Raw genomic sequence first — 72,089 nt, forward strand, 5'->3', positions numbered from 1 at the left:
AAAGCGGGTGGGGGCAGGAAGCTGCAGGGGGCTACTTTGTCTTTAAAACATGTTTCTCCGTTTTCACATCCAGGGAAATATAATTTTCTGCCCTTTCAATATTTCCTAAGATATTTCATTCTTCTAGGAGACGGGTGGGTTTTAAGTTCCTACAATACGGCACACATTTCCATCCTTGGTTTGATATTTACTTTACACTGAGTTCTTGGCTTGGATGGTTGATATTCTACAGCAGGAGTGTCAAACTCGGTTTCATTGAGGGACACATCAGGGCTGTGTTTGACCTTGGGGGAAGGAGGGTGGCCATGGCCAGCTGGACATTACTCATATTGGGAGTGCTTTTGGTGGCCCGAGCACTCAGCCAGTGAAAACAGACTCTCAAGCTCCGTTTTCAGCTGTGATGGGATCCTGCAGCCCTCTGCCACTGAAAATGATGCTCGGGAGGACCCCACGCAGCCCTCCCGAGCTTTGTTTTCACTGGCAGAGTCACAGTGGGCCAGTCCTTTGCTGTTTCCAGGGCAGCCCCATGGGCCAGATTGAAGTACCCCGCAGGCCGGATCTAGCCCCCGGGCCTTGAGTTTCATACCCAGTTTTTGATGACAGCCCCTGCCCCTGAATGCGGAAGGATCTCGGCAGTGGTGAGTTCTGGATCCCATTGCAACTGGTACGGTTGCAACGGGGCCCAGCATCCTCCATATGAACACATGCAGTGCGCGCATGCATCCTACCATCCAGAGACGCTTCCATGAGACTCCGCAAAGCTCCAGCTGCTCGGCAGAACGTTGCACAGGACCTGTACATGCCATGCATGTGTGTGGAAGCGCCGAAGAGTTTAAAGACAGGTAAGGATGGCGGGCAGGCGTGTGGGCCCTCTGGAGCACCATACCGGAATGGTACTCAGTGCTCCGGGCAGGCACCAGTATGCCTGTATTGGGATGTACTTCCTGCAACCCACCACTGGATCTCGAGCACAGGTGTCAAGCTGGCAACTCACCTGTCAGAGGCGTCAGGCACAGGACACACCCGCCCCAGCTCCATGAAGTGAAAAAAACCACGATGATACATCACATAACAGCAACGTGATGCGTTGAGTTTGACACCATGATCTAGGGAGGATAAACTGTAGTAGGTTTTCTACAGTTTTGGAAAGCCCAGTATTTGCTTTCTGTAACTCACTAGTCAGCTACCTACCTTTCTGTGTAGTAGGGAAGGGGAAGTGCTGAGAACTCATTTATATTATTGGAGGTGTCTCTGGATCAGTGGTGAGTTTCAAATTTTTTTAGAACCTCTCCGTAGTTGTGGCTTGCTTTGTGGGAGTGGCTTGCTGGCCATGTGACTGGGTGGGAGTGGCTTTCCAGCCATGTGACTGGGTGGGCATGGCCAACTTGTAAAATGTGGTGAAACTCACTTAACAACGCTCTTGCTTAGCAACCAAAATGTCGGCTCAGAAACTCTGGCATTTGAGCCACGCAAGTCTTAAAGTGGTCAAGTTACAAGACCTTTGCACCCCTAACCCTTTAGAAAAAAAAATCAGGGGTGTTCAAACTTGACAGCTTTAAGACTTGTGAACTTCAACTCCCAGAATTCCTCCTCCAGTCATGTTGGCTCAGGAACTCTGGCATCGAAGCACACAAATCTTAAAGCTATCAAGTTACAAGATCCTTGCACCCCTAACCCTTTAGAAAAAAAACCCAGGGGAGTTCAAACTTGACAGCTTTAAGACTTGTGGGCTTCAACTCCCAGAATTCCTCCTCTTGCTCTTCATCTTGATGATGTGTGGACGGGTGGGGGGAGGGAGCCGGAACCGGTTCTAAACGGCACTACAGATTTGTGGAACCTCTTCTATAGAAGAGCTTAGAACTGGCAGGAACACACCCCTGCTCTGAATTGATGGCAAACTCCACCTCCCCCCACTTATTCTCTGCTCTCTACTAGTCCATTCCCCCCCATAATCATATAGATGTATTTCTTGTTGTGTCCTTTTTTATTGTTTATTTTATTGTTCTGTTACAGTGTTAGCAAAACTTTTTGGCACCAAGAACGAAAACAGGTGCATACCCGGAGAGATGGCTCTACAGGCCACTTCCGGCATCCATGCCATAGGTTCACCATCACACTTCTATTATCTTACTTATGTTCACAGTCTTTTCATTTCTTCCTTTTTATTGTTCTAAGCCCCCTAGAGAAGAGATCCCCAATCCTGGTCTATGGATGCTCACCGGGCCGTGGCATCCCAGAAAATGGGCTGCGGAAACAAATGAAGTCTCGTCTGTGGGATGCCGCCAGTGTGTGAAGCCATAATCCTTCCAGTCTGTGGAAAGATCTCTCCCCAAAGAACCAGTCCATGGTGCCCCAAAGGTTGGGGACTTCTGTCCTAGATCAGCCTACGGTGAGGCAATAGCAATAGCAATAGCAGTTAGACTTATATACTGCTTCATAGGGCTTTCAGCCCTTTCTAAGCAGTTTACAGAGTCAGCATATCGCCCCCACAGTCTGGGTCCTCATTTCACCCACCTCGGAAGGATGGAAGGCTGAGTCAACCTTGAGCCGGTGAGATTAGAACCGCTGAACTGCAGATAACAGTCAGCTGAAGTGGCGTGCAGTACTGCACCCTAACCACTGCACCACCTCGGCTCTTCATTTATTTGCAGTCAGCAAATAAATTTAACAAATTAAATGAATGCATTGAATATGAGAGTTATCGCTACTTTTATTGATTCATTAATGTTTTTTTAATTCCTGTTCATTTTTATTTTCTAATTCAGATGTCCAATAGCGACTCAACACAAACCAGTAGTAACCCACGACTTGTGCACGTGTAAAAATCGAGCTAGGGCTTACTTTCTGAGTAGGTTGTAATTTCAGGGAAACGTGGTAGGAATTCAGTTTTAATGGAGAAATAGTATTTCACATTAATAATAAAAAAAACACCATTCAAAATGGTATTCACAATATCTTTACAATTAGAAAGGCAAACTTTATCTGGAGCAGAGAATAAAGCCCAGATCTGTGATTGACACAACCTGTGAGGAGGACAGACTGAAGGTATTCACTATTACCACAATTCTATGGGGTTGTGTTCACTCTTCTTTGTGTCCATAATCAGATGACTTCTGATAATATAAAATTAAATAAACATTGTTTGTCAACTTGTCATTGCTACTCTGAATTTTTACGCCACAATTTCGCCAGGGCTGTCTTCATCTCCTTGTTCCTCAGTGTATATATCAGTGGATTCAAAAAAGGGGTTACTGTGGTGTAGAACACACTCACCGCCCCATCCATGGAGCCCTGAGAAGCTGGTCTCAGATAATGATATATCACAGGCAAATAATAGATGCCCACCACAATAAGATGGGCAGTGCAAGTTGAGAAAGCTTTGTTCCGTCCTTCCTTACTACTTATCTTCAAAATAGCCACAATGATGTAGACGTAGGAAGCTAAAATAAGCAGAAAGCAAGTCATTGCCACAAGGCCAATGTCAATGAAGCTCATCAACTCATTGAGTTTTGTATCAACACAAGCCAGCTTCAGCAAGGCAGGGATGTCACAGAAGACATAGTCAATGTAGTGTCGCTGTCCGTAAGGCAGGTGGAAGGTAAGAAAAGTCTGAAAGGTGGAATTGAGGCCGCCTCCAATTACGGTACCCAAACAAAGGAGGAGGCACACTTTCCAGTTCATGATGTTTCCATAATGGAGTGGTTTGCAGATGGCCAGGAAGCGGTCGTAAGCCATCAAGGTGTAGAGAAGACTTTCTGCACATCCCAGGAAATGAAAAAAGTACAGTTGAGTGACACACCCCATGAAAGAAATGGCTTTTCCTCCAGGAATGAACCCTGCAATGACTTTGGGGACCACCACAGAGGAGAAGGCCATGTCTAAGAGGGAGAGATGACAGAGGAACCAATACATGGGCTTATGCAACTGAAGGTCAGAAATCACCACCCCGATGATGAGAGAATTTCCAGAAAGAGTCAGGATGAACATGACTGAGAAGAAGAGAAGTAAGGGCAGCTTGAACTCTTGTGGGTATGGAAGCCCAGAGAGGATAAACTCGTTTGGAGCTGTTTGATTTGGGCACTCCATGTTGTATCTTTTCTTTTAATCACCTAAACTGTGGAGCAGATGAGATGTTCTATGATGTAATCAGATATTTGAAGTCTGAGACTCTTATTAATGATGTTAATGATGTTTCTGAAAGAAATAGCATCTGGCTAAGAAAAAGAGGACTCTTTTTAATATCTGCCTTCTACATATAGGATATGAATCCAACCCAACACAAAAAGGATATACGTTTCCAGTTGCTTTTGGAAAGAAATCACTTTTGAAATCACTCTGTTGATCAATGCATTAAATCAATGATTTAATACCATGAGGCGTGCAAATAGATTTTCAATGTCTCTCTTTTCTCTAAAACCTGTAAGTACTTTTATAGTACTTATATGCTTTTATAAGGTAATGGTCCTCTCACACATATGTGCTAGTCATTCCCAACTCTAGGGGGCGGTGCTCATCTCAGTTTCAAAGCCGAAGAGCCAGCACTGTCCGAAGATGTCTCCATGGTCATGTGGTCAGCATGATTAAATGCTTAAGGAGCACCGAGCGCTGTTACCTTCCCAACAAAAGTGGTCCCTAGTTTTCTACTTGTATTTTTTACGTGCTTTACAACTGCTAGGTTGGCAGAAGCTGGGACAAGTAACGGGAGCTCACTCCATTACACAGAACTAGGGATTTGAACCAACGAACTGCCGACCTTTCTGATCAACAAGCTCAGTGTCTTAGCCACTGAGCCACCGCGTCCCCTACTTTTATAGGATAGTATAGCCCTTTTTGTCATTGTACATCATGTATATAACAAAATTGGTTTTAGCCTCACTGGTGTAATCCATGACAAAATTACAAACAACATAAATAGCATAAAGAATAATCCCTATGCAAATAATTAGGGGAAAAAAGAAAGAAAAAGTAGTCATAAGTTTCCACGTATGCGGAGTGATTGTGGTTGTGTTTAAGAGTGACAGCCCAAGGATAGAAACTCTTTTTAAATCTATTTTTTTCAGCTGGCTATGCTTCGACTGCCTGACTTATAAAACTGAACATGAATTCATTCCATTCATTCATGCTTCATTCAAAAAGCATTTTTTTGAATGAAACATTTCATTATTGAAACTTGTAGAGATGTGGAATCACCATTGCAGTGGTGGGTTGCAGGCGGTACGCCCAGGTACGGGCATACCGGAGCCTGCTTGGAGCACTGGGTACCGCTCTGATACGGTGCTCCAGAGGGCCCACTGGTCTTTAAAGTCTTCGGCACTTCCGCGCATGCGCACGGCACATACAGCGCTTGTGCAATGCTCTGCCAAGCAGCTGGAGCACCATGGAGGCTCGCGGAGGTGTCACTGGACAGCAAGACACATGTACATGCTGTGCACGTGTAGCGCACTGCACATGTCCATGTGGATGATGCCAGGCCCGTTCCAACGGGCCCGTTGGAACGGGATCCGGAACCCACCAATGCTCCATTGCTATCTTTCACTGTCATGAAGGAAGAATGTTATTCAGTAAAGAAGGTTTTCTCATATGCAATTGTATTTTGGAGCTCATAAAATCCCATTTCACAGACATCCGGCATGAATTGGCATGCCTTCTTCCTATTAATCTCTTTGATTGGAGGAACAAGGTTTCTAGAAACTCTGACCCTGCAAAAACCATAAACACATTGAAGAAGAAACTACCCAATCCAATTTCCAGTCTGTTTAGGCAATGCACATAATTTTTCTACAAGAGAAAATGACAGTTGACTTTAATGATATTCCTGGGTAAAAATTGTAAAATACACCTCAAAGGATTTTGGAAATACTTAAATGCTTTATAGGACAATATTAGCCAAAGCAATACTCACTAACTCTATGTTGCTTTAGTCTGATTCTGTTCAGAAGTAGATTCATGACAGCAAAATAATTTCAATTGTTCCCAATTAGATTTCACCCAGATCGAGGACACAGAGAAGATTGCAGGCTTTAGATTTCCTCCTGGAGAGAAAGCTGGGTTGATCTATTGAAGAAAGATAATTGAAGAATATGCAGTACCAAAAAAAAATCCTACAAGCTTGTTATACAATTTCTCCTTTTGTTGCTTGAAAGAAGATTGGAAGTTATTGATGGGTCACCTAAGCACGAAGTCACTAGCAGAAACTTTCCTTATGTGTGTAGAAGACTTCTTAGAAGATTTCTCTCATAGTAGATCTTTCAATGATTTCTGTGATGGCAATGAAATTACTACATTACTTTTACTTGGACTTGGACTTGAGTTTGATGTGAGAGCTGAGTCTCAAGATTTCTTTTCAAAGTGAGACTACTTTTAATTTGTTATTGAAGAAGGTACTTTAGTGTGAAAAAATTAGAGAGACTATTTGTTCTTGTAAAGTAAAAACTGTCTGAGACTAGGACTACACTGAGAACTTCCCAAGCATCTGAGATGTTTCTCCTCAGTTGCATTATTATGTTGCTTTTTTCCCAAGCTGGCATATTTAGATGCTTCCTAAGACACAGTCTCGTTATTAGCATGGTATCATCTTTACAGAATAAAAAAAAGAAAGAAAGAAGATTGCTATAGCTTGAGAACTTGGAGACAGAAGAATGGAGGTGCACCAAGGATGACTTTTTCAATTCTTCAGTTCTTGACCGTCATCTCTCTATGCTTATGAAGCTTCTGCAACTCTCACATCTTCTCATCCTTCATTGCCAGAATGTACACCATTATTGTTTCCGTCAAATTCCTCTGGGTGTTTAAACTTCAATGTTTATTTAGAGGAAAGGCAATTAACATAATCAGAAAACCACCGAGGAATAGTTGGTTGCACCCAAAGTTTGGTCTCAGAATAATCAATGTGATGGATTAGGCAAGAAACAAGAATCAAAGATACCTCAGTATACCTGAGATTATTTATTATTAAATTCATACGCTTTCCATCTAACAATCCAAAGTGACTCTGGATGGCTTACAAAGCCATGATAATAAATATAAAAACCCTAAAATCAACAGTCTATGGAGATCATAGTCATCCAGGTCATGGTCATTGCAAAGGTGCTTTTTCAGGAGGCAACAGGACTCTCTTGTTTTTTCTTTGAAGATGTTTCACTTCTCATTCAAGAAGCTTCCTTAGCTTTGAGCAGATGGTGGGGAATGGAAGGATTTTATTCCTCGCAGAACAGCTGGTCCTTTGCATCCTTTTAGAGAGCCATTGAGGCCACCTGGAGGTTTATATGTGTCCTCAGGGTCACCTGAGTAGTGCAAATGGTTCCTGTAGCCTGCAATTTTTTTCTCGAAATCCATTCATACCCTAATGCATGCTTCGGTTTAGACCCATGATGGTCAACCTATGGCATGCGGGCCACAGGTGGCACGCATAGCCATTTCTTAGGGCACGCAAGACGTTGCCCTGTTAACTCCAGCACACATGCACATGCTGGCTGGCTGATTTCGGCCTTCATTCTTGGCTGTTTTTCGCCCTCCGGAGGCTTCCCTGAAGTCTCCGGAAGGTGAAAAACAACCCAACGCGCAAACCGGAAGTTCAGGAACGGACTACCAGTTTGCACATTGGACCATTTTTTGACCTCTGGAGGCTTCCCAGAGGGCAAAAAACAGACTTACCAGGCCCACCATTTCTGGCCTCCGGAGGGACTCTGGGGGAGGGCAGGGGAGGCTGTTTTTGCCCTCCCCAGGTTCCAAGAAAGCTTCCGTGCATGCGCGGGGCAGAGGGATGTGTGTGTCATGCGCAAATGGGAAGGGGGTGCGGGGGGGCATTAAGTTATGGGGGTGGGCATGCAAGCACATGTGATTTTGACACCTGAGGCAGAAAAGGGTTGCCATCACTGGTTTAGACTTTTAGCTCTACCCTTCGGGATGAGCGCCCTTTGAATAGTGTGGGCATATGAATGGATTTCCAGAAAAATTGCAGACTACAGGAACTATTTGCAGTACTCTGGTGATCCTCAGGACATAGATAAACCTCCAAGTGCCTCAACATTAGCTGCTCTACTTTATGCAATTTTTCTTTGAAATAGTGGTTTCTGCTAGATTTCGGCCCCATAAAAGGCTTCAAATACCTTCTCTGTTTTTGTTCTTATTATTTTTTTCCAGCTTTTTTTTTTTGCCAGAAATTGTTTATTTCTGTATTTGCATTATAATGCAGAGAAGAGCAACAAAGATGATTAGGAGGCGGGAGATTAAAACATATGAAGAATGGTTGCGGGAATTGGGTATGTCTAGTTTAGTTGAGACACGGTGGCTCAGGGGCTAAGACACTGAGCTTATCGATCAGAAAGTTCGGCAGTTCAGCGATTTGAATCCCTAGTGACATGTAATGGAGTGAGCTCCTGTTACTTGTCCCAGCTTCTGCCAACCTAGCAATTCAAAAGCAAGTAAAAATGCAAGTAGAAAAAGAGGGATCATCTTTGGTGGGAAGGTAATAACGTTCTGTGCACCTTCGGCATTTAGTCATGCCAGCTATGTGACCATGGACAGCATTGGCTCTTTGGCTTTGAAATGGAGATGAACACCGCCCCCTAGAGTCGGGAATGACTAGCACATATGTGTGAGGGGAACCTTTACCTTTAATCTACTGAAAAAAGGCTTGCGGTGAGATGGTAGCAGTCTGGAGATATGAAGACATAAGACTCACAGCGGTGTTCCAATATCTAAGGGGCCCCAAAGAAGAGGCAGTCAACCTATTCTCCAAGGCATCTGAAAGCAGAACAAGAAGCGATGGATGGAAAGTAATCAAGGGAAGAACCAACCTAGAACTAAGCAGATGTTTTCTGCCAGAACAATTAACCAGTAGAACAACTTGACTCCAGAAATTGGGGATACTCCAACATTGGAAGTTTTAAAGAAGAGATTGGACAGCCATTTGTCTGAAATGATATAGGGCCATGATAGAGAACCTATGGCACTCCTGCCACAGGTGGCATGTAGAGCAATATTTGTGGGCACACAAGCTCGGACTCCAGCATGTATCTGTGCACCAGCCAGTTGATTTTCGGGCATTCTGGGCCCATCGGAAGTTGGGAAACAGGCTGTTTTCAGCCTCCGGTGGGCCTCTGGGGGAAGGGTGGGGAAGGCAGTTTTCACACTCTCCATGCTCCTAGAAAGTCTCTGGAGCCTGAGGAGAGCGAAAAACGGACCTTCGGGTCTGACTGGAAATCAGCAAATGGGCTGTTTCTGGCTTCCGGAGGGCCTCCGGGGTGGGGTGGGGAAGCCCTTTTTCACCCTCCCCAGGCTCCTACAAAGGGTCTGGAGCTTGGGGAGGACAAAAAAATGTCTCCACCATGCCATTGCATGCCAAAAGAGGAAGGAGCACATCAGTGGTGGATTTCAAATTTTTTTAGAACCTCTTCTGTAGGTGTGGCCTGTTTTGTGGGAGTGGCTTGCCAGCCATGTGACTGGGTGGGTGTGGCCAACTTGTAAAATGTGGTAAAACCCACTTAACAACGCTCTTGCTTAGCAACCAAAATGTTGGCTCAGAAATTCTGGCATTTAAAGCACGCAAGTCTTAAAGCTGTCAAGTTACAAGACCCTTGCACCCCTAACCCTTTAGAAAAATACTCCAGGGGTGTTCAAACTTGACAGCTTTAAGACTTGTGCACTTCAACTCCCAGAATTCCTCCTCCTGTCATGTTGGCTCAGGAACTCTGGCACTGAAGCATGCAAGTCTTAAAGCTATCAAGTTACAAGACCCTTGCATCCCCAACCCTTTAGAAAAAAACCCCAGGGGTGTTCAAACTTGACAGCTTTAAGATTTGTGGACTTCAACTCCCAGAATTCCTCCTCTTGCTCTTCATCTTGATGATGTGCGGACGGGCGGGGGGAGGGAGCTGGAACCAGATCTAAATGGCACTGTAGATTTGTAGAACCTCTTCTATAGACAAGCTTAGAACTGGCAGGAACCCACCCCTGGAGCCATGCAGGGGGAGGGCGCATAGAATTATACTATGCTATTATACCCCCCACACACACACACTCCCCCCACTTTTGGCACATGATGGCAAAAAGGTTAGCCACCACTGATATAGAGTTTCCTGCTGAGCAGGGGTTGGACTAGAAGACCTCCAAGGTCCCTTCCATCTCCGCTATTCTTTTTTTTTATTTAAAGCTTTTATTTTTAGACAAACAAAACAAAAATCATAAAGCCATCTTCCATTGCACACAGTGTGTCGGTTGGTTACAAGGTTTCTGTGCTTCCCTTCCATAGTCATCACTTACATTTCATATATAATCACATATTATCAAATCAAAAATATTTATTATTATTATACCTCGTTTATTTGACTATCACCATTATTCTTCATTTCCCACAAGATATATTAAGTATTGGGATCATTTACACCATAGCAATTCAGTATATCACCTCAGATAGTTCCAGTAGTGAAAATATTTTTATGTTATATTCTATATATTCAATTGTTCTTATGTTTACCACATTTTCTAGTAGCTTTCATTTCCATATTTTTTTTATCTAACCACGAATAAAATAAATCCCATATCCTATAAAATTGTTTATCTTCTTGTTGTCTAATTTCAAATGTCAATTTACTCATTTCAGCACATTCCATTATTTTATGTACAACTTCCTCCCGTATTGGTATGTTCTCATTTCTCCCATTTTTAGTAAATACAATTCTAGCTGCTGTTAGCACATTTACAATCAAATATTTCAGTTCTCTATTGTATGTTTCTGGTATGATTCCCAATAAAAAGATCTCTGGTTTAAAGTATGTGTGTTTGTGTATCATTTTCTCCAACCAAATGTGGATTTTAGTCCAATATCTTTTAGCTTCTATGCAAGTCCACCACATATGATAATATGAACCTGCCATCTCTGCTATTCTATTATCAAGTCAAAAGCTTCCCAGTTCTTCCAAAAACTCTGATTGTTTTTATTTTTTATTTATCCTTCCAGGATTCTGGAAATTCCTTCCAGAATATATACTCAATGCTTCTATTTTCTTTTCTTCAAATATCCTACTCCTCATTAATGTTCTACATATTATTTCCAATGCTGAGTTTTATAAAAAAAAACCACAGTGTCTCATCATGAGTGAAATACAAGAAACCAATATAAAGTTCTTAATATTGGAGGTTTTATTTTATTTACTTTGTTAGAAACAAATGCTTCAAACTTAAGCCTGAGGACAATGATAGGTCTCTGATTTTCATTTTCTTAATAAAAAGAATGTGTCAGGCCTGGAAGCCATCTTTTGCATTGGGCCTTTAGGCCTGCCACATTTTCTGCTGTGGGAAAATGGGAGGGGGGTTATATGGAGTATGGGAGGTACATAGTCTAAACAACATTCCTTTCTCAGAGAGTCAAGGACATCTTGCCCTGCACCTGGAGTGGTGTGACTGGGAGGCATCTCCAGTTGGGACTGGGTCTGATTGCAGCATGTGATGGACATGTGGGTGCTGGGCAGGGTCTTGATCTTTCTCTTGAGTGGGGAAAACCTGGAAGATTTCAGATTTGGGTTTTCCCAGACGTGCCAAAATGACATCTCTAATCAAATGAAACTCAAGCCTTGGAGTCTTACAATAATAATACAATAGCAGAGTTGGAAGGGACCTTGGAGGTCTTCTAGTCCAACCCCCTGCCTAGGCAGGAAACTCTATACCATTTCAAACAGATGGCTATCCAACATCTTCTTAAAGACTTGCAGTGTTGGGGCATTCACAACTTCTGGAGGCAAGCTGTTCCACTGATTAATTGTTCTTCATTCATTAGGGGTGCTACTTGGAACCCTGATAGAATGTTTATGTTATAAATTACAATTATCAACAGACAAGATTTAGCCAATTCTTTTGAAACAACAAAGAGAGTGAATGTAGTGGAGTTGTTGCAAAAATATCCAATATACTTTCATTAAGGAAAAAAAAGTCACAATATTATATGAGTATGTATCTATTCCTCCATCTAAACTATCATAGATCAGGGAGTGTAGTTTAAACACCAAGGTTATATGAGATAGAAGATACTGAAATGATCCATATTAATAGCACTTTCACTTATATGCTACTTCATAGTGCTTTACTGGTTTATATAGCTCTTTAACTGGTCAACACACTGCCTCCAACAATCAGGATCTTCATTTTACCGACGTCAGAAGGATGAAAGGCTGAGTCAACCTTGAGCCCATCGGGATCGAACATTAGACTGTGGGCAGAGTTAGCCTGCAATACGACATTCTAACTACTGCGCCCCCACTCAGATGCAACATTAGAAATCAGACCAAGTAAGACTGATGGTGAATCCATCCATCTATTGGATGACTCAAAAGCCAGAATCAACAAGTCCAAAGATGTGGTTTCTTAAATGAAGATCATCAGGAAGTCATCATAATACATTTTTCCCCTCAAAAGCTTAGGAAGTTGGATAAACAGAGACCTCAGATGACACAATCTGAACACAATGCGAATAGGCAGTGTTTGAACACATTTTGGAATCTCAGGAAAATATTGGCATGATCTACAAAACTATCAAACACACAGAATGCTGTTCCATTATGAATATATCGGCAGCTTTGTTTGAATGTATGATGCACAAGGACAATAATGAACAAAAGCATACTCGATAGATGATTGGTGGGATTATACATAATTGAAAATAGTGATATACAAATATAGCAAAAGCAATAGCAGTTAGACTTATATACCGCTTCATAGGGCTTTCAGCCCTCTCTAAGTGGTTTACAGAGTCAGCATATTGCCCCCACAGTCTGGGTCCTCATTTCACCCACCTCGGAAGGATGGAAGGCTGAGTCAACCTTGAGCCAGTGAGATTTGAACAGCCGAACTGCAGAACTGCAGTCAGCTGAAGTAGCCTGCAGTGCTACATTTAACCACTGCACCACCTTGGTTGGTAAAAAAATTTATATTCTAAAAATATTCAGAATGGTATATTGTTATTAAACAGACAATCAAGAATATAAGGGAATTAGGTTTATTGAAAAGAAAGAAATATTAATCGTAATTGAATATATGTTGTACAATGAAATGAGGTATTTAGTTATATTAGATGGAAAATCTGTGATTGTATATGTAATAGAGAATATGGATGCAAAAACACTTGTAACCAAATCACATGTTGTATGTAATGGTTGAGAATTTTTTTGTGTTGTTTTTTAATGTTTAAAAATAAAAAAAATGCAAAAAAAGAATATATCTGCAGCTTTTATTGAAAAGGAATGATGTGTAATATTTCCAACATTAACAATATCCTCTGTTACAGTTTCCTTATAAACTATAAAAGGATAATAGGAGAGCAAATTTTATTCCAAAATTAAAATATTTTAGTCTACAGCTAATTGAGAAAACCATTTTAAAAAAGGAGAAATGCACACAGATATGCAAGAGAAAAACTAAACAGAAGTTTTAAATTATATAAAGAAATGGTATATGGTTTCCTGCCTGAGGACAGGGCTGCACTAGAAGACCTCTAAGATCCCTTCCAACTATTCTGTTCTGTTCTGTCCTGTCCTGCCCTGCCCTGCCCTGCCCTGCCCTGCCCTGCCCTGCCCTTCCCTATCCTATCCTATCCTATCCTATCCTATCCTATCCTATCCTATCCTATCCTATCCTATCCTATTCTATCCCCTTTCTTATCCTATCCTATCCCATCTCATTTCACTCCAATTCATTCCATTAGTGGTGGGATGCAACCAGTTTAACAACCAGTTCGGTGATTGTGCACTTCGTTTTATGCGTATGCAGCATTAAAACACCTTTTTAAGCTTCAAAACTTACCTTCTATGTCAGCGCCTGTCAGTAAAACAGCTGATGTGCAGCAATCCACTGTGCTGCGTTAAATAGCTGAGCTAAAAAACATGGAACTATAGGACAGGAATGCACCAGGGGGGGGGGGGAATGCTTATCGGAACTACCGGTTTGTCCGAATCGGTCCAAACTGTCTGAATCCCACCCCTGATTCCATTCCATTCTTTTCACATGTATCCTCTCCAACAATTGTGGCTGAGCTACAAAAAAGTTAATACATACTGTAGTTCTGATCTCTCTTCCTATTCTCACTTGCATAGCCGTACAGTAAAGTAGATTAGAGTTCATATCTGGTCATGTAAACTTGAGGAAAAATATATATGGTACACACACCAGTTGCAATCTACTCAGGATTCCCACCCCAGAGTTTCACCAGAGCCGTTTTCATCTCTTTGTTCCGAAGCGTGTATATGATGGGGTTCAACAGAGGAGTGATGGTGGTGTAGAACACACATACCACACTCTCCATGATGTCCCGAGAAGCCGGTCTCAAATAGTGAGAAAACAAAGGCAGGTAGTATATGACCACCACAGTAAGATGGGCAGAGCAAGTGGAGAAGGCCCTGTGTTGTCCTTCACTGCTACTGATCTTCAAAATGGCTGTGATGATGTAAGCATAAGAGGCCAGGATGAGGAGGAAGCAGGTGATTGTCACAAAGCCCATGTCAACGATGATCACCATTTCAATAAAGCTTATCTCAATGCAAGCCAACTTCAGGATGGACGGAACATCGCAGAAGATATAGTCAATATAGTTGTTCTCTCCATAAGGCAAATGAAAGGTAAGAGAGGTCAGAAGGACAGAGTGGAGGACCCCTCCCATTATGGTCCCCAAGGAGAGGAGAAGACAGGCTTTCGAGCTCATGAGGTTGCTGTAGTGGAGCGGCTTACAAATGGCCAAGAAGCGGTCATAAGCCATCACGGTGTAAAGAAAACATTCTGTACACCCAACCGAGTTCAAGAAGAATACCTGTGAGATGCACCCGGAGAAGGGAATGATCTTTTCCATCTGGATGACTCCTGCTGTCACTTTGGGGACCACCACGGCTGAGAAGGCCATGTCCAGGATGGAGAGATGACAGAGGAACCAGTACATGGGCTTGTGCAGTTGAAGGTTGGTGATCACCGCCAAGATGATCAGAGAATTTCCACAAAGGGTGAGAGCAAAAATGATGGAGAAGAAGAGAATCAAGGGAAGCTTTAATTCTTCTGTACATGGAAACCCAGAGAGGATGAATTCATTCGGGGCTGTTTGATTGGGACACTCCATGTGGGATTTTTCTGGTCAATCATCCAACCTGTTGAACAAAGGCAGTTAGTTCCTACTTGTGAGAGGGCATTGACAGTGTACTTAATTTTTTGTAGATCTTGCAATTATTTTCTTAGAAGATCATGCCCATCACTCAACTCTTCCTTTCACACATAAATCTATATAACACCATTGCTTCTCAGCACAATGGAGGGAGCGCTGTTTAATTTTTCAGTTTTCATATCCATTGAAGTACAGCATTGAGCAATAAGACAATTTCTTTAGCGATAAAAAAAACCTTCTGGATATCTTTGGCAGAGCTGTTATTCAGTTGTTTCCCAGTAATTTTGTTCGAGATATTATTAGCTCTCTTCCCTCAAAATTACAATCAGAGATTGCTATTAACACCATTTGAAGGCTTCTTCAGTTCCCTTCATAAATGGGGGAAAGGCCCCCTCTGAAAATCTGGGATTCTTTTTCCAGAATTAACGATGTTCCAGAAAGAAGTAACATCTGGCAAAAAAGAAGATATCTCTTCTTCAAGCTTCTAAAGTCTAGCCTACAAATGCATGGAGAAGGATAATAGATCCCTATGAACCAACCCAGGACTAGTGAAGGAGAAATACTCCTTATATCCCAAAAATCTATATGATTTGGAAAAAAAAGAATAAGAACTGAAAAGGAAAACCTGTTGTAATGTTAAAAACATTGTCTGCTCGGTATTTAACCAGTATTTAGTTTGTAAGGTTGGGGGAATTAGTCGGTTATTCTTTTAGGAATGCAGATAATCCAGTGGAAATGTCTTCTCTTTGACTGATCCATTGATTGGCTATAACTCATCCCATTTGAGCTGCAAATGGGATATACCCAGAGGTGGTATTCAACCAGTTCAGACCGGTTCAGGAGAACCAGTAGCTCCAATGATCAGCTGGCCATGCCCACCTTCTCCTGCTCTATCCTGCCCTTTATTTCCTGCTTTCTAGCTCATTTCAATCATGTGGCACAGTTGATTCCCTCCCAGCTGTTTTACTTACCATTGCTGACTTGGAAGGTAAGCAGCTGAGCTTCTAAATGCTCCATTTTGAGTGCAGTGCATGCACGCTGACCGAACCGGTTTTGTTAAACTGATAGCATCCCACCAGTGGATACACCTAATTGTTTTTATCTCATTTATAACTGCTCACCTCAATCTACTACATTCCACTCTGAATGACGAACAATGAGAGTTTGCTCTCACTAGCAGATAACCAAAGATTGGGCTATTGAAAGAGGCAGTATCAACATCAGGTTGAGAAGCAGTACCAGCAAGAGACCAGCCTGCAGGATATCCTCTTGAGAAGAAGCAAAGTCCATTAAGCAAAGTAGTGGGAATGTTCTCCTTCACTCATCAACCTGAGAAAGAACAGAAGTATTTGGGATTGATGGATGTTCTTTTATGTGGGTAAGAGAAATCAGATTTTGCCTATATGTTAGTTACTAATTGCTTAATAGACTCCCGTGAGTCCCTTGGACTGCCAGGCGATCCAACTGGACAGTCCTAGAGGAGATCAACCCTGACTGCTCTTTAGAAGGCCAGATCCTGAAGATGAAACTCAAATACTTTGGCCACATGATGAGAAGGGAGGACTCCCTGGAGAAGAGCCTAATGCTGGGAAAGATTGAGGGCAAAAGAAGAAGGGGATGAAAGAGAATGAGGTGGCTGGATGAATTCACTGAAGCAGCCGGTGTGAACTTAAGTGGACTCCAGAGGATGGTAGAGGACAGGAAGGCCTGGAGGAATATTGCCATGGGGCTCACGATGGGTTGGACACAACTTCACAACTAACTAGCAATATACCTTTTACTAACTATTTTGAAATTCCCAAGGACTCATCGATCATCACACAGCCTGGAAAATAGTATTGCATATAGATTTTGTTTGGCATCATTTGTCACTTCACAGATCTATTCCGACATTGTACTTTGTGCGATATACGCTGTCTAGAATTCCCTCTGCGGTTTAATAATCTGATAAATCAACCAATAAATAAAATCTCAGGGAAGGCGTGATTTAATTCATTTCTCCCCTCCCCTCCAATGCTATGTTTGCTGGTGTGAAATTGACAGAAATTGATAGAAATGACAATATTTCTAATATCGTTCCTGGAAGAATAGGTAGAAAATCCGGATGGAGTTTTTGAATGATTTGCTTGTTAACCTGTAGCCTTGTAATTCTATTTCTGTTCAGAAGATTCACTGAGCACTTCATGGAAAACAGATCAATTCTCTCTTAATGGACAACAATGTATTTTTAGTTGCTCCGAGATGAATCCTAAACTGGGCATGGAGAGGAAGATCTCAGACTTCCTGTTTCTAAACTTCATCTGGTATAATTAATTGCAAAACCTCCAGCAAATATAATTGCAGGTTTTTTGGAAAAAAAAATAGGCATTCCATTATTGTGAGATGCATCATCTAGAGGTATTTGGATTTCTGTTTTGAAGATCTTACAAACTCCTGCTTGATATGAACTCTGAATGTGAAGTGAAGAGTTAGGCAGAGTCAGATTAACAGAATAACAGAGTTGGAAGGGACATTGGAGGACATCTAGTGCAACTCCCTATTCAGGCAGGAAATGGTATACCAGGTCAGACAAACACCTGTCCAATCTCTTCTTAAAAACTTACAGTGTTGGTGCACCCACCACTTCTGGAGGTAAGATGTTCCACTGGTTAAGTTCTCGCTGTCAGGACCTTGCTCCTTAGTTCCAAGTTGGTTCTCTCTTTGATTAGTTTCCATCCATTATTTCTTGTCTTGCTTGAAGGTGCTTCGGAGAATAGATAGACATTCTCTTCTTTGTGGCATTCCCTCAAATATTGGAACACTGCTATGAATCGTACGTCTTTGTATCTCCAGGTAGGAGCAGTTAGAGTCTTTCATTTCCACATCTTTTTATAACATTGCATCTTCGTTGAACGTTTTGCCTTTATTCCCTAGAGTGGTAAACATTATTTTAAAATGCAGTTGATTTAGGAGAAAGGCAATTAAAATTGGCCAGAAACTCCCCTCGGAAACAATTACTTTCAAACAATGGGTGAATTTGAAAGTTTGCACACATAAGCATAAAAAAGGTCAATTAGCCATAAGTTAAGATACTACTGTTTCCAATTGGGAATTAATTCAGAACGATTATTTTATTCCAGAGCTGACTGCTCAAGCCATTTTTTTTCTGTCTTATTGTTTGGATTATCCTTTTCCTTCTCTAAAATGCATCGATTGAATGTCTTTTTCCCCCCTTAATTAATCATAATGTTGTCCTTACCGTAAAATCCACGATCCATCTTCTCTCTTTCCTGATTTATTCTTACACTTCTGTTAACACTAATCTAGACTTACTACTCTAGTCATGGCTCATCACTAGCGATAAAACACACGTTATCCTCTCATGACATTTGAATCTGTTCTGGATATGATGCATGTTTTTAGCAAGAAATGGAGGGATTTGGTTAATTTATGGATATGCAATACTAAAAGTGTACCGTGTGTGTGTGTGTGTGTGTGTGTGTGTGTGTGTACACAACTCCTGGTATGCCCAAATATGGGAGGTACACACTGCTTCCTTTCTCTGTCTATCGGCTCGTCCCAAGAGACCATCCAGACAGAAAGCCATTATTTTTAATGTTGCCTTTTTTATAATAAATAAATAAATACCTATTTCCCTGGCCTACCTGATAAAGGAGGAGAGCCTGTGGCTTAGTGGCTAACACAACTGCCTAACATCCTAGGTTCAAATCCCAGTAAGGGTAGGGCTAGTTGATGAGAGCTAAATAGCTTGAAATAGATCTATACTAGTCTCCCTTTATTTATTTATCAGAACAAATGCAACACACACAGACACACACACACACACACACACATGTATGTATTTATTTATTTGTCAAACATGTACAAGATAGCAGGTATAAATATAAACGTGGATATAAACAAAGGAAATTAATACTAATAAATGGGAACAGTAGGAGAGGGATGGTAGGCACACAGGTGCACTTATGCATGCCCCCTTTATGGACCTCGTAGGAATGGGGTGAGGTCCACGGGAGACAGTTTAAGATGGAAGGTATGAGGCTTTGAGGATGTACCAACGGGGTCAAGGCGGAGCATTCCAAGCATTGATCATTCTGTTACTGAAGTCATATTTTCTGCAAACGAGTTTGGAACAGTTTCCTTGGTGTTTGTTATCGATTGTTTGCCCATGTATTATTGAGGTTGCGGCTGAAAAAGTCATTGACAGGTAGGACGTTGTAGCAGACAATTTTGTGTAGTGTGCTTAGATCATGCCGCCTTCATAATACATCCCTCACATAATATTTTCTTATGTACATATTATTAATAATATATTATTACTATTATTATGTAATTATAATATAATTATTACATAATACATTCCTGAGCATGTATTCAGGCTTCTTGTTCAAACCATCAGGCAGCCAGGAGAACCATTGTTTCAACGAGGGATTACTTGTCTTTACACTGCTAAGCAGTGGTGGGTTGCCAATTATTTTACCACCAGTTCGGGCAGCCCTTGTGCATCCACAGAATCATCCAGGTGGGTGGGTGGAGCCTCCCGCCACTGCTACTACTGGTTCACCCGCTCCAATTTTTTTATTTATCAGCACAAATACAACACAAATGTAACAAAAGGCAACAGTAAAAATATTGGGCTTTCTGTCTGGATGGTCTCTTGTGACGAGCCGATGGACAGAGAATGGAAGCAGTTAGCTTCCTCCCATAATTGGGGCATAGCAGGGGTTGTGACACTAAATATATACCTACCTCCCTGGCTCAAGCTGATATAGGAGGCGGTTGTGACTTTAAATATATACCTTTCACCCTGGCTTGGCTGATAAGGAGTCGAGCTCTGTAGCTCAGTGGTTAACACATCTGCCTAAGAGGCAATACAGCACAGGCTCGATTCCCAGTAAGGGTATGGCTAGCTGATGAGGGCTAAATAACTTGAAATAGATCTATACTAGTCTCCCTTTATTTATTTATCAGCACAAATATAACAAATGTAACAAAAAGGCAACAGTAAAAAATATTGGGTTTCTGTCTGGATGGTCTCTTGTGACGAGCTGAAGGACAGAGAATGGAAGTAGTGATCTTCCTCCCATATTTGGGCATACCAGGGGTTGTGACTTTAAATATATACCTTTCACCCTGGCTTGGCTGATAAGGAGTCGAGCTCTGTAGCTCAGTGGTTAACACATCTGTGTATATATATATACACATACATACACACGTGTCTTTGGTTTTCTCCCACGTAAAATTGGAAGTGTCTTGACTCCATGCCTCAGGCGCCTCCTGGTGGCCAACCAGTGTCTCTGGTGCCTGCTTTGAGTCTGAAGTCTGCCCAGGGTCCTCCATCTCTTCCATGGCCGACTCATGGCTCGTTGCTGTCTGAGTCCCTCAGCAGCTCCAGCAGATCCTGCTGGGCCACAACACATCCTGGGCACCCCCACTTTTTTTAATGATAGCCATCTGGCAGACAGTACAGGACAATAAAAACAAGGACAAATAGCCTGAAAAACAGCTTCTATCTCAGAGCAGTAACTATATTGAATTCTACTGTATAGTGCAATATGAATGCAGTATCAGGGGTTTTCAATTCAATTATATAGAATGTGAAGGATGTGTGTTTTTATACGTATAATGTACACCGAGGATGGCATTTAATTTCGTTATACAAGGTGTAATAACACTAAACTAAACTAAACTAAACTAAACTAAACTAAACTAAACTAAACTAAACTAAACTAAACTAAACAACTATTTCCATCTGGAAATAATGTCATCAATTTGACTATTCACCCTATTTCTTTTAAAAAATGTTTAAAAATGTCTTATAGCAATAGCAATAGCAATAGCAGTTAGACTTATATACCGCTTCATAGGGCTTTCAGCCCTCTCTAAGCGGTTTACAGAGTCAGCATATCGCCCCCACAGTCTGGGTCCTCATTTCACCCACCTCGGAAGGATGGAAGGCTGAGTCAACCTTGAGCCGGTGAGATTAGAACCGCTGAACTGCAGATAACAGTCAGCTGAAGTGCCCTGCAGTACTGCACCCTAACCACTGTGCCACCTCGGTCTTGGGCAGGGGTTGGCAATATTAAACATTCAAAGAGCCATTTGGACCCGTTTCCCACAGAAAAGAAAACACCGTGAGCCACAAAACCCTTCCCATGCCTGACTATTTCCTGAGTAGCCACAATTCATTAGTTGAATTAAATGTTCTGTTTTCTTATGAAACTTTTCTTTTCTTGGATATTTATCCATGGTTGGCCTTCCGGGGTCAAAGAGCTCAATAAATCACGTTCTGGTGAGTGTCGCACATTGGCAGTTGTGACGCATATGTTGAATGACAGGGAGCCGCAGCAGAGGGATGAAAGAGCCACATGCAGCTCCAGAGCCGCTGTTTGCTCACCCCTGTATACTTTGTGCTGCCTACTCTGGATTACCAACCCAGAGTTTCAGCAGAGCTGTTTTCATCTCCTTGTTTCTAAGTGTATATATTAGTGGGTTCAACAAAGGGGTGATGGTGGTGTAGAACACGCTCAACACACTATCCATGGAGTCCTGAGAATCTGGCCTCATGTAACGATAAAACACCGGCAAGAAATAAATGCACACCACAGTAAGATGGGCAGTGCAAGTGGAGAAGGCCCTGTGTTGACCTTCACTGCTAGTGATCTTCAAAATGGCTGCGATGATATAAGCATAAGACGCTAGGATGAGGAGAAAGCAGGCCATAGTTATGAAGTTCATGTCCACAATGAACATCAATGCTTTGAATTTTATGTCCACACAGGCCAGCTTAAGGATGGATGGAATGTCACAGAAGACATAGTCAATATAATTGTCCTCTCCATAAGGTGCATGAAAAGTGATAGAGGTCTGAAATGCAGAATTGAGGCTGCCTCCAATTATGGTACCCAAGGAGAGGGTGAGACAGGTCCTCCAGCTCATGAGGTTGCCATAGTGGAGCGGTTTACAGATGGCCAAGAAGCGGTCATAACCCATCAAGGTGTAAAGAAAACATTCTGCACACCCAACAGAGTTAAAAAAGAATACCTCCGTTACGCATCCAGGAAAAGAAATGATTTTTCCTCTGGGATTGAAGCCTGCAATCACTTTGGGGACCACCACAGCTGAGAAGGCCATGTCTAGGATGGAGAGATGGCAGAGGAACCAGTACATGGGCTTGTGCAGTTGAAGGTCCAAGATCACCACCAAGATGATCATAGAATTTCCAGAAATGGTGAGTGCAAACATGGTGGAGAAGAAGAGAATCAAGGGGACCTTTAATTCTTCTGTACAAGGAAACCCAGAGAGGATAAATTCATTCGGAGCTGTTTGATTTGGACACTCCATGTAGAACTTTTGTTTTACTTTGGTTCACCCAACCTGTGGAGCAGATGAGATATGTCTTGGTTAGCTTGTTGAATAGTGTAGACTAGAGTAGACTAGACTAGAGTAGACTAGACTAGAGTAGAGTATAACAGAACCAGAACAGAACAGAACAGAATAGCAGAATTTGAAGGGACCTTGGTGGTCTTCTAATCCAACCCCCTACTTAGGCAAGAAACTCTACACCACTTCAGACCAATGGTTATCCATCATCTTCTTAAAACCTTCCAGTGTTGGAGCATTCACAACTTCTGGAGGCAAGTTGTTCCACTGATTAATACAAGAGAGCAGAACTAACTGAGACTGGCTGAAGGAGTGAACTTCTATAACCAAGCTCTGGTAGGTTCAGAACTTCTCTAGAAGGCTAAAGCAACTCCTGATGGGAATGTGTGCTCAGGAAACCTCAGGCTTCCTTCAGCATTGCTTACACCTCAGAAACTTTCCATAGAATCTGTTTAACTTTTCTCTTGAAACCACCAAACTCTAGGATGGCTCTTGATTCCCCTTCTTGATACCTCTACTCTAAGCAACCCTCCTCCCCATTTAAGAAGGAATTGATTACACACAACAGACTGTGATAGAATAGAAGAATAGAATGACAGAGTTGGAAGGGACCTGAGAGGTCTTCTAATGAAGCTCCTACTTAGGCAGGAAACCCTTCACCACTTCAGACAAATGGTTATCCAACATCTTAAAGACTTCAAATGTTGGAGAATTCACAACTTCTAGAGGCAAGTTGTTCCACTGATTCATTTTTCTAACTGTCAGGAAATTTCTCCTTAGTTCTAGGTTGCTTCTCTCCTTGATTAGTTTCCACCCATTGTTTCTTGTCCTGCCCTCAAGTGCTTTGGAAAATAGTTTGACTCCCTCTTCTTTGTGGTAGCCCCTGAGATATTGGAACAGTGCTATCATGCCTCCCCTAGTCCTTCTTTTCAGAAGCATAGATGCTTCTATTAGAAAGCATCTCATGTAAAAATACAAAGGATAAGACCCCACTTAAATTTCTTATATGCACATCCACACTCCATATACAAGTTGAAAAATGTCCATCCTCAAATGATGATGGGGCCTAGAGCCACCTTGAGGGATAGCTAGGGGACATAAAATCAATGTGAAAAATAATTTGGGTTAGCCAAATATACCTTTTTAATAACTCTGTTGAGAGCCCAGAAGATTCATCGATCATCGCACAGCATGGAATCCAGCTATTGCACATAGATTTTTGGGATGTTGTTCGCCTCTTCACAGATCTATTCCAACGTTGTAATTTGTATGATGTACAAATGTCCAGAGTCTCTTTATGGTTTTAAATATGATGAATCAATACAATTTGGAGGAAGGAGAGACTCAATCTGTAGGAGCCAGGGCTGTCCATAACAGGCTAGGTGAATTAGCTAAGGATCAAAAAGGATAGAATAAAAGCTATCTGAATTAGAATCCTAAGTGAACATTTGCCACAGCCATAAAACAGCCCTGAGGAAAATCAGATAATAAAGACAACTCTGAGAATAACCAGAGTGTTGGAATTCAAGTGTTTGTGTTTGTGTGAAAAGCAACCTCCGTTATCTAAGATACAAAGACCTCGCACCAAAGAGATATCTCTTCTGACCTGATTTACTATGCAAAGCCTCATGTAACAAAAAACCTGTTACTCCCTGCTGTGATTTACAACCTTCTATCTGCTCAATGCCATTCAGCTGTAAATCCTTTGTTTCCCTTCCTGCCCTCCCTTCTGCCAGGATGTGATTTGAAGAATACTGTGTTAGTTTATTTTGTGCCAATTGTTGATTATATATGCCCTTCGATACATTCCTTTTTGCCTTTGATATATTCCTTCTGATAACGATGTAATTAGCTTGCTTCTAATAAAAAGGCGTTCTGGAGAAACAGAATTTGCCATTTCACCCAGACCGTAGCCTTTGTGTCTTATTGGGAAAACAGTCTTAGGAATTGGAACCGTGAAATTGGACCACTGGTTGAAGGGATCCCTGTAAACCTTACGGGCGCTGTCTCTTCATCAATCCATTTCTCTTCCTTTCCATCATGCTTGCTGGTGGGAAATTGAATGGTAGGGCTGAGTTTTTAGATTTTATACCCATCATTTGCCACTACACAGACCTATTTCAACATTGTAATTTGTACGATGTATCCTGTCCAGGGTTTCTGTGGGATTTAAATAAATAAATAAATAAATATAAACAAACAAACAAAAAACTCTTGAGGGAGAAGTGATCCAATATATTTCTCTTTTCAAATGGCTAGGATGTGAAATCGATTGAAAAGGTTGAATTGACACAATTTCTAGCACAACATTTGCAAGAGGAAATGGAAAACCGTGAATTATTAGGAGGTGAACTTGTATTTAATTCCCTTTCTCAGCTTCCCCGGACCCTTTGTGGAAAACAAATGAACTTTCTTTTGATGGACACATCAATTTGAAAGGGTTGCCTCTTTTAAATTCTTGGGAGTGATTATTAGTCAAGATCTCACCTGGAAAAACAACACACCCTTGGTGATTGGGAAGGCCCAACAGGCTTCATTTCCTTAGACTCCTGCGAAAAAATCAGGTGGAACAATGGTTGATGAACTCTTTCTATCGGTCCACGATAGAAAGTGTCCTCACATACTGCATTACAATATGGTATGCTGATTTAACTGCTGCAGACAGGAAGGCACTACAGAGAGTGATTGATTTGGCACAAGAAACCATTGGTTGCCCTCTAAAACCACTGGGTGACATTGCCATGTCTTGCTGCTTTAGCAGAGTAAGGAAGATACTCAGATATGATTCACACCCTGGCCCGTGTCTCTTTGCACTTCTACCATCAGGCAGAAGACATCAAAGCATAGCCAGCCAAACAAATAGGTTTAAAAAATGGTTTCTATCCTTGGGCTGTCAGACTCTCAAACACACACAATCACTACACACACACACACACACACACACACACACACACACACACACTCATGGAAACTTATGGCTAGTTTTTATTTCTTTCTCTCCCCCCCCCCCACATTACTTGCATAGGGATTATTCTTTATACTATTTATGTTGTTTGTATTTATTGTCATGGATTTCACCAGTGAGGCTAAAACCAGCTTCGTTTTATACATGATGTACAATGGCAATTAAAGCTATACTATATGCTGACATACTTTGAGTTGCTCCAAGAAAGAATCCTTAGGTGAACATCAAGTGGAAGATCTCATGTTTTCTTTCCAAGCTTTAGTTGGCATAATTAATAGCAAAAAAAAACCCTTACCAAGGTAATTACAATCTACAACACTCCCCCCAATAAATCAATTATTATGAAATAGATCTTTGTAGTATTTCAAGTCTCCACCAAGCCGTGAGAGATCTTCCCCGGTTTCATGGAGATCTTTCAATGTGCAGTGAAGAAGTAGTCAGAGTCATACATCTTCATGCCCCCAGGTAGGACAACTCTTCTGTTGTCATCTCTTTCTATAACATTGTTAGTGAATGTTCTATCCTTATTCCCTAAATGTTATTTTGAAATATGGCTGATTTAAGAGAAAGGCAATTACGATTGCCAGAAAGTCCACTGGGGAACAATTATTTTCAAACAATTGGTAAGCTTGAAAGTTTGCACAAAGAACAATCAAAAGAGATCAATTAGCCATGTTAAGATCCCATGGATCCTAATGTGAATTAATTCAGAACAATGATTTTATTCCAGAGCTGATTCCCAAAGTCATTTTGGTGAATTACTTCTTTTTCTTCCTCTAAATGCATAGAAATAATTTCTGCTTTCCCCTTGATCAATCATAATGTTGTCCTCAATTTAAAATCCATGAACATCCTTTTCTCTGATTTATTTCACAAAACTCTGAAAGGAATTGACTGATCTGATCATTTTATTTGAGCTGTGGGGATGCAGTGGTTACAAGTACTGCAGACTAATTCTGCTGACTATTGATTACCAACAGTTCGGCAGTTCAAGTCTCACCAGCTCAAGGTTGACTCAGCCTTCGATCCTTCTGAGGTCAGTAAAATGAGGCCCCAGATTGTTGAGGGCAATAGGCTGACTGTAAAATTCTTAGTGGTGCAGTGGTGGTATGGTGGTGCAATGGTTAGAATGCAGTACTACAGGCTACTTCTGCTGACTGCTGGCTGCCAGAAGTTTGGCAGTTCGATTCTCACTAACACAATGTTCACTCAGCCTTCCATCGTTCCGAGGTTGGTAAAATGAGGCCCCAGATTGTTGGCGCAATATGCTGACTCTGTAAACCGGTTAGAAAGGGCTGTAAAACACTATGAAGCAATCAACCAAAGGAATAGAAGTTGCCTTTGGAAATTGTGAGGGCTTTATCACTTCCTCACTTGGGACTTTCAAGAAGAGATTGGACTGCCATTTGAAATGGTGTAGGGTCTCCTGCTCGGTGGGGGGTTGGATTAGATTACCTACAAGATCCCTTCCAACTTTGGTAATCTGTAAATTGTAAATGTTATTGCTATAAGGGAGGGCTTTAAAGCACTGTGAAGCTATATATATATATATATATATATATATATATATATATATATATATATATATATATATATATATATATATATATATATATATATATATATATATATATATATATATATATATATATATATATATATATATATATATATATATATATACTTAAAGTCACAACCCCTGGTATGCCCAAGTATGGGAGGAAGGTCACACTTCCACTCTCTGTCATTAGGCTCGTCACAAGAGACCATCCAGACAGAAACCCAATATTTTTTTACTGTTGTCTTTTTTGTTACATTTGTTATACCCTGATAAATAAATAAAGGGAGACTAGTATAGATCTATTTCAAGCTATTTAGCTCTCATCAGCTAGCCATCAGCTAGTTTTCGATTCCCAAAACTTGGGTATGGCTAGCTGATGAGAGCTAAATAGCTTGAAATAGATCTATACTAGTCTCCCTTTATTTATTTATCAGCATAAATATAACAAATATATATATATATATATATATATATATATATATATATATATATATATATATATATATATATATATATATATATATATATATATATATAGTCTAAACGATCTGTCTGTCTGCCCACCCACCCATCATCTATCTTATCTATCTATCTATCTATCTATCTATCTATCTATCTATCTATCTATCTATCTATCTATCTATCTATCTATCTATCTATCTATCTATCTATCTATCTATCTATCTATCTATCTATCTACCTACCTACCTACCTACCTACCTACCTACCTACCTACCTACCTACCTACCTACCTATCTACCTACCTACCATGTTTTCCTGAAAATAAGACAGTGTCTCATTTTCTTTTGACCCCCCCCCCCCCGGAATAAGCGTTTGACCTTATTTTGGGGGAATGTCTTATTATTATTATTATTATTATTATTATTATTATTATTATTATTATTATTATTTTTATTAAATGTTTTTCTAGTTTTAGTTTAGAGCTGGTACAACATCTTTCTTAATATATCAATCAATTACAGATAATACAGAAAAAAACAAAGACAACAATCAGAAAAACAAAACAAAACACAGGTATCTATTATGAAAAAATAAGAAGTATATCAACTGGTTACAACATGTTTTGGTGCTTCTCTTCGATTGACTCCTATTAATTCAAGTATCTTAACTCGAATATTTGCCATATCAACATCATTATACCTCCGGTTTTAATTGTTATAATTATTTAAACATCCTTCATCCTTAGTTATGCTAAGGAATTAGTCCATAACACATGCTGGCAGTTCATTTACTTATTTGTAAAATCCTCTATTATCATCAAATCCTCATATTCTATTTTAACTAAACATCCATAATATTCAATTATATCATATATCCTAACATTTTCCCAATATTGATTAACATTTAATTATATGGATTTTATTTAATTTTTTAATAGTGCTAATTATTATAGTTAATACTCTTTATGTATACCCTAAAGGTATTTTCTCATATCCAATTGTTAGTTATCATATCGACTCCACATTATATACATTACTATTAATATCAATTATCATTCAGCAATATCTGTTGTACAAAGAAGCAATTGGATTTAGCTAATTTTCAGTTATATTCATCAATCTATCAACCAATTCCAAATTATATATATTGCTATCTATATCAATCATTATTCAGCTATATCTATTACAAATTGAAGTGATCCAATCTAGATTCTATTTTAGCTAAACATCCATAATATTCCATAATATTCAATTATAAACATCCATAATATTCCATAATATTCAATTATATCATATATCATAACATTTTCCCAGTATTAATTAACATTGGATTGTATGGATTCTATTTAGTTTTTTAATAGTGCTAATTATTATAGTTAATACTCTTTATGTGTAATCTAAAAGTATTTTCTCATATCCCATTGTTAATTATCATGTCAATTCCACATTATATACATTGCTATCGGAATGTCTTATTATTTTTGAGGTACAGGAGCTAGCAAGTGTGTTCATCTTGTGGCTGCCGCTGTGTTGCAATATGTTTTGGGAAGGGCTTATTTTAGTGCATACACTCAAAAGCCCAATTGGGCGTATTATCTTGGGAGGTCTTATTTTTAGGGAAACAGGGTATCTGTCTGTCTGTCTATCTATCTATCTTTCAATCATTTATCATCTCTCTCCCTCCCTCCCCCCCCTCTCTCTCTCATTTTTATGCCTCCCATTTCCTTTACAAGGTGACTCTGGGCAGCTTACAGGCTGTAAAACAAGTAAAAACATAATAAAAATATTAAAACGTTAAAACTGCACAGATTAAAATATTAAAAACTGTACTCAAACTAAAACTAAGAGAGATGGACAGGATGGGGATAAAATTTTCTTACCCTGTCAGTCATCTCCAGTGGTGAATGCCCCCTTCAGTATATCCATACTTTAAAAGAGCTCAATAGAAGATTTCAGCAGACCCAGGAAAGAATTCAATAAAATAGAATAGAATTCAATAGAATAGAATAGAATAGAATAGAATAGAATAGAATAGAATAGAATAGAATAGAATTCTTTATTGGCCAAGTGTGATGGCACACACAAGGAATTTGTCTTTGGTACAGATGCTCTCAGTGTACAGAAAAAGACAAGATACATTCATCATGAATCATAAGGTACAACACTTAATGATAGTCACAGGGTACAAATAAGCAATCAGGAAACAATCAATATCAATATAAATTGTAAGGATACAAGCAACAGAGTTTCAGTCATACAGTCATAAGTGGGAGGAGATGGGTGATAGGAACAATGAGAAGATTAATAGTAATAATAATGCAGACTTAGTAAACAGTTTGATAGTTTTGATGGAATTATTTTTTAGCAGAGTGATGGCGTTTTGGGGAAAAAACTGTCCTTGTCTCTAGTTGGTCTGGTGTGCAGTGCTCTATAGCGTCGTTTTGAGCGTAGGAGTTGAAACAATTCACACAGGCCTTGTAGGAGACAGTGTGAAATGTCAAATAGTCTAATGAGAGAGAGTGGAGCGGTTGATTTGATGGAATTCTTCTTCTTCCGTGTCAAAGTCCGTAGAGCTCACAGAAGCTGACTGAAAAAGAACTTTGTCAACCACTGTTTTTCAAGGTCTGGTTGGATGAGAACTTCCCTAGGAGAAGAAGAAAGCAGCATCTAAAGGGAATGGTTTCTTTTTAAACTTTAGGCTTCCTTCAAAATGGCTCACATCTCAGGTGCTTTCCTGAGCATCTGCTCAAGCTTTCTCTTGAAACCACCTGCAGGTGGAAGGACCATTGATCCAACTTATGATACTGATTCTTTACACCTCTAAGCAGATCATCTTCAACTCCTAGATTAAGTAGGACACAGTGCAAGATTCATCCCCAAACTTCCCATGAGTTCCTTGTGGCTTTCGATGAAATTTGACTAGCTATATCCATACTTTAAGAGTGGTCATTAGAAACTTTCAATAGATCCATAAAATACCTCAGATTTCCATCCTGAAATGATGGTGTAAACTTGACAAAAGGAAAACCAAGAAAGTCCAGTTGCTTCCTAAAAGAGGACCTTTGGAACAAACATGGATGACTGGATGACTGAGAACCTATACAGACCTTTAGCTATACAATTTGGAATGAACATCTTTTGAATGGTGTGAGAGTATGGATGTTTTTCAAGAGGAAAAAATGCAGACTACAGGAACCAGGAGCACTACTCAGGTGACCACATGGACACCGATAAACCCCCAAGCAGCCTCAATGACTGTCTAAAAGGATGCCAATGAACAGCTGTCTGCAAGGAATATAAATCCTTCAATTCCTCACTGTCGTGTCAGACCTGAAGAAGCTTCTTGGATGAGAAGCAAAACATCCTCAAAAGAAAAAAACAAGAAAGTCCCTTGCCTCCTGGACAACCTCCCCCCCATGGGGTTTTTGGGAGAACCATGACCTGGATGGCTGAGAATCTCTACAGACTTTTCAACTTGACAATGCATCATGTTTCTTTATAAAACATAAAAGGTAGATGTACTTCATATTGTTCACTCTGGATTCCCACTACAGAGTTTCACCAGAGCAGTTTTCATCTCCTTGTTCCTAAGTGTATATATCAATGGGTTCAACAAAGGGGTGATGGTGGTGTAGAACATGCTTACCACACTATCCATGGAGTCATGAGAATCTGGCCTCAAATAACGATAAAACACAGGCAGGTAGTATATGAACACCACAGTTAGATGGGCAGTGCAAGTAGAGAAGGCTCTGTGTCGTCCTTCACTGCTACTAATTTTCAAAATGGCTGCAATGATGTAAGCATAAGATGCCAGGATGAGGACAAAGCAGGCCATTCCAATGAAACCCATGTAAATGATGATCATCAATTCACTGAATTTTACATCAACACAAGCCAGCTTCAGAATGGATGGAACATCACAGAAAACATAATCAATATAGTTGTTCTCTCCATAAGGCAAATGAAAGGTGAGTGATGTCAGAAATGAAGAGTTGAGGCTGCCTCCAATTATGGTACCCAAGGAGAGAATGAGACAGACCTTCCAACTCATGATGTTGGTATAGTGGAGTGGTTTACAAATGGCCAAGAAGCGGTCATAAGCCATCAAGGTGTAAAGAAAAGATTCTGCACATCCAAAAGAGTTCAGAAACAATACCTGTGTAACGCAACCGGCAAAGGAGATGACTTTCCCACTGGAACTGAACCCTGCAATCACTTTGGGGACCACCACGGCTGAGAAGGCCATGTCCAGGACGGAGAGATGACAGAGGAACCAGTACATGGGCTTGTGCAGCTGAAGGTCAGAGATCACCACCAAGATAATTAGAGAATTTCCAGTAAGGGTGAGAGCAAACATGACGGAGAAGAACAGCAGCAAGGGTAACTTGAACCCTTCTGGATATGGAAATCCAGAAAGGACAAAGTCATGTGGAGCTGATTGATTTGGACATTCCATGTGTCAGTTATTCTTCTATATCCTTGATGTCTTGGCTGAATGAGCTACTCTAAGAGGCCAGTTGTCTGGAGATATTTCCTATTGGATAGACATCCCTGACTGGTTCTGTGCATTTTGTAGGGCTTGAATTCACTTACTATGCTGTGGTGTTTCCCCCCTCCCAGATCTATAAAACAATGTTACATTACCCTCTTTCTGTCATATGTTATGGGGGCATTACATACAATACATGTTTAGAAAAATGTTAAATCAATATTCAATGTATTGCTCAGAGACCTATTATTTTTACTTTTTATTTCCTATCTCTCTATCATCTAACTACAAAAATTGTGAGCAGGCCCTTTCGCTAAGAAATGGATGCTTCTCGGAAAATATCTTGAAGTGAAACTTATTTAGCAAATTCCATTTGGCACCCTTGAATATCTACAAATTTGAAAAGTATCTGGTATCTATTACTATTTGCCTTACCATAATGTTGTGTTTTTTGACTAGATATGGTCTGCAGAAGATACAAATAAGTGATATTCCAAACATTTTAATCGTAAATCATAACAATCAATCATTGGTCATAACACAATACTAAGGAGACCATGAGTGCTGGAGAAGACTCCTGTGAGTCCCTTGGACTGCAAGGCGATCAAACCGGTCAGTCCTAAAGGAGATCAACCCCCTACTGCTCTTTAAAAGGCCAGATCCTGAAGATAAAGCTCAAATTCTTTGGCCACCTAATGAGAAGGAAGGACTCATTGGAGAAGAGCCTAATGCTGGGAACGATTGATGGCAAAAGAAGAAGGGGACGACAGAGAATGAGGTGGCTGGATGGAGTCACTGAAGCAGCCGGCATGAGCTTAAATTGAATCCAGAGGATGGTAGAGGACAGGAAGGCCTGGAGGAACGTTGTCCATGGGGTCGTGATGGGTCGGAGACAACTTCGCAACTAATAGCAACAAGGAGACCATTCCATTTACTTAGTAGTTTCCGATGTTTAGCTTTATAACATGCCGTTCAACTGCTCTTGGGCATTTTATGAAAAGCAGACTGCATTTTTTCCCCAGTTGCAGCCATGAGATCTTCAACCAAATTGAAAATGCTGGGGCGGGGTTTTGTGAGAGATGTTAAGGTTACTTTCCAAAATGATATCGGAGAGAATGAATTGCGTGAATAACAAAATAAGATTTCACAAATTCCAAAAATGGGATCAGCTGTTGTAAATTGTTCGCTTGTGGTAAGCTTCTGTGTTCTAGTTTTGTAAGATATTGTAAGTCTCATTGATTCCTTCTTAATTCAGATTAGATGTTCTCTCCCTTTCTCGTCTACGGAAGATGCAGTATATTATGGAGATATTATGGAGATATTATGGAGATATTATGGATTCTTTGAAGATATGGACGCTCTGTTTGGAATGGAGAAGTAGACACTCATGTATCCTGCTGCAACATTGCTATATTTCTCCCATGACATCTTTTAAATGTTGTGTGTTTATTGAACACAATGTCTTCATTACTCAGCATTGGGGAAAGGAATGATGTTGAGTGTTCCAACAAATTCCATTGGGTATTATTTTAGAATATTGCTAACTTAGGAGAAAGGCAATTATGATCTTCAGAAATTCAACTGGGGCACAATTATTTTCAACAATAGACTAGTTTGAAAGTTCAGACATATAACAATTGAAGAGAACAATTAATTATTGATCTAATTAATTATCCTCTACCTGTTTATAGCAATCCAAGTGTTTTATGATAGTTTTTGCTGAAAGCTGGCAGTGATTTCCAATTTTCAGCAAAGCCAGGCCTATGGTGAACCATGAGTTCACTTAATGACTTTAGTATTCACATAACAACCTGTTGTGGCTCGGCAGGAGCCTTTGGAGCTGCCACCAGACTCTGACAGTGAGGGGCCCTATGAGTCAGGCCTGGAGGAGGCAGAGGGTCCTGGACAGGGTTCTGACTCCGAGCAGGGCTCAGAGAGACTAGTTGGTCCCCGGTAATGACTGAGTCTTGGATTAGTGAGAGAGGCTGACACAGAAACCTCCTGTGAGTTGTTTTGGGATGCAGGCAGGAGAAGGGCTCACCGATGTAAGGAACATTTGAAGACTCACAGAAGATGATAACGAGCAGCTGCTGCTCGTTAGGATCTCCTCCTGCGGATAAAAGACTGATGGTGCCACGCCCTGGTTGCAGATGTCAACGTTCCGTTTCTGTTTTAGTCAACATTCTCCGTTCGTCTGCAACCATCGAGAAAAGCACTTGAATAAGTGACTTGATTTATATAATCCTGTTTCCCATCGAGAAAAACACTTGGATAAGTGACTTGATTTATATAATCCTGTTTTGTAGCAGTTTATGAGTTAGGACTTTTGCCAGAGCATTTATCTGTGTTTATTTTGGGGCTCGCAGCCAGCAAGAGCTGGGACTGATAAAAACATTGCTTTGAGCGTTCTGTTTGCTTTCGTTTCTGAACAGACAAGGTGGGGGCCAGAACAACAACCACTGCAAAAAGGGGTCGGTCATGAGACTGACCTGATTGGTGACCATTTTGATAGGCACTCCTTGACTTACGACCACAGTTACGCCCAACTTTTCTGTTGTTAAGTGAGACATTCATTGTGAATTTTGCTCCATTTTATGACCTTTCTTGCCTCAGTTGTTAAGTGAATTACTGCAGTGAATCACTGCAGTGGATAAGTAAGTTACCTTGTTGTTAAGGGAACCTGGCTTCCCCATGGACTTGGCTTGTCAGAAGGTCGCAAAAGGGGATTGTATCACTTTGGGACACAGCAATGGTCATAAGGATGAACCATCTGAATTTTGATCACATGAACATATGATCAATGGTCATAACAGTGTAAAACGGCCATAAGTCACTTTTTTCAGTGCTTTTGTAACTTTGAATGGTCATTACTGTTGTAAGCTGAGGACTGCCTGTGCAGTATGTCCAAAATTGGCAGGTTGTCAGGGTTCCAAATGTCATCAAAATTAAATCAGAGTCCAAGAAAATGTATTCCTCAAAGTTCCAATTTATTAAGAGAGACATGTTGGCACATCTGTGGAAAACCCTAGTTTATAGCTGCCATTACGTCCCTCCTGAACCTTCCCCCCACCCAGTGCCTTTCAATCTGCAACAGCCGTCTTTCCATCTTATTGGGTGTGCAAGGCCTGTTTGCCCTTCTCTGTGGCTGGGGGGGGGGGGGCTTCTCTGTTTACCATCCTTATCATCTACCCTAGCTGGCTCCTCCAATTACGTTTCATCTTTATGGACTTAGCCTGTTGGACTTTTAGTTCTGCATCTCTCCCCCCGGACTGCGTCTATTACCGTGGCTATCATCGTCCACTACTACCTCAGGAACTTTATCCTAGCCATCTCGACTATTACTTCTCCTATACCAGACCTTTAGAGAAAGAGGTCACTTTAGCTCCCTCATATCGTGCCGGCTTTGATCGGTCTATTGTGCTGTCGCTCTATGGACTTTATGTCTCTATGTACAGATTTGTTCGCTTATTTTATCATCTTTTATACCTGCGTAATTTTCTCTGTAAGTAGTGTGGATGTGTATTATTGTAAGTGAATGATCCCACTTTTTAACTTGTGTAATTCTCCTTTTATATTATATTGTTGTATTTTTAAATTTTTGTGGGGGTGTGAGTGAGTGAGTGCTTGGGTGTGTAAGCGAGGATTGGGATGGGAACTGGGTTCCCCCACACTGAGTGCTTCGCAGACGTGTTGGGGGATCTGGGCCTATTCCCAATCTCAGGATGACTGATTTGAAGGGCCTGTCGGGAAATGCAGGGGCTATGGGGGTGGGTGGAGGGACCACGGACATGGGAGTGGGCCGGAACATTACGGTCTTAACAGGGAGGGGCAGATATGGCGGGGAGTTTAGGGCTGGCCATTACCGGGGAAGGAGGGCTCGTTACGTCACAGAGATCCCTCCTTCTGGCCCTATGAGTCCCACTCCAAGGCCAGATGGCATGAGTAATCAGGACCCTGGTCTCAGGCTGCTGTCTCTAAATGCCAGGTCTGTAGTTCACAAGGCTCCCCTCGTCCGGGATCTAATTTTAGACGAGGGGGCAGACCTGGCATGTATTACTGAAACCTGGCTGGGCCCAGAGGGAGGGGTCCCCCTCCTGGAGATGTGCCCAGAGGGTTTTCAGGTGCTTCATCAGCCGTGATCCCAGCCAAGGGGTGGGGGTGTGGCTATTGTTTTCCGAGAGTCTCTAGCTCCTCATAGGTTCCCTGCTCCGGAGCTTGTCGTGTGTGAGTCCTTGCTGGCGAAGTTGGACCTCAAGGGTCAAGTGGGCTTGCTGTTAACGTACCTACCTCCCAACAGTTTTGCAGCAGCCTTCCCCTTGCTCCTCGAGTCAGTAGCTGAGCTGGCAATTGAGTTCCCCAGGCTTATGGTTCTGGGGGACTTCAATTTGCCTTCGCTCGGCTAACACTCTGATGGAGCGCAGGAGTTCATGGCTTCCATGACGGCCATGGGCTTGGCCCAAGTAATTTGGGGCCTAACTCACTTGGCAGGTAACACGCTCGACCTCATATTCCTCTCGGAGCAGTGGAGTTGTGATCTTGGTTTGAGGGGTAGTGAGATCTTACCCCTGTCATGATTGGACCACTACCTACTGAGGCTTGACTTTCGGAGACCAAACCCCCACTGTAGGGAGGAGGAACCGATTAGGTGGTTCCACCCCAGGCACCTTATGGACCCTTTGGGCTTTCAGACGGAGCTTGGTGTTGTTCCTGATACCCTCGCCCGCAGTCCAGCGGAGACTCTGGTTGCTGCCTGGAATTCAACAGCGGCAGAGGCTCTTAACCGGATTGCACCTTTATGGCCAATCCGAGGCAGTGGATCCAGGAGGGCTCCTTGGTTTACTGAGGAACTCCGGGAGATGAAGCGCCGAAAGAGACGCCTAGAGCAATGATGGAGATCCAGTAAGTCTGAGTCAGACCGAGCACTTTTAAAATCCAGCATCAGAGTCTACCTTCGGGCAATTAGGACGACAAAAAGAACATGTATTGCCTCTCTGATAGCTTCTGCTGAGTCGCGCCCAGCCGCCTTGTTCAGGATAATGTTTGTTTGTTTGTTTGTTTATTATAATTTATAGGCCGCCCTTTTCCCTGAGGGGACTCAGGGCGGCTTACAAAACACGGGAAAGGGGGGTACAAAGACAAAAGACATAAAACAATACATAATATTAAAAATAGAACACAACATTCATTCATCATTCGGGAGGGGACAAACTAAGATTTTTTATCCCCAGGCCTGACGGGATAGCCAGATCTTAAGGGCCGTGCGGAAGGCCTGGGCAGTGGTGAGGGTGCGAATCTCCACGGGGAGATTGTTCCATAGCGTCGGAGCTGCAACTGAGAAGGCTCTCCTCCGCGTAGTCGCCAGTCGGCACTGACTGGCAGATGGGATTCGGAGGAGGCCTACCCTGTGCGATCTGATGGGACGCAGGGAGGTAATTGGCAGAAGGCGGTCTCTCAAATAGCCAGATCCACTACCATGGAGCGCTTTGTGAGTGGTAAGTAGGACCTTGAAGTGCACCCGGAGATCAACAGGTAGCCAGCGCAGCTCACGGAGGATCGGTGTTATGTGGGCGAACCGTGGTGCGCCCACGATCACTCGCGCGGCCGCATTCTGGACTAGCTGAAGTCACCGGATGCTCTTCAAGGGCAGCCCCATGTAGAGCACGTTGCAGTATTCCAGCCTAGAGATCACAAGGGCTCGAGTGACTGTTGTGAGGGCCTCCCGGTTCAGGTAGGGCCGCAACTGGCGCATCAGGCGAACCTGAGCAAATGCCCCCCTGGTCACAGCTGACAAATGATGGTCGAAACTCAGCTGCCGGTCCAGGAGGACTCCTAAGTTGTGGACCCTGTCTGAGGGGTATAAATTTTGTCCCCCCAGCCTGATTGATGGAACATTAACCAAATTTTTGGGAGGAAAACACAACAGCCACTCGGTCTTTTTCGGGTTGAGCACCAGTTTGTTAGCTCTCATCCAGTCTTTAACAGCCTCAAGGCCCCGGTTCATCACTTCCACCGCTTCATTGAGTTGGCACGGGGCGGACAGATACAACTGTGTATCGTCCGCATATTGGTGGTATTTTATCCCGTGCCTCCGAATGATCTCGCCCACCGGTTTCATGTATATGTTAAATAGTAGGGGGGATAAGACCGAACCCTGCGGCACCCCACAAGTAAGGGGCCTCGGGGACGATCTCTGCCCCCCCACCAACACCGACTGTGACCTGTCCGAGAGGTAGGAGGAGAACCACTGCAGAACAGTGCCTCCCACTCCCACCTCCCGCAGTCGTCGCAGAAGGATACCATGGTCGATGGTATCGAAAGCCGCTGAGAGGTCAAGGAGAACCAGGATGGACGCATGGCCTCCATCTCTGGCTCTCCAGAGATCATCGGTCAATGCGACCAAAGTGGTTTCTGTGCTGTAACCGGGCCTGAAGCCAGACTGGAAGGGGTCAAGATAGTTAGCTTCCTCCAAGGTACGCTGAAGCTGGAAGGCCACCACCTTCTCAACAACCTTCCCCACAAAGGGGAGGTTGGAGACTGGACGGTAGTTGTTAAGAATTGCTGGATCCAAGGACGGTTTCTTCAGGAGGGGTCTCACCACCGCCGCCTTCAGCGCGGTGGGGAGGTGTCCCTCCCGAAGAGAGGTGGTAACAACCGCCTGGATCCAGCCTCGTGTCACCTCACTGCTGTTGGCAACCAGCCAGGAGGGACACGGGTCCAGTATACAGGTGGAGGCGCTCACAGGTCGCATAGCCTTGTCCACATCCCCGGAGGCAACATCCTGAAACTCAACCCAGAGATGGTCTGCCAGATCATTCCCTTGTGTCTCGGCTGGATCTGCAAGAGTGGAGTGCAGGTCCGATCGAAACCGAGCAACTTTGTCCGCCAAGAACTGTACATATTCCTCAGCCTTACCCTGTAAGGGGTTCTCCGTCTCCCTCCTATTTAGGAGGGAGCGGGTTATAACCCGTTCCCTCCTGAACAGGAGGGATATGAGCAACCCTTTGCAAGGCAGAGCTGAGGAATACGTCCAATTTCTCGCAGATAAAGTTGCTCGGCTTTGGGCGGACCTGGACTCCAATTGCGCAAAGCCAGCCGAGGCACCAGGGGAGAATCTGGATAGACATCACTGGATTGATTTTCAAGTTGTTACCCCTGAGGAAGTGGACAAGGCCATGGGAGCCGTAAGTGCCTCCACATGTGTGCTGGACCCGTGCCCCTCCTGGCTGGTTGCTAACAGCAGGGAGGTGACACGGGGCTGGATCCAGGTGGTTGTTACCAACTCTCTTCGGGAGTGGTTCTTACCCCCCGCTTTAAAGGCAGCGGTGGTGAGACCCCTTCTGAAGAAGCCATCCTTGGCTTCTAGCTGTTTTAAATAACTATCATCCAGTCTCCAACCTCCCATTTGTGGGGAAGGTTGTTGAGAAAGTAGTGGCCTTTCAGTTCCGGCGGTCCTTGGAGGAAACTGATTATCTAGATCCCTTTCAGTCGGGATTTAGGCCTTGCTACAGCACGGAAACCGCTTTGGTCGCGCTGACCAATGATCTCTGGAGAGCCAGGGATGGGGGGGTCATCCCTCCGTCCTAGTGCTCCTTGACCTCTCAGCGGCCTTTGATACCATCGACCATGGTATCCTTCTGCGATGACTGTGGGAGGTGGGGGTGGGAGGCACTGTCCTACAGTGGTTCTCCTCTTATCTCTCAGACAGGTCGCAGTCAGTGTTGGTCGGAGGGCAGAGATCGACCCCTAGGCCCCTGAATTATGGGGTGCCGCAGGGTTCGGTCCTGTCCCCCCTCCTGTTTAATATCTACATGAAGCCGCTGGGTGAGATCATTCGACGGCATGGGATAAAATACCATCAGTATGTGGACGATACACAGTTGTATCTGTCCGCCCCGTGCCAACTCAGTGAAGTGGTTGACGTGATGTGCCAGTGCCTCGAGGCTGTTAGGGTCTGGATGGGGGTTAACAAGCTTGCTCAATCCGGATAAGACCGAGTGGCTGGTGTGTTTCCCTCCCACTAATTGGCCAGGTTTTCCATCTCTCAGGCTGGGGGGGTCAAACAGTACGCCCCTCAGACAGGGTTCGCAATTTGGGAGTCCTCCTGGACCCACAGCTGACTTTTGAACACCACTTGTCGGCTGTGACCAGGGGGGCATTTGCCCAGGTTCGCCTGGTGCACCAGTTGCGTCCCTACCTGAACCGGGGGGCCCTCACAACAGTCACTCATGGCCTTGTGACCTCAAGACTAGACTACTGCAATGTGCTCTACATGGGGCAGCCCTTGAAGAGCATTCGGAGACTTCAGCTTGTCCAGAATGCAGCCGCACGAGCGATCGTGGGTGCACCTCGGTTCACCCACGTTACACCTATCCTTCGCGAGCTGCACTGGCTGCCTATTGGTCTTCGGATACTCTTCAAGGCGCTAGTTGTCACTTATAAAGCCCTTCATGGTATTGGACCTGGGTACTTGAGAGACCACCTGCTGCCAATTACCTCCAATAGACCGATCAGATCCCACAGATTAGGCCTCCTCCGAATTCCATCTGCCGGCCAATGCTGACTGGCGATCACCCGGAAGAGAGCCTTCTCTGTGGCTGCTCCGGCCCTCTGGAACGAGCTCCCCGTGGACATTCGAACCCTCACCACCCTCCAGGCCTTCCACAAAGCCCTTAAAACCTGGTTGTTCTGACAGGCCTGGGGCTAATGAGCTTTTGTCCCCCCTCGAATGGTATGGTTGTTGTGTCCTTTTAAATTGTGTATTGTTCTGTTCATCTTTTTTATTCCTTATTTGTACCCCCCTCCTTGACTTGGATTGTGAGCCACCCTGAGTCACCTTTGGGGAAAAGGGCAGCATAGAAATATAATAAATTCAATTCAATTCAATTCAATTCAAACCCGAATCTGAAACCTTCCTGGGTTTTCCACCCAGTTGAAAGCTCAAGATCTTGCCCCTACACCCACAAGTCCCATCACATAGTCCAATCTTCCACTGCCATGCTGGCAGTTCTACCCATCTAGTTCCGGTCAGGTGCAGAGGTGAAAAGACAAAGGATGACCTTGGCTTCCTAGAAAGAATGTTGCTATGGCTACATCACATCTCACTCCTACAATCCTTCCTCCTATTTCCCCACAATAGAAAATACATAGTAGAATAGCCATGATGGTTGTACTCTGAGGGCTACCAATAGTTAGTTGCTGTAAAAACTGATGTTGAACCACCAAAAATAAATCATTATGCTCCAGAACGCATTCCTCGACAAGGAAATTCATGTGTCAGGGTTCCAAGTAACACCCCTAATGGAAGAAGACTCCAAAGCTTGAGTTTCCTCAAAGTTCCATTTGATTAGAGATGTCATATTGGCACATCTGGGAAAACTTGAATCTGAAAGTTCCCATGTTTTCCCCACCCAAAAGAAAGTTCAAGTCCTTGCCCAGCACCTACATGTCCATCCCATGATCCAATCATGGTCCAAATGACAATTTAGAAGAACATCAGAATATATTACTCAATTACTTCTCAAGGAAAGTTAATATGGAAAATAAAATCTTGGCTGTTGTTTTCCTTGATAGAATTCTTGACATAATTTTCCATATGTGACGGCTGCATGCAGATCTCTGCACCCTTGACAAAAGTATGCAGAACTACAGTCTATTTCAACACATTTTGCTCCTCAGAAAAATACTAGCATTATTGTAAGAGTATCGTGGTTGAGATACAAAGGTGCTTTTTCAAGGGGCAACTGGGCTTTCTGTTTTTTTTTTCCTTTGAAGGCATCTCACTTCTTATCCAAGAAGCTTCTTCGGTTCTAACTGGATGGTAGGGAGAAGTTGAAGAGGTTTCTTGGGTGAGAAGCAGGTGTTTAGACGGCAGGCTGGTCCAGATCTAAGCACCCTGCAGGCAGATCCGGCCCCTAGGCATTGAGTTTCACACCCCTGGCCTAGTTTGTATGAAAGGAGCTATTTGTCTACACTTTTTTTTAAAAAAAAAAAAATTAAAAAAATATTGAACTGTTTTTTTTTCCAGTTTTTTAATACAATTATCATCTAAGCAATTCGGAGAAACGGTTGTTGGAAGAAATATTTTGTTTTTTCCCACTTTACAGGGCTAATCCTGTAAGGAAGGCAGGAAGGAAACATTCTGGGGTTGTTTCTAGCCTAATCTTTATTGCCCTGCTTACAGAAACTACCTCTCCAGTTAACCCTTATTACCATTGTAACAACTAAGGTGAAGTGCCCATCGACCTGAGTGACATTGACTTGGCCATGCTTACATGATCACATGACCACCGAGCCCAGCCTACCCAGCTGGTCATTAGGGCAGAGAACTGGTTAGTAAATTATTTGAATCCCACCACTGCTGTGTACATATATTTATTTTATACATAATAGTCTATTAATATATTAATATATTAATTTACCTACAATCCCTCTTATGTCCATACATACTATGTATTTATGCCTTCTTTATACATATTACTCTATTAATGTACTAATGTATATACAATACATCTTATATAAATCTATGTGTACATATATTTCTTTTATACATATCAATCATATATATATATATATACTTAAAGTCACAACCCCTGGTATGCCCAAGTGTGGGAGGAAGGTCACACTTCCACTCTCTGTCATTAGGCTCGTCACAAGAGTCCATCCAGACAGAAACCCAATATTTTTACTGTTGCCTTTGTTATATTTGTGTTTTTATTTGTGCTGATAAATAAAAACAAATAAAAACATATATATATATATATATATATATATATATATATATATATATATATATATATATATATATATATATATATATATATATATATATATATATGTCTAAATGATCTGTCTGTCTGTCTGCCCACCCACACATCATCCATCCATCCACCCATCCACCCATCCACCCATCCACCCATCCACCCATCCACCCAAATATTAAAAACTATACTCAAACTAAAACTGAGAGATGGACAGGATGGGGATAAGGTTTTCTTACCCTGTCAGTCATCTCCAGTGGTGAATGCCCCCTTCAGTATATCCATACTTTAAAAGTGCTCAGTAGAAAATTTCAGCAGACCCAGGAAAGAATTCAATAGAATAGAATAGAATAGAATAGAATAGAATAGAATAGAATAGAATAGAATAGAATAGAATAGAATAGAATAGAATAGAATTCTTTATTGGCCAAGTGTGATGGCACACACAAGGAATTTGTCTTTGGTGCAGATGCTCTCAATGTACAGAAAAAGACAAGGTACATTCATCATGAATCATAAGGTACAACACAATGATAGTCACAGGGTACAAATAAGCAATCCAGAAACAATCAATATCAATATAAATTGTAAGGATACAAGCAACAGAGTTTCAGTCATACAGTCATAAGTGGGAGGAGATGGGTGATAGGAACAATGAGAAGATTAGTAGTAATAGTAACGCAGACTTAGTCAACAGTTTGACAGTGTTGATGGAATTATTTGTTTAGCAGAGTGATGGTGTTTTGGGGAAAAACCCGTCCTTGTCTCTAGTTGGTCTGGTGTGCAGTGCTCTATAGCGTTGTTTTGAGGGTAGGGGTTGAAACAATTGATGTCCAGGATTGGAGGGGTCTGTAAATATTTTCACATCCCTCTTTTTGACTCGTGCAGTATATAGGTCTTCAAGGCAGGTTGGAACAGAGAAGGAAAGATAACATACATCTAAATATTAATTGTGTTTATTTTTAAAAAATCTAAAAAAAAATGGGTTTTTTTGCTTTAACATTTTTATTTTTTATTACATAAAATAGAAAGAACAACAGAAAATAGAAAATTAAGGGGGGGGGAAAGGAATGGGGGAAAGGGTGTGTGAGATACAAGGAGAAAGAGAAAAAGAATGAAAAGGTGGCATTACTTCCTAGCACAGCACAATAGCGAAAGCAATAGCAGTTAGACTTATATACCGCTTCATAGGGATTTCAGCCCTCTCTGAGCGGTTTACAGAGTCAGCATATTGCCCCCACAATCTGGGTCCTCATTTCACCCACCTCGGAAGGATGGAAGGCTGAGTCAACCTTGAGCAGGTGAGATTTGAACAGCCGAACTGCAGATAGCAGTCAGCTGAAGTGGCCTGCAGTACTGCACTCTAACCACTGCGCCACCTCGGCTCTAAAGCACAAGATAAATACACCCCAACCTCAAGGTTTTGCTTTTACACATTAATATATAACTAGCCATTTCCATAACATCAAATATTTCTAATCAACAAAACAAAGATCAAAGTTTCATGTTTTTTTTCTCCACAAGCACAAATTCCAGAAGGGATACCCAAAATAAGAACCTATTTTCCTCTTTAAATAAAGTAATCAAGTTGGAAGAAGGCGGGGCTTAGCAGTGAGAAGATGGAGTTTCAGGCTACTCCTGAAATTCCTCTATACCGAAGGATTTTTGGACGAGTTCTTTGAACTCTAGCTGTCCCAGAGACGACAGTGAAGGTGGGGAGAGACCCTAGACCTCAGAGATACCCGCAAATCTCTGGGGGGGGGTATTAACTCCTCGTGCCAATTCCTTTCTGGATTAGCTGCGTGCTAACTGAAACTGCAGGCTGCCCCTAAGAATGCTAGAAGTGATGTCATCTGGTAAGCTGATTTTATTATCCAAGAGAGACTGTCCGCGTTAAAAACTTAAGATAATTGAAACCAAAGAACAGGGAAACTTAGCGGCGAATTGGTGTTTTCTAATGGATTTATGGCTGGTGGTTACTTTACTTCTTAAATGCTTCAAGAAACTCCTCGACACCCTCCCCCCTCTGAATCTCCTTAAATGGATCGTAAAATTTATTTTCTACTAATTAGCCCGTCATGACTCGACACTTTTATTACTTTACTACTCGGCTTTGTTTACAATCACAGCCTGTGAGAGACTAAGAAGTCTGTGGAAAAAAAAAAAGTTTGCAATATTTAACTGCGACACACAACATGGCATCCCAAAATACCTCTAAGATTTCATTTCAAAGACTTTTTTCAGCATGTAGAGGACTTTATAATTCTTATCAAAGATTGGAAAGAAAATTGGATCATCTGATTTCAAAATATGAAGCAAAAACTGAGATTGTTGAATGTTTAAATGCTCCTGAAATACAAACGGAAAATGTGAGAAATGGTGTCTGGTCTATTTCAGAGGAAGAAAGGAGGGGGGAAGCTATAAAGAAGACTCATTTAAAAAGACAGTGTGCAGGAGGAATGGAAAATCCACCTTTGAGAATTAAAGTTAATTTGGAAAATATTACAAGCCTAGGACAACATTATTATTATTTCATTACTGATATTCAGAGTCCAAAGGTGCCAAAATATCTTTGTCTGGATTTGATTATGAAAACATTTGGTAAATTTATCCAACGTGTGGCAATTGGCTGGAGAAGATCGTGCTATTGGAGAGACACTGGCTGATAGATGGAACAACGTAATTTAAAATCTAGCTAAATCTGATTACCTTAATGTGTAATAGATATAGCTGAAAAATGACCTAATTGCTTTTTCTTGTAACAGATATAGTTGAATAATAATTGATACTGATAGTAATGTATATAATGTGGAGTTGATATGATAACTAACAATTGGAAGATTATACACAAAGAGTATTAAATACAATAATTATCACTATTAAAAACTAAATAAAATACATACAATCAAATGTTAATCAATACTGGGAAAATGTTATGATATATGATATAACTAAATATTATGGATGTCCAGCTAAAATAGGATATGAGGATTTGATGATAATAGAGGATTTTATAAATAAGTAAATGAATTGTCAGCATGTATTATGGATTAATTATGTAATGCATAGCTAAGGATGAAGGATGTTTAAACAACCATAGGTAATTAAAACTGGAGGTATAATGATGTTGATATGGTAAATATTCGAGTTAAGATATTTGAATTAATATGAGTTAATGGAAGAGAAGCACCAAAGCATGTTGTAACCAGTTGATATACTTCTTTTTTTTTCCATGATAGACACCTGTGTTTTGTTTCGTTTTCCTGCCTTCTCTCTTGTCGTTTTTGTCTTTTTTGTATTATTTTTATTTTTTATTTTTTATTTTAATTTTTATTTTTATCTGTCCTTTTTTTCCTTTTTTTTTTCCTCTTTTTGATTTTTTCCTCTCCCACCGGTGTGGGCAGGGATTGGTCAAGATTATTACTTTTATCAATATTGCTAAATAATAATTACAGTTAAATGAAAATGGATATATAATAATGCCTTAGTTAATATGAGTTATGTCGGTTGACTATGGAGGAGATGTACCAAAACTTATCTGTAATTGATTGATATATTTTTTACAGATGTAAAGAAAGATGTATACCTGTTTTAAACTAAAATTAAAAAACACTTATTAAAAAAAAAATAAAGTAATCAAGTTAACCTTTCCTGCTTTATTTTCCTTGCTAAAGAAATAATGCTCATTCTATTTGTATTCCTAACCCTATGTGTAGAAAGCTACTCACCCAGGCCTTGTAAGAGACAGTGTGGAATGTCAAATAGTCTAATGAGACAGAGTGGAGAGGTTGATTTGATGGAATTCATCTTCTTCCGTGTCAAAGTTCGTAGAGCTCATAGAAGCTGGCTGAAAAAGAACTTTGTCAACCACTGTTTTTCAAGGTCTGGTTGGATGAGAACTTCCCTAGGAGAAGAAGACAGCAGCATCTAAAGGGAATGGTTGCTTTTTAAACTTTAGGCTTCCTTCAAAATGGCTCACATCTCAGGAGCTTTCCTGGGCATCTGCTCAAGCTTTCTCTTGAAACCATCTGCAGGTTGAAGGACCATTGATCCAACTTACGATATTGATTCTTTACACCTCTAAGCAGATCATCTTCAACTCCTAGATTAACTAGGACACAGTGCAAGACACATCCCCAAACTTCCCATGAGCTCCTTGTGGCTTTCTATGAAATTTGACTAGCTATATTCATACTTTAAGAGTGGTCAACTTTCAATAGATCCATAAAATACCTCAGTTTTCCATCCTGAAATGATGGTGTAAACCTGACAAAAGAAAAACTAAGAAAGTCCAGTTGCCTCCTAAAAGAGGACCTTTGGAACAACCATGGATGACTGGATGACTGAGAACCTCTACAGACCTTTAGCTATACAATTTGGGATGAACATCTTTTGAATGGTGTGAGAGTAGGGATGGTTTTCAAGAGGAAAAAATGCAGACTACAGGAACCAGGAGCACTATTCAGGTGACCCCATGGACACTGATAAACCTCCAAGCAGCCTCAATGACTATCTAAAAGGATGCCAATGACCAGCTCTCTGCAAGGAATATAAATCCTTCAATTCCTCACTGTCGTGTCAGACCTGAAGAAGCTTCTTGGATGAGAAGCAAAATGTCCTCAAAAGAAAAAAAAACAAGAAAGTCCTGTGCCTCCTGGACAAAAAAAAACCAGTTTTGGGACAACCATGATCTGGGTGACTGAGAATCTCTACAGACCATTAAACTTAAGAATGCACCATGTTTCTTTACAAAACATAAAAGGTAGACGTACTTCATATTGTCTATTCTGGATTCCCACTACAGAGTTTCACCAGAGCAGTTTTCATCTCCTTGTTCCTAAGTGTATATATCAATGGATTCAACAATGGGGTGATGGTGGTGTAGAACATGCTTACCACACTATCCATGGAGTCATGAGAATCTGGCCTCAAATAACGATAAAACAAAGGCAGGTAGTATATGAACACCACAGTTAGATGGGCAGTGCAAGTAGAGAAGGCTCTGTGTCGTCCTTCACTGCTACTAATTTTCAAAATGGCTGCAACAATGTAAGCATAAGATGCCAGGATGAGGACAAAGCAGGCCATTCCAATGAAACCCATGTCAACGATGATCATCAATTCACTGAATTTTACATCAACACAAGCCAGCTTCAGAATGGATGGAACATCACAGAAAACATAGTCAATATAGTTGTTCTCTCCATAAGGCAAATGAAAGGTGAGTGATGTCAGAAATGAAGAGTTGAGGCTGCCTCCAATTATGGTACCCAAGGAGAGAATGAGACAGACCTTCCAACTCATGATGTTGGTATAGTGGAGTGGTTTACAAATGGCCAAGAAGCGGTCATAAGCCATCAAGGTGTAAAGAAAAGATTCTGCACATCCAAAAGAGTTCAGAAACAATACCTGTGTAACGCAACCGGCAAAGGAGATGACTTTCCCACTGGAAGTGAACCCTGCAATCACTTTGGGAACCACCACGGCTGAGAAGGCCATGTCCAGGACAGAGAGATGACAGAGGAACCAGTACATGGGCTTGTGCAGCTGAAGGTCAGAGATCACCACCAAGATAATTAGAGAATTTCCAGTAAGGGTGAGAGCAAACATGATGGAGAAGAACAGCAGCAAGGGTAGCTTGAACCCTTCTGGATATGGAAATCCAGAAAGGATAAAGTCATGTGGAGCTGATTGGTTTGGACATTCCATGTGTCAGTTATTCTTCTATATCCTTGATGTCTTGGCTGAATGAGCTACACTAAGAGGCCAGTTGTCTGGAGATATTTCCTATTGGATAGACATCCCTAACCGGTTCTGTGCATTTTGTAGGACTTGAATTTACTTACTATGCAGATCTATAAAACAACGTTACATTACCCTCTTTCTGTCATATGTTATGGGGGGGTTATGTTTAGAAAAACGTTAAATCAATATTCAATGTATTGGACAGAGAACTATTATTTTTACTTTTTATTTCCTATCTCTCTATCATCTAACTACCAAAATTGTGAGCAGATCCTTTAGCTAAGAAACGGATGCTTCTAGGAAAATATCTTGAAGTGAAACTTATTTAGCAAATTCTCTTTGGCACCCCTGAATATCTACAAATTTGGAAAGTATCTGGCATCTATTACTATTTGCCTTACCATAATGTTGTGTTTTTTGACTAGATATGGTCTGCAGAAGATACGAATAGGTGATATTCCAATCATTTTAATCGTAAATCATAACAATCAATCATTGGTCATAACACAATACTAAGGAGACCATGAGTGTTGGAGAAGACTCCTGTGAGTCCCTTGGACTGCAAGGCGATCAAACCGGTCAGTCCTAAAGGAGATCAACCCCGACTGCTCTTTAGAAGGCCAGATCCTGAAGATAAAACTCAAAAACTTTGGCCACCTAATGAGAAGGAAGGACTCACGGGAGTCCTAATGCTGGGAACGATTGATGGCAAAAGAAGAAGGGGACAACAGAGAATGAGGTGGCTGGATGGAGTCACTGAAGCAGCCGGTGTGAACTTCAATGGAATCCAGAGAATGGTAGAGGACAGGAAGACCTGGAGGAACGTTGTCCTTGGGGTCGTGATGGGTCGGAGACAACTTCGCAACTAATAGCAACAAGGAGACCATTCCATTTACTTAGTAGTTTCCGATGTTTAGCTTTATAACATGCCGTTCAACTGCTCTTGGGCATTTTATGAAAAGCAGACTGCATTTTTTCCCCAGTTGCAGCCAGGAGATCTTCAACCAAATTGAAAATGCTGGGGCGGGGGTTTGTGGGAGATGTTAAGGTTACTTTCCAAAATGATATCGGAGAGAATGAATTGCATGAATCACAAAATAAGATTTCAGAAATTCCAAAAATGAGATCAGCTGTTGTGAATTGTTGGCTTGTGGTAAGCTTCTGTGTTCTAGTTTTGTAAGATATTGCATTGATTCCTTCTTAATTCGGATTAGATGTTCTCTCCCTTTCTCGTCTACGGAAGATGCAGTATATTATGGAGATATTATGGATTCTTTGAAGATATGGACTCTCTGTTTGGAATGGAGAATTAGACACTCATGTATCCTGCTGCAACATTGCTATATTTCTCCCATGACATCTTTTAAATGTTGTGTGTTTATTGAACACAATGTCTTCATTACCCAGCATTGGGGAAAGGAATGATGTTGAGTGTTCCATCAAATTCCATTGAGTATTATTTTAGAATATTGCTAACTTAGGAGAAAGGCAATTATGATCTTCAGAAATTCAACTGGGGCACAATTATTTTCAACAATAGACTAGCTTGAAAGTTCAGACATAACAATTGAAGAGAACAATTAGTTATTGATCTAATTAATTATCCTCTACCTGTTTATAGCAATCCAAGTGTTTTATGATAGTTTTTGCTGAAAGCTGGCAGTGATTTCCAATTTTCAGCAAAGCCAGGCCTATGGTGAACCATGAGTTTACTTAATGACTTTAGTATTCACATAACAACCTGTTGTGGCTCGGCAGGAGCCTTTGGAGCTGCTATTAGACTCTGACAGTGAGGGGCCCTATGAGTCAGGCCTGGAGGAGGCGGAGGGTCCTGGACAGGGTTCTGACTCCGAGCAGGGCTCAGAGAGACTAATTGGTCCTCAGGTAATGACTGAGTCTTGGATTAGTGAGAGAGGCTGACACAGAAACCTCCTGTGAGTTGTTTTGGGATGCACGCAGGAGAAGGGCTGACCAATGTAAGGAACAATTGAGGACTCACAGAAGATGATAACGAGCAGCTGTTGCTCGTTAGGATCTCCTCCTGCAGATAAAAGACTGATGGTGCGACGCCCTGGTTGCAGATGTCAACGTTCCGTTTCTGTTTTAGTCAACATTCTCCGTTCGTGTGCAAGCATCGAGAAAAGCACTTGAATAAGTGACTTGATTTATATAATCCTGTTTTCCATTGAGAAAAACGGGGATTGTATCACTTTGGGACACAGCAATGGTCATAAGGATGAACCATCTGAATTTTGATCACATGAACATATGATCAAAGGTTGTAACAGTGTAAAACAGCCATAAGTCACTTTTTTTCAGTGCTTTTGTAACTTTGAATGGTCACTACTGTTGTCAGCCGAGGACTGCCTGCGCAGTATGTCCAAAATTGGCAGGTTGTCAGGGTTCCAAATATCATCCAAAATTAAATCAGAGTCCAAGAAAATGTATTCCTCAAAGTTCCAATTTATTAAGAGAGACATGCTGGCACATCTGTGGAAAACCCGAATCTGAAAGCTTCCTGGGTTTTCCACCCAGTTGAAAGTTCAAGATCTTGCCCCTACACCCACAAGTCCCATCACATAGTCCAATCTTCCACTCCCATGCTGGCAGTTCCACGCATCCAGTTCCGGTCAGGTGCAGAGGTGAAAAGACAAAGGATGACCTTGGCTTCCTAGAAAGAATGTTGCTATGGCTACATCCCATCTCACTCCTACAATCCCTCCTCCTATTTCCCCACAATAGAAAATGCATAGTAGAATAGCCATGACGGTTGTACTCTGAGGGCTACCAATAGTTAGTTGCTGTAAAAACTGATGTTGAACCACCATAAATAAATCATTATGCTCCAGAACGCATTCCTCGACAAGGAAATTCATGTGTCAGGGTTACAAGTAACACCCCTAATAGAAGAAGACTCCAAAGCTCAAAGTTCCATTTGATTAGAGATGTCATATTGGCACAAGGGCTGCGCATGTGCGAGATTAGAGATGGCTGCTAGGTGCTCTTCTCCGCGCTAACTTAGACGGAAAAACGCTGGAAACCCCAAAATATCAACTTGCACCTTCTGTGAAGGGGTCCTCAGGGATGCCCGGAGTCTGGGGGATCCGAAGAGGCCAGACCTTTGCGGGGGCCACCGTTTTCGGGCGGCCCCGGTTTGCTCAAACGCCGGAGGTCTGTGTGCTGCCTGTGCTGCTCGGCGGTGGGGGAGGTGATGCCACGCTGGGAGCGGCAGTAGCATGCTTCGGTGTTTTCCTTTGGTGGCGGCGTCCTTCAGCATTCTCCAACGGCTTCGGTGTCCTTGTTCTGCTGGCTGCACCTCCTGGGGACTTTGTTTGTTTGCCATCGCCCCGGAGTGTGAGCGGACGGACGGAGGAATCGTTGGGACTGTTGGCTGAGCTTCCTGGGGGCTCTGCTCGGCCGCCATCATCCCGGAGAGAGAGCGGACAGATAAGAATATTGCTGAGGGTGAGAGTGCTGGCTGTACCTCCTGGGGGCTTTGCCTGGCTACTATTGCTTCGGAGAGAGAGTAGATGGACAGAATTATTGTTGGGACTGAGAAAGTTGGGCGGCTGGCTTTGCCTGGTGCCGCGGCAGTCCCTCCGGATGGCTCTCCTCCTTGTTCGGCCTCGTTTTTGCCCCGCCATTGCCCCCTCCCCCGCTATTGTTTGGTCAGGTGGCTCCTCAGAGGTGACTCCATCTTTGCCTGTCCCCACTGCTGCAAAGCTTCCCCCTGTGTTTTCTGCCTGGCACTGGACTACTCTTCATTGTGGCATTTTAACATCCGGCCTCTTCTTGCCACGGCCTTTGGATTCCTAGGCTTGCTGGCACACCTCCACCTGGCTCTGACTATTGCCACTATTACTATCTGTTACTACCCTTGTGGCATTGCCCTGGACAGTGCCTGCACAAGAAAGCCGTTTGCCATCTTGGACTGTTCCGGCCTTGTTGGACCTTTTCAAACTTACAGAAGAAGAGGGGGATATAAGACACTCCTCCATATATCTTACTTGAACTTCAACTGGTCTCCAGCTATTCTAACCATCCTGAACGCTGAGAGCCAGTTATGTTATCTGATCTTGCAATTTTAATCAACTGCGCAATTTATCTTCTTTTTCTTCCTTTTCTTTCGTCTTTTCTTCTTTCTTTTTGTACGGGATATGCATGGGATATGTATGGGATGAATGAATGTCCCACTTTTTACTATTATTATTGTTGTAATTTTTGTGTTTTTAACTGCTACGTGGGGATTGCCTGGGTGAGTGCATGAGTATGTATGATTCGGAGGACCTGCCGGGGAATGCGGGGGGCACGGGGGTGGTTGAGGGGACCAGAGACACGGGAGAGGGTCGGAGCATTACGGTCGTAACAGGGAGGGGCAGATATGGCGGGGACTTTAGGGCTGGCCATTACCGGGGAAGGAGGGTTCGCTACGTTACAGAGATCCCTCCTTCCGGCCCTATGAGTCCCACTCCGAGGCCAGATGGCACAAGTAATCAGGACCCTGGTCTCAGGCTGCTGTCGCTAAATGCCAGGTCTGTGGTTCACAAGGCTCCTCTCGTCCGGGACTTAATTTTAGACGAGAGGGCAGACCTGGCATGTATTACTGAAACCTGGCTGGGCCCGGAGGGAGGAGTCCCTCTCATAGAGATGTGCCCAGAAGGATTTCAGGTGCTGCACCAGCCGAGAGCCCAGAGAAGGGGTGGGGGTGTGGCTATTGTTATCCGGGAGTCGTTAGCACCTCGTAGGATCCCTGCTCCGGAGCTTGTCGGGTGTGAGTCTCTGCTGGTAAAGTTGGACCTCAAGGGTCAAGTGGGTCTGCTGTTAATGTACCTGCCTCCCAACAGCGTTGCAGCAGCCCTCCCCTCGCTCCTCGAGTCGGTAGCCGAGCTAGCAATTGAGTTCCCTAGACTTATGGTCTTGGGGGACTTCAATTTGCCGTCGCTCGGCTAACACTCTGATGGGGCGCAGGAGTTCATGGCTTCCATGATGGCCATGGGCTTGACCCAGGTAATCTGGGGCCCAACCCACTCAGCGGGTCACATGCTCGACCTCGTATTCCTCTCGGAGCAGTGGATTTGTGATCTTGGTCTGAGGGGTAATGAGATCATACCCCTGTCGTGGTCAGACCACTGCCTACTGAAGCTCGACTTCCGGAGACCAAACCCCCACTGTAGGGAGGAGGAACCGACCAGGTGGTTCCGCCCCAGGCGACTTATGGAGCCGTTAAGGTTCCAGACGGAGTTTGGGGTCATTCCTGATACTTTGCCCACAGTCCGGTAGAGACTCTGGTTGCTGCCTGGCACTCAGCAGCATCGGAGACCCTTGACCGGATTGCGCCACTACGGCCCCTCCGAGGCGGCGGATCCCGGAGACCCCCTTGGTTCACCGAGGAGCTCCGGGAGATGAAGCGCCGGAGGAGACGCCTAGAACACCTATGGAGGTCCGACAAATCCGAATCGAACCGAGCAATGTTAACAACCAGCACCAAGGAATACATCAGGGCACTTAGGGCAGCGAAAAGATCCCACATTGCCACCTTGGTTGCGTCCGCTGAGTCCTGCCCAGCCGCCCTGTTTAGGATAACCCATTCCCTCCTAAATAGGAGGGATACGGGGGAACCCTTGCAGGGTAGAGCTGAGGATTATGCCCAATTCTTAGCAGACAAAATTGCTCGGTTTCGGTCGGATTTGGACTCCATCTCCGCAGTTTCAGCCGAGGCACAAGAGGATGAGGTAGACCACCTCTGGGTTGAGTTTCAGGATGTTGCCCCTGGGGATGTGGACAAGGCCATGAGGGCTGTAAGTGCCTCCACCTGTGTACTGGACCCGTGTCCCTCATGGCTGGTTGTCAACAGCAGTGAGGTGACACGAGGCTGGATCCAGGTGGTTGTTACCACCTCTCTTCGGGAGGGGCACTTCCCCGCCACGCTAAAAGCGGCGGTGGTGAGACCCCTCCTGAAGAAACCATCTTTGGATCCAGCTGTCCTTAACAACTACCGTCCAGTCTCCAACCTCCCTTTTGTTGGGAAGGTTGTTGAGAAGGTGGTGGCCTTCCAGCTTCAGCGGTCCTTGGAGGAAGCAAGTTATCTCGACCCCTTCCAGTCAGGCTTCAGACCTGGTTACAGCACAGAAACCGCTTTGGTCGCATTGACCGATGATCTTTGGAGAGCCAGAGATGGAGGCCATCCCTCCATCCTGGTTCTCCTCGACCTCTCGGCGGCTTTCGATACCATCGACCATGGTATCCTTCTGCGACGACTGCGGGAGGTGGGAGTGGGAGGCACTGTGTTACGGTGGTTCTCCTCCTACCTCTCGGACAGGTCGCAGTCGGTGTTAGTGGGGGGGCAGAGATCGACCCCTAGGCCCCTAACATATGGGGTGCCGCAGGGTTCGGTCTTATCCCCCCTACTATTCAACATCTACATGAAACCGCTGGGTGAGATCATTCGAAGGCACGAGATAAGATACCATCAATATGCGGACGATACCCAGTTGTATCTGTCCGCCCCATGCCAACTCAATGAAGCGGTGGATGTGATGAACCGGGGTCTTGAGGCCGTTATGGACTGGATGAGGGCTAACAAGCTTGTACTCAACCCGGAGAAGACCGAGTGGCTGTTGTGTTTTCCTCCCAACAATTCGACCAGTGTTCCATCGCTCAGGCTGGGGGGTCAAATTTTACACCCCTCAGAGAGGGTTCGCAACTTGGGAGTCCTCCTGGACCCACAGCTGACTTTCAACCATCATTTGACGGCTGTGACCAGGGGGACATTTGCCCAGGTTCGCCTGGTGCGCCAGTTGCAACCCTACCTGAATCGGGAGGCCCTCACAACAGTCACTCGTGCCCTTGTGACCTCTAGGCTGGAATATTGCAATGTGCTCTACATGGGGCTGCCCTTGAAGAGCATCCGGCGACTTCAGCTAGTCCAGAACGCAGCCGCGCGAGTGATTGTGGGTGCACCTCGGTTCACCCACATAACACCTATCCTCCGCGAGCTGCGCTGGCTACCTGTTGATCTCCGGGTGCACTTCAAGGTGCTACTTGTCACTCATAAAGCCCTTCATGGTAGTGGGTCTGCGTACTTGAGAGACCGCCTTCTGCCAATTACCTCCCTGCGACCAATTAGATCTCATAGATTAGGCCTCCTCCGAGTTCCATCTGCCAGTCAGTGCCGACTGGCAACTACAAGGAGGAGAGCCTTCTCAGTAGTAGCTCCGACCCTTTGGAACGATCTCCCCATGGAGATTCGTACCCTCACCTCCGTCCAGGCCTTCCGCACAGCCCTTAAGACCTGGCTAGCCCGCCAGGCCTGGGGACAACGATAACTGCCCCCACCCGAATGATGAATGAATGTTGCTTATTATTTTACTTTATGTTTTGTATGTGTTATTGTTTGTGTATCCCTTCCCCTCATTTTATGTAAGCTGCCCTGAGTCCCCTCAGGGAAAAGGGCGGCCTATAAGTGTTAATAAAACCTAAAACCTATAAAACCTATAAACCACATCTGGGAAAACTCGAATCTGAAAGTTCCCATGTTTTCTCCACCCAAAATAGCAATAGCAATAGTAGTTAGACTTATATACCGCTTCATAGGGCTTTCAGCCCTCAGAATATTGCCCCCAACAATCCGGGTCCTCATTTTACCCACCTCGGAAGGATGGAAGGCTGAGTCAACCCTGAGCTGGTGAGATTTGAACAGCCGAACTGCTGAACTGCAGTCAGCTGAAGTAGCCTGCAGTGCTGCATTTAACCACTGCGCCACCTCAGGGACATATAGGTCCCTGCCCAGCACCTACATGTCCATCCCATGATCCAATCATGGTCCAATTGATAATTTAGAGGAACATCAGAATATATTACTCAATTACTCCTCAAGGAAATTTAATATGGAAAATAAAATCTTGGTTGTTTTTTTCTTGATAGAATTCTTGACATAATTTTCCATAGAGGATGGCTGCATGCAGATCTCTACATCCTTGACAAGAGTATGCAGAACCATAACACATTTTGCTCCTCTGAAAAATACTAGCGTTATTGTAAGAGTATCAGGGTTGAGATACAAAGGTGCTTTTTTAAGGGGCAACTGGGCTTTCTTGTTTTTCCCCCCTTTGAAGACGTTTTGCTTCTCATCCAAGAAGCTTCTTCAGTTCTGACTGGATGGTGGGGAGAAGCTGAAGAAGTTTCTTGGGTGAGAAGCAGGTGTTTAGACTGCAGGCTGGTCCAGATGTAAGCACCCTGCAGACCAGATTGAGGTTCACATCCCTGGCCTAGTTTGTATGAAAGGAGCTATTTCTCTACTCTTTTTTTTTAAAAAAAAATTTTTATTTTAAAAAATATTGAACTGGTTTTTTTTCCAGTTTTTTAATACAATTATCATCTTTGCAACATTTCCACATTGGTATACCTCAATTATACCATTTTTGTCCATACCTGTGAACCAGTAGTGGGATTCAGCCGGTTCGCACCTATTCGGGAGAACCGGTTGGTAACTTTCTAAGCAGTTCGGAGAACCAGTTGTTGGAAGAAATATTTTCTTTTTTTCCCACTTTAAAGAGCTAATCCTATAAGGAAGGCAGGAAGGAAACATTCTGGGGTTGTTTCTAGCCTAATCTTTATTGCCCTGCTTACAGAAACTGCCTCTCCGGTTAACCCTTCTTACCATTGTAAAACTAAGGCGAAGTGCCCATTGACCTGAGTGACATTGACTTGGCCACACCCACATGATCACATGACCACCGAGCCCTGCCTACCCAGCTGGTCATTAGGGCAGAGAACTGGTTGGTAAATTATTTGAAGCCCACCACTGCTGTGTACATATATTTATTTTATACATAATAGTCTATTAATATATTAATTTATCTACAATCCCTCTTATGTCCATACATACTATGTATTTATACTTTCTTTATACATATTAGTCTGTTAATGTACTAATGTATATACAATACATCTTATATCAATCTATGTGTACATATATTTCTTTTATACATATCAATCCATTGGTGTACTATTTCATATACAATGCATCTTACATTTTTTTATCTTGTACATTTATGCAGCTTTATAATTATTTTCTAGTTTCTTGATCTTTCTTCCCTTAATGCTTTTTTGTTCTTTTCCTCTAGCCATTTATACCACATATTCCAAACCAAATAATACGGTAATCAGATTCTCCTTTATCCTTTATTTCTTTTGTGAGTCTGTCCATCTCAGCACACTCCAAAACTTTTTTTTATCACATTTTCCTCTGTATATTTTTATTCTTCCAATTTTGTGCGTATGTGATTCTCGCTGTGGTTCTACTCTTTTTTTTAAAAAAATCTGCCTTTTCTAAAAATTAATCTAGCTCCAATTTCTTAACAGTTCCTCAAAAATTAGAAGAGCCCCTAAAATAGGATAGTTTCCACATTCAAAACATGACTACTGAACATTTGTATTTTTAAAAAATACATATAAAAATTGTTTAACATATTTTCTGCTACCTATTCTGGATTCCCACCCCAGAGTTTCAGCAGAGAAGTTTTCATCTCTTTGTTCCTAAGGGTATATATTAATGGGTTCAACAAAGGGGTTACTGTGGTGTAGAACATGCTCACCACACCATCCATGGAGTCCTGAGAAGTTGGTCTCAGATAATGGTACATCACAGGCAGGTAGTATATGACCACCACGGTAAGATGGGCGGTACAAGTTGAGAAGGTTCGGCGCCGTCCTTCATGGCTACTAATTCTCAGAATAGCCATGATGATGTAAACATAGGATGCTAGGATAAGGAGAAAGCAAGTCATTGCTACAAGGCCAACATCAATGAAGGTCATCAACTCATTAAGCTTTGTATCAGCACAAGCCAACTTCAATATGGCGGGAATGTCGCAGAAGACATAGTCAATATGGTTTCTTTGTCCATAAGGCAACAGAAAGGTGAGCGAAGTCTGAAATGTAGAGTTGAGGCAACCACCAATTATGGTACCCAAGGAAAGGATGAGACAGAGTCTCCAGTTCATGATGTTGCCATAGTGGAGTGGTTTACAGATGGCCAAGAAGCGGTCGTAAGCCATCAAGGTGAAGAGTAAGCTTTCCGCACATCCCAAGAAGTTGAAGAAAAATATTTGAGTCACACATCCAGAAAAAGAGATCATATTCTCCCTAAGGTTGAATCCTGCAATAATAGTAGGGACCACCACTGCTGAGAAGGCCATGTCCAGGGTGGAGAGATGACACAGGAACCAATACATGGGCTTGTGGAGTCGAAGGTCAGAGATCACTACCAAGATGATCAGTGAATTTCCAGCAAGAGTGAGAGCAAACATGACCGAGAAGAAGAAAATCAAGGGGAGCGTAAATTCTTCTGGATATGGGAACCCAGAGAGGACAAAATTGTCTGGGATTGTTTGATTTGAGCAGTCCATGTATCTGCTTTTCTGAGGCACTTTGAGGAGTGAGAGAATTTTAGGAGAAATGTTTCATTTCCAGATAGTTCTTAACCGAGAAACTTATTTTCATTCTCCACGTTTTGCCTTTATGGCCTAAGGAGGTTTAATGGATTCCAATTGTTAATGTCAACACCACCCCTACATAACAGTGTGATCTCTCAGTTATTTCCCAGGCATTTGGAAAGTATAACAGTTCTAAAAAAACAATGTCCATGTCAAAAAGAAGCCACTGGATACCTTAGATGGAACTAACATTATGTCAGTCACATCTTCAACCATATAATTAGTTCTTTCTTGTTAAAATTCTAGCCTTATAGATGTATGTATCTCTAGCTAGGGCCAACTTCTTTGTCAGTTCCTCATAAAAATAAATGGGGAAAACACATGCCTTTCAAAATCCGAGACAAAATTTTGGAGTTAATGATGTTTTAGGCGGAAAAAAGAGGAGTTCAACCTATTCTCCAAAGCATCTGAAGGTAGAACAAGAAGCAATGGATAGAAACCTATCAAGGAATTAGGGGACTGGAGGCTAAAAAATACCATGAACAGTTGCAAGTACTCGGTTTGGCTAGTCTAGTGAAGAGAAGGACCAGGGAAGACATGCTAACAGTGTTCCAATATTTGAGGGGCTACCACAGAGAGGAGGGGGTCAAGCTATTTTTCCAAAGCACCCAAAGACCAGACAAAGAATAATGGATGGAAACTGGTCAAGGAGAGATTCAATCTGGAAGTAAGGAGAAATTTCCTGACTGTGAGAACAATCAACCAATGGAACAGTTTGCCTTCAGAAGGTGTGGGAGCTTCATCACTGGAAGTTTTCAAGAAGAGATTGGACCTCTATTTGTCAGAAATGGTGTATGGTCTCCTGCTTGGGAAGGGGGTTGGACTAGATGATCTAGAAAGTCCCTTCCAACTCTGTTAACCTGTTAGGAGAGAAGCAAGTTGGAACTAAGAAGAAATTTCCTGACAGTTAGAACAATTAACCAATGGAACAGCTTGCCTCCAGAAGTTGTGAATGCTAAATCACTGGAGGCTTTTTAAGAACAGATTGGACAACCATTTGTCTGAAGTGATGTAGGGTTTCCTGCCTGAGCAGGGGGTTGGACTAGAAGACCTCCAAAGTCCCTTCCAACTTTGTTAATCAGTTATTCTGCTTTTTAATTTTTTTTTCAAAACACAAACACAACATATAAAATCTTCCTTCCTTACATACTGTAGGAAGTGTATCAGTTGGTTACAAATGGTTTTTGTGCATCTCTTCCACAGTCATCAAACATAATTCATATTAACTCAAGTACCTTAACTCAAATATTTATACATGTTACCTTTGTACCTCCATTTATATTTGACTATAATTATTTAAATGTCCTTCATCATAAAATATACCAAAATTTAATACATAACCACATACTGACATTTCATTTAATATTTCAATCCTCCAATAACACTGAATCCTTATGTCCTGTTCTAGCTAAACATCCATAATATTTAATAACACACTTTTCTAACCCTACTTTCCAAATCGCTGTTAGATATAATTAAGTAAATTAACAGTGATCTTGGAAGGATATTTTATGATGAAGGACATTCAAACAATTATAGTCAAATAAAAATTGGAGGCATAAGGGTAACATGTATAAATATCTGAGTTAAAATACTATGGCAGAAGATACAAGATTGTTTTGTTATTGGAAAGATGCAGGTTGATGGATGGAAGAATATAATGTAAAACTAGTTAAACCTAGTCAAATTTAGTGACAATAGATATAGTTAAATAAATAATTGATAATGATAATAATGTATACAATGTGTAGTGTTATGATAAGTAATAATTGAATATGAATATTGAATGGTACCCATGAAAGGAAGATTAGAAATCCTTTTGGATTATATATAAAAGTTAATAAAAAACAATTAAGTTAGATACAGTTAAGTTTTGATTTTTAGGGGTAAAATGTTATGATACAGGATATAGTCAAATAAAGGAGGGATAATGATGACAACATGTATACATACATATATATGAGTATAATATAAGGAAACTAGTTATTCTGTTTTTTTTTTAAATAGTTAAAATTTGGCCAACAAATAAATGGATTGCAAAAGTACAGCTAGTCCTCAAGTTACAACATTTCATTCAGTGCCCTTTCTAAGGGGTAACAGCAGTGAAAAAAGCAAGCTTTGGTCGCTTTTCACACTTATGCCCTCCCCAGGTTTCAGGAAACACAATTTTAGCACATCTTTAGAAAAAGGTTAGGAGGTATTTTTGATGGGAAAATGGGGGAAAAAATACAATACATAACATCACATATTCTAACTGCAAGTAGAATCGTGTTAGCACAGAATTGGAAACAAACATATACACCTCCGGAGCCGATTATAAGAAGAAAAAATTAGGAATGTGCAAATATTGGAATGGATAGGAATGGATAGACTGTCTATGGAAATCAAGGACAGGGAAGAAACCGAGTACTATCAAATCTGGAATAGATGGCATTCCTGGCTTGAGAGTAAACCTAAAACGTAGGGTATAAAATGTTAAAGTATAATATATAGAATGTAAAAGATAGAGGAAATAGATGATATTGACTTGATGCTATTATAACTTAAATAAAGATATAATTTAGGATAGTGAAACGGAGATAGAATTTTTGTAAATAGGATTGTTATGGAAGATATTGATACCGATATGGAAAAGTTGTTAGAAGTGTAAATTTGTGTTTTGTCTTTTGTCTTTTAAATGTTGGAAAATTCAATAAATACTATTTTTTTTAAAAGAAAAAGGTTAACTATCACTAACCTAAGACACCTCATCTCAAGCTGGCTCCGAATCATCCTTGATTGATTTGGATCAGATCCTTCTTTTCCTTTCACAGGTAGAAAGATCTTTTTGAGTTCTATTCCGGAGATATTACGGAATTCTGGTTGATATCTTCTCTCTGTGTGAAAGGAAGATTTAATAGAGCCATACTTTATGGTGCCTTCAACTAGAAGCTTGTCTTCAGTTCTACCACTGCATCTTTTTAAAATGTTGCATCCTCAGTGAATGCTCCATCCTCCTTCCCCAGGAGCCTTCCATCAAATTCTAATGAGTGTTATTTTAAAACACGAGCGATTTAGGGGAGGAAAGGCAATTATAGCTTCCAGAAATTCCACTGGGATACAATTACTTGCCAACATTTGGTGAGGTCAGAGTGTTATAATTTATGGGATGAATTCATCTATTTTAAAATCACCTATACTATGTTACATTATACTACCCACCTACAACCAACTTAATAAATATGGCAGTTGATTTCTAAAATTATATATCTCTGTTCTCTCTCTCTCTCTCTTATCTTTCTCTGTCTATTGTCTCTCTTCTCTTTCTTCTCTTTCTCTCTTTTTTATCTATCTATCCATCCATCCATCCATCCATCCATCCATCCATCCATCCATCCATCCATCCATCCATCCATCCATCCATCCATCCATCCATCCATCTATCTATCTATCTATCTATCTATCTATCTATCTATCTATCTATCTATCTCTATCATCTATCAACAAACCCATCTGTCGATTTGCCTATTTGTCTGTCTATCTGTCTGTCAGTCAGTCTGTCTGTCTGTCTCTTTCTTTCTTTCTATCATCTATCTATCTATCCATCTATCTGTTTATCCATCTATTATCTATCGTCTATCGTCTATCGTCTATCGTCTATCGTCTATCGTCTATCGCCTATCGTCTATCGCCTATCGCCTATCGCCTATTGCCTATCGTCTATCGCCTATCGTCTGTCTGTCTGTCTGTCTCTTTCTTTCTATCATCCATCTGTCCATCTATCCATCTATCCATCTATCCATCTATCCATCTATCCATCTATCCATCTATCCATCTATCCATCTATCCATCTATCCATCTATCCATCTATCCATCTATCCATCTATCCATCTATCCATCTATCCATCTATCCATCTATCCATCTATCCATCTATCCATCTATCCATCTATCCATCTATCCATCTATCCATCTATCCATCTATCCATTTATCCATATATCGTCTATCGTCTGTCTGTTGTCTGCCGTCTGTCTGTCTGTCTGTCTGTCTGTCTGTCTGTCTGTCTGTCTGTCTGTCAGTCAGTCAGTCAGTCAGTCAGTCTGTCTGTCTGTCTGTCTGTCTGTCTATCTATCTATCTATCTATCTATCTATCTATCTATCTATCTATCTATCTATCTATCTATCTATCATCAACACATCTATCTATCTAGAGAGAGGGCATTTTTGCCCATGCACAAACCACCTTCTTGAATCTGGAGTAGATGCAAAGCAGTTTTAAAGAGAGAATGAAAGAGAGTTGAAAATAGAGGACATCATGAAGTAAAACAAGGGGTCTTGACATATCTTTGCTCATCTGACTTGCTATAGTTACCAGATACACCCATAAAAAATAATAATTTTGAATTCCAAGCTTGCTATCCATTCTAATTGTACTCTTTTTCAATGGGCAACAAAGAATCCTTCATTTTAGAGTATCTCAAGCAACTTAGATAAATTCAAAAAAGGCACAATATGTCTACTTATCACTGTTGAACATGAAAACGATTAGCCAACTTGGAGATCAGCGGGGGACCAATATCCTGGAGAACATATTCCATTCCTTCTGAGTAGCTAATATTATAAATAGAGGGGTGGGGAACTGGATAATAAATAATTCTTTAGAATAGCAGAATTGGAAGGGACCTTGGAGGTCTTCTAGTCCAACCCCCTGCTTAGGCAGGAAGCCCTACACCACTTCAGACAAATGGTTATCCAACATCTTCTTTAAAACTTCAAGTATTGGATCATTCACAACTTCTGGAGGCAAGTTTTTCTACTGATTAATTGTTCTAACTGTCAGGAAATTTCTCCTTAGTTCTAAGTTGCTTCCCTCCTTGATTAGTTTATATCCATTGCTTCTTATTCTACCCTCAGATTCTTTGGAGAATAGTTTGACTCCCTCTTCTTTGTGGCAACCCATGAAATATTGGAACACTGCTATCCTGTCTCCCCTGGCCCTTTTTTTCATTAAATTAGACATATCCAGTTCCTGCAACCGTTCTTCATCTGTTTTAGCCTCCAGTCCCCTAATCATCTTTGTTGCTCTTCTCTGCAATCTTGATTCTAGACAGCTACTATCTCAAACTGCATTCAGTTTGAGCTCAGTATGTCTACTCATCACTAATGTGCATGAAAGTAAATGGCAGCCTTGAAGATCAAAAGCCATGGACAAATATCCTGGGGAACATATTATTTTTCTCCTGAATAGCCAGTATTATAAATAGAGGTTTGGGCAATTGGTAACCAACCAGATATTATATTCTTGAATTTGGAGTCCCAACCAATGTGGCCAGCAAGAGTGAGGAATGTTGGAAGATTCCCTCTAACCCCATGATGGCGAATCTATGGCATGCGTGCCAGAGGTGGCACACAGAGCCCTCTCTGTGGGTATGGGCACTGTCACCAGCTGTTCTTCTGGTTTCCATGGAAAATGCCCTGAAAAACAGCCTGAAAACTGTTCCAAAAAATGGCAAAAAAAACAGGTATGCACGCACTGGCCAGCTGGGCTTCAGATTTCCGGTGCTCTGGCACATGTGAAAATCAGCTGGCTGGTTCCCATGCACATGCTGGAAATCCAAACACTAGCTGGCCGGCATGCGCAAATGCACATGTATGCATGCACATTCTGGTTTGGGTACTCGGTGACGAAAAGCTCCACCTGTCAGCGTTCCAAGTATCATGTAGCATTAAATCAGAGTCCAAGGCAAAACGATCCTTAAAGTTCCAATTTAATAAAGCAGACATCTTAGCACATCTGTGTTAATCCCAATTCTGGAAATTACATCAGAATTCCACCCAATTAAAAGTTCGTGACCTTGTCCCCACACCCACAATCCATCACATGGCCCAATCGTCTTCTTCCATGTTTGTGTCTCCACACCCAGCTGCTTTTGGTCAGGTGTGAAAGTACGGAGGCAAAAGATGACTTTAGCTTCTAGAAAAGAATGAAAACAATACATTCCATAATCCTACTTCTGTCTATTCCCCCGTCCCATTGAATACACTGATGAAATAGCATATTGAAATAAGAGAAAGTGTGGCAGGCCAAAATTCTAAAAGGAATATAATTGCAGGCCTGACACCACCATTACTGCCCTAACCTCTGGAAGTGCATACATTTTACGCCTGTATAATACTGCATAATTTTCCATAAATACAAATAATGAGACACTTGTTTTTCAATCCTCTAACTTTTTTCCTCTGCTACAAAAAAATAACACTGTTAAAAATTGAATTGTTGGTTTAGTTTAGTCTAATGTCGGCTGGAGGTGTGTGTGCGTTCAAACTCAATAAATATTAAAAGATACCAAGAAATTCTTGTCTCCCAAGGATTCCAAATTTAAGAAAAAAAATTAGGCATCGAAGAAGAGAGAAGACCTGGACAATCGTGTTTGAAAAAAAAATATTTGACAAGTTTTCATTTTCATTTTCATGTAACTTTGAAACTACTTTGAAAGTCAACTATTCTCACTCTTTGAAATACGCATCACTCTGCCATCCAATTTCAAGGAGAGTTTCAAAGCTTGTCCAGGAACATCAGATTAAGAGGATCCAATAGAGACAGGATGAAATTAATAAGAGATACAGTTGGGAACTGAGAACGGAATTAGATAGAGGGAAGGAGCTAAGTCTGTTAAAAAGAAAACCAGAATGGAGGGGATATGATAAACTTGGGACGATCTTCTTGCTCAAGTAAAGTTCATCTGGAAAAACCAATCTGGAGTCTGAATGGCGAAGATACAGATGTTGATAGAGATAAAGATCCAAGAGAAATGAATAAGAATTGAAGTATTAAAACGGGTGAGAGATGATGGATAAAAAAGAATATATATTTGGGCATACCAGGGGTTGTGACACAATACATACCTATTTCCCTAGCTTAGCTGATAAAGGAGGAGAGCCTGTGGCTTAGTGGCTAATATAACTGCCTAATATGTAATACAGCCCAGGTTCAATTCCCAGTAAGGGTATGGCTAGCTGATGAGAGCTAAATAACTTGAAATAGATCTATACTAGTCTCCCTTTATTTATTTATTAGCACAAATGCAACACAAGTGTAACAAGGCAACATAAAAAAATGGCTTTCTGCCTGGATGGCTCCCAGAGTGAGCTGATAGACAGAAAAGGGAAGCAGTATGCTCCTTCCTATATTTGGGCATACCAGGGGTTGACACTATATCTCTATATCTCTATGTCTATGTATCTATGTATCTATGTATCTATGTATCTATGTATCTATGTATCTATGTATCTATGTATCTATGTATCTATGTATCTATGTATCTATCTATCTATCATCTATCTATCTATCTATCTATCTATCTATCTATCTATCTATCTATCATCTATCTATCTATCTATCTATCTATCTATCTATCTATCTATCTATCTATCTATCTATCTATCTATCTATGGTGGATTCCTACCGGTTCAGCTGAACCGGTAGTGGTATGGTGACCGGCCATGCACCCAAACTGGATGGATGACCGAACCAGCAGTAAAGCCAGCCAGAACTCACCCTGATATATATTTTTCACATGCATTTTTTTTCTAATATAATGATGGCCTGGTTAGAAATTTGAATAGCGGTAGAAATAAGAATACACACCATTATATGAAGCAATAGTCAGATGGAAAGATTGGAGGTTGAAAAAGGGTGTTATAAGGTATATTTAAATATAATAGGAAGACTAGTACTTGATATTGTGACTTTGACCAACTAAGTAATGAAGGGCTATGTCTTATATAAACATGTGTATTAATATTATGATTAGTAACAGTGACCTGATTTAGGCAGAATATTAGCAGATATAATTTCCCCCCTCTCTTTTTATATAAAGGAATATAGGTAACTGTTCTGACCCCCACCTTGCCCGTTCAAAAACTACAGCCAGACAGAATGTTCAAAGGAATGATTTTATCAGTCCTGGCTTTTGCTGGCTGCGAGCCCAAAATAAACACAGATAAATTCTCTGGCAAAAAGTTAAGCAGCAAATGCAAAAACAAACTCTTACAGCAAACCACTTCTCCAAGTTGGTTTCTCTGAATCATGAACACGAACGGGGAATGTTGACTAGAACAGGAACAGAACGGAATGGAACGGAACGTTGACTTCTGCCATTAGGGCGTGGCACCATCAGTCTTTTATCCGCAGAAGGAGATCCCAACGAGCCACAGCTGTTCTTTATCCTCTCCTGTGAGTCGGTCAGCCCTGCATCCTGAAACAACTCACAGGAGGTTTCTGCTGAGTCACAACAGGTAACAATGTGATAGAAAAGATTAGAGGGTGAAAGATGGAATTACCATGTGTGTTTATAACATCATGGGCATTAAAATGGAATATTGAAATATTGAATAACTACTTTAAAAAACCATTTATATTAATACTAGTGTTATACAAGTTTGAATAATATAACAATTATTATGATTATCATTATTGATGTTTGCATCAAAATGAATTACACCCAGGGGCCACACTGTTCATGCTTTGATATTGATGTATATCAATATACATCAATGGCCAGTATATGGATGAAAAATAAAAATAAAAATAAAAAAGGAAAAGAAAAACCAATCTGGAATTCCTTCCTGCTTTGGGCCAGTGTCCTCTGAAATTCAGTAACTCACCACAGGAGACAACTGCACACAGATCTCTACAGTTCTTGAGAAGAACACAAGATAAAGCAGCAATATTTTACTATGCCTTTGCTTCTCTGGAAAGTGTGAGCATCATTGCACGGATATTATAATAAGTGAAAAATGCACACACACATATACATATACATCTACATCTACATCTACATATACACATACATACATACATACATACATACATACATACATACATACTAGTTTAACATAAGGAATTTGGATATAAATTGTAAACAATGATTTGGGAAAAAAAGTTTAGTTAATTAATTTTTATTTTGAATATGTTATAAAGGTGTAATGTTATTGGATATATGAAAGTAGATAACAAAAAATTTAACTATGCTTTATAATAAGTAAGTAGTAATTTAGTAATTTATAGATTGTTATGTTAAATAAATAATTGATAAGGACAATAAGGTACACATATATGCTGGTTTGACGAGAAGAAAATGGATATAAACACTTAAGTATTTTTTGTTAACCAATATTAATTATAACAACTAATAATGGAATGATAAAGATAAGGGATACAGTTAATGATATATATAGGTACTACCATAACAAAAGGAATCTGGACACAAATTGTAAACAGTGACTTTGGAAAAAAGGGCTTAGAAACTTTGCCAACTAATCTTTGTTTAGAATATATTATAAAGGTTTAAGGCTATTGGATGATTTTGTAATAATTAATGAAATGCCATCAGGTGGTTGTGTTTTTAACTATGGATTATTTTAGGCAAAAGGACACTAAAACAATCTCAGTCAAATGAGAACTATGCTATGTTGATAGTAAGACTCATTAAGAATCTTAGACATTTGATATGTCTAAGCCCTTCATGGTATTGGACCTGGGTACTTGAGAGACTGCCTGCTGCCAATTACCTCCCAAAGACCATTAGATCCCACAGACTAGGCCTCCTCCGAATTCCATCCGCCGGCCAATGCCGATTGTCGACCACCCGAAGGAGGGACTTCTCTGTGGCTGCTCCGGCCCTCTGGAACGACCTCCCCGTGGAGATCCGGACCCTCACCACCCTTCAGGCTTTCCGCAAAGCCGTTAAAACCTGGCTGTTCCGACCGGCCTGGGGCTGATGAGTTCCCATCCCCACTCGAATTGTGTGGCTGTTGACCACTTTTAAATTGTTCTCTGTAGTTTGTTTGCTTGTCTCTTGCTTTTGTCTGTATTATTCCCTCCCCTTGGTTTGTTAGCCACCCTGAGTCCCTCCGGGAATAGGGCGGCATACAAGTGTAATAAACCTTGAACCTTGAACCTTGATATGAATATAAGAAAGAGAGGCATGAAAGCTAATTGTAACCAATTGACACATTTTCTACAAGATGTAATGTAAGATGATGATTTTGTTTGTGTGTGTTTGTTTAATAAAAATAAACATTTCTTGCAAAAAAAGGCTATGCATGGCCATTTTTTTTTAAAGGGACCATTTTCATGAAAAACAGGCTGTTTTTTTGGAAGTCTGCAGAGTACAAAACCTTTTTTAAAAAATTTGCCTCTTTAAAATCTTGGTGCATCTTATACTCCAGTGCATCTTATACTCCAAAAAATACGGTAGCTGTTGATCTCCATTTTTCTAATCAACTGAGCCATAAAGTGGTGTTCCTATCTAGGCTTCCCCAAAAAGCACAAAGCATATTCCTGGTCCCGACAAAACCCCTTTTATTAAAGGAATGTGAATTCCTCTCATTCACATTCAGCAAAGGCCTGTTATACAGTCTTTCAAAAGTGAATTTATGAGTACAGACCTCATCTAGCTTGGAAAGCTGCCATATAAATATTTTCTAAACAAAATGCAACGAAAGACTTGGCACAGAGTCTCTGAGATTCACGGACTAGATCTTCACACTCCTGAAATGAATGTGTCAGCGTTCCAAGAATCATGTAGAATTAAATTAGAGTCCAAGGCAAAATGATCCTTAAAGTTCCAATTTAATAAAGCAGACATCTTAGCACATCTGTGTAAATCCCAATTCTGGAAATGACATCAGAATGCCACCCAGTTAAAAGTTCATGATCTTGTCCCCACACCCACAATCTATCACATGGTCCAATCTTCTTCTTCCATGCTGGCGTCTCCACCCAGCTGCTTCCGGTCAGGTGTAAAAGTGCGGAGACAAAAGATGACCTTGGTCTTCTATAAAGAATGACAACAATACATTCCACAATCCTACTCCTGTCTATTCCCCCCTCCCATCAACTATACTAATGAAACAGCATAATGAAATAAGAGAAAGTGTGGCAGGCCAAAAATCCTAACAGGAATATAATTGCAGGCCTGACAGAATGAATGAATGAATGAATGAATGAATGAATGAATGAATGAATGAATGAATGAATGAATGAATGAATGGTTCCCTGCAAAAGCCCACTCCCGTTTTGGTCCTCTTTTATTTCCTATGGGAGAGGCATTCACTGTCCACCTGTGGCTTTACTCCCAAATATTTCTGAGCTGCTTTTTTCTTCTGGCATCTCTGCGCATGCACACACTGGGAACAGGCTCCAGCTGTTCCCCTGCCTCACTGCTGCCTGGCTCCGAAGGCAGCCGATAACTGCCAGATGGCCTTGATGCCATCTCTGCCTCCGACACAGAGCACTCGTCAGAGCCTTCCCCAGCCTCCATGACTGTCCCAGGTCCCCCCGCAATCTCCCCACTGTTCGTTTCTGCTGCCAGCTCTGCTGGTGGGCCACAACCAATAGCTCAGAATTCCATCCAGAAAAGAATACATATATTTGGTTATTTGCCATGTTACTTGGTATAATTTTTGTCTTCAGTGTATTTCCAGGCATCTGGAGAGCCGAGGTGGCGCAGTGGTTAAATGCAGCACTGCAGGCTACTTCAGCTGACTGCAGTTCTGCAGTTCGGCTGTTCAAATCTCACCGGCTCAAGGTTGACTCAGCCTTCCATCCTTCCAAGGTGGGTAAAATGAGGACCTGGATTGTTGGGGGCAATATGCTGATTCTGTAAACTGCTTAGAGAGGGCTGAAAGCTCTATGAAGCGGTATATGAGTCTAACTGCTATTGCTATTGCTATCTACTCTGGATTCCAATGCCAGAGTTTCACCAGAGCAGCTTTAATATCCTTGTTTCTAAGCGTGTATATCACAGGGTTCAACAATGGGGTGATGGTGGTGTAGAACATGCTTACCGCACTATCCACAGAGTCCTGAGAACCTAGCCTCATATAATGATAAAACAAAGGGAGGTAGTAAATGCACACCACAGTAAGATGGGCAGTGCATGTGGAGAAGGCTCTCTGCCTTCCTTCACTGCTACTGATCTTCAAAATGGCTGTGAGGATGTAAGCATAGGAGGCTAAGATGAGGAGAAAGCAGGTCATTGTTCCAAAGCTCACATAAACAACGCTCATCAACTCACTAAAACGTACATCAGCACAAGGCAGCTTCAGCATTGCAGGAATGTCACAGAAGACGTAGTCAACATAGTTGTCCTCTCCATAAGGCAAATGAAAGGTGAGAGACGTCAGGAATGCAGAATTGAAGCTGCCTCCAATTAGGGTACCCAAGGAGAGGAAGAGGCAGGCTTTCCAGCTCATGATGCTGGCATAATGGAGCGGTTTACAAATGGCCAAGAAGCGGTCGTAAGCCATCAAGGTGTAAAGGAAACATTCTGCACAGCCAATGAAGTGAAAGAAGAAGAGCTGAGACACACATCCTCCAAAAGAGATGGTTTTTCCACCCGGAGTGAATCCTGCAATCACTTTGGGGACCACCACAGCTGAGAAGGCCATGTCCAGGATGGAGAGATGACACAGGAACCAGTACATGGGCTTGTGCAGTTGAAGGTTGGTGATCACCACCCCGATGATCAAGACATTTCCAGTAAGGGTCAAGATGAAGATAACGGAGAAGAAGAGAAGCAAGGGGAGCTTCAGTTCTTCTGGGTATGGAAATCCTGAGAGGACAAATCTATTTGGTGCTGTTTGATTTGGACACTCCATCAATCTGTTTGTTTCAAAGCATAAAGATTAACTCAAATATTAGCCATCTGTACAGTTAAATTTTACATGAAGTGTCCACAGAGAAACATCCAACACAGTTGTATATTTCACTATTAACAACAATAACTGTAACTAAGAGCCGAGGTGGTGCAGTGGTTAGGGTGCAGTAATGCAGGCCACTTCAGCTGACTGTTATCTGCAGTTCAGCGGTTCTAATCTCACTGGCTCAAGGTTGACTCAGCCTTCCATCCTTCCGAGGTGGGTGAAATGAGGACCCAGACTGTGGGGGCGATATGCTGACTCTGTAAACCGCTTAGAGAGGGCTGAAAGCCCTATGAAGCGGTATATAAGTCTAACTGCTATTGCTATTGCTATTCGGAGTACAGTATGGTGTTTCAAAAAATAGTAATAATCAAGATAAGTATTGATAGCAGTCAGAGAATTTCCTA

At 41.7% G+C, this 72,089-nt stretch overlaps 7 protein-coding genes across 7 annotated transcripts; all 7 read right to left on the bottom strand.

Moving 5' to 3' along the window:
• Window positions 1–3,159: 3,159 nt before the first annotated feature.
• On the bottom strand, window positions 3,160–4,086 carry LOC106545959 (olfactory receptor 10G6-like). Its single transcript, XM_014062695.2, has one exon. It carries the CDS (start codon window positions 4,084–4,086, stop codon window positions 3,160–3,162), a length of 927 nt encoding a protein of 308 aa, XP_013918170.2.
• A 10,081-nt stretch (window positions 4,087–14,167) lies between these two features.
• Window positions 14,168–15,094, bottom strand: LOC148046680 (olfactory receptor 10G6-like). Its single transcript, XM_087712089.1, has one exon. It carries the CDS (start codon window positions 15,092–15,094, stop codon window positions 14,168–14,170), a length of 927 nt encoding a protein of 308 aa, XP_087568215.1.
• A 6,459-nt stretch (window positions 15,095–21,553) lies between these two features.
• LOC148046681 (olfactory receptor 10G6-like) lies at window positions 21,554–22,480 on the bottom strand. Its single transcript, XM_087712090.1, has one exon. It carries the CDS (start codon window positions 22,478–22,480, stop codon window positions 21,554–21,556), a length of 927 nt encoding a protein of 308 aa, XP_087568216.1.
• Window positions 22,481–31,038: 8,558 nt separating this feature from the next.
• On the bottom strand, window positions 31,039–31,965 carry LOC148046682 (olfactory receptor 10G6-like). Its single transcript, XM_087714885.1, has one exon. The coding sequence runs from the start codon at window positions 31,963–31,965 to the stop codon at window positions 31,039–31,041; it is 927 nt and encodes a 308-aa protein (XP_087571011.1).
• Window positions 31,966–47,537: 15,572 nt separating this feature from the next.
• On the bottom strand, window positions 47,538–48,464 carry LOC148046683 (olfactory receptor 10G6-like). Its single transcript, XM_087714886.1, has one exon. The coding sequence runs from the start codon at window positions 48,462–48,464 to the stop codon at window positions 47,538–47,540; it is 927 nt and encodes a 308-aa protein (XP_087571012.1).
• Window positions 48,465–57,982: 9,518 nt separating this feature from the next.
• LOC106546142 (olfactory receptor 10G6-like) lies at window positions 57,983–58,909 on the bottom strand. The gene has a single exon (XM_014062927.2). It carries the CDS (start codon window positions 58,907–58,909, stop codon window positions 57,983–57,985), a length of 927 nt encoding a protein of 308 aa, XP_013918402.2.
• An 11,804-nt stretch (window positions 58,910–70,713) lies between these two features.
• LOC148046684 (olfactory receptor 10G6-like) lies at window positions 70,714–71,640 on the bottom strand. The gene has a single exon (XM_087712091.1). It carries the CDS (start codon window positions 71,638–71,640, stop codon window positions 70,714–70,716), a length of 927 nt encoding a protein of 308 aa, XP_087568217.1.
• Between the last annotated feature and the right edge of the window lie 449 nt (window positions 71,641–72,089).

This window comes from Thamnophis sirtalis, unplaced genomic scaffold, assembly GCF_051295495.1.
Source record: "Thamnophis sirtalis isolate CommonGarterSnake01/CBP01778 unplaced genomic scaffold, rThaSir2_p1.2 scaffold_4, whole genome shotgun sequence".
Taxonomy (NCBI): Eukaryota; Metazoa; Chordata; class Lepidosauria; order Squamata; family Natricidae; genus Thamnophis; species Thamnophis sirtalis.

What these genes read in the sequence shown, in the direction of transcription:
- LOC106545959 (XM_014062695.2), bottom strand. Translation starts at nt 4,086, where the DNA reads ATGGAGTGCCCAAATCAAACAGCTCCAAACGAGTTTATCCTCTCTGGG.
- LOC148046680 (XM_087712089.1), bottom strand. Translation starts at nt 15,094, where the DNA reads ATGGAGTGTCCCAATCAAACAGCCCCGAATGAATTCATCCTCTCTGGG.
- LOC148046681 (XM_087712090.1), bottom strand. Translation starts at nt 22,480, where the DNA reads ATGGAGTGTCCAAATCAAACAGCTCCGAATGAATTTATCCTCTCTGGG.
- LOC148046682 (XM_087714885.1), bottom strand. Translation starts at nt 31,965, where the DNA reads ATGGAATGTCCAAATCAATCAGCTCCACATGACTTTGTCCTTTCTGGA.
- LOC148046683 (XM_087714886.1), bottom strand. Translation starts at nt 48,464, where the DNA reads ATGGAATGTCCAAACCAATCAGCTCCACATGACTTTATCCTTTCTGGA.
- LOC106546142 (XM_014062927.2), bottom strand. Translation starts at nt 58,909, where the DNA reads ATGGACTGCTCAAATCAAACAATCCCAGACAATTTTGTCCTCTCTGGG.
- LOC148046684 (XM_087712091.1), bottom strand. Translation starts at nt 71,640, where the DNA reads ATGGAGTGTCCAAATCAAACAGCACCAAATAGATTTGTCCTCTCAGGA.